This window comes from Protopterus annectens, chromosome 1.part1, assembly GCF_019279795.1.
Source record: "Protopterus annectens isolate FY-2018-M chromosome 1.part1, PAN1.0, whole genome shotgun sequence".
Taxonomy (NCBI): domain Eukaryota; kingdom Metazoa; phylum Chordata; order Ceratodontiformes; family Protopteridae; genus Protopterus; species Protopterus annectens.
In genome coordinates, this window is record NC_056726.1 from 1191455523 (window position 1) to 1191527611 (window position 72089).

The following is a 72089-nucleotide window of genomic DNA, read 5'->3' on the forward strand; positions in this document are numbered from 1 at the left end:
GTGCATTAGAATTTACTATTTTTTAATGTTCACTGGCATGGTAATTGAATGAATATCTGCTTACTCATTTTGACTTAATAATTTGTTATAGCGTATATAAGATATATAACACAGAACGTGGTGAGCGGATTCACTTTATAAGCTTGAACTTCTGAAATCTCGAAATGCAGAATCTCAAGCCTATAAATAGAAAATCCAAATACCCAAAACTACACAATCATGAAGCCCTAAATCCCGAAACCGCAAAACCGCGAAATTCAAACTCCTAACACTTTCAAACACCACTACAACACACGCATGCAACTAAATAAGCACACACACCTACCCTTATGATATGCAGGGGGACAAGCCCCCCCACACCCCCCTACTTAAATATTCTAACTCCAAGGTCGCACTACATACACACAGACACAAAACACCACCATACAAACTACATTCCTCTCGCGCACACACATCACAGTAACAACACACTAACACACACTACAGCCCCTACCCATCAACCTTAAACATAAACATTTACCTGAATCCATGAACACAGTGCAACACCAGAACTGCTAATTCAAAATTTCCCGCATTCGAGATTTTGAATTTCACACTTCTGGGGTTGCGATCTTCTGATCCTTCCACTTTATGAACTCGAGATACTGAATTTTGAGATTTCAGTATTTCGAGCTTATAAAGTGTTCCCGTGGTGTGCATATGGCTAGTCACTTATCAAGTACATATACAAGTATTAAAACCTAAAGCTATCTGTGGGTGTCTAAAGCAGGACATACACCTCAGATATAGCTAGATATAGAGACATGAGTGCCTGACCCAGTGTAAATGTCTATTCCCCAACCATTGGTCTAGGTTGTGTTTAAACTGGGTAATAGATAAAAGCAGCTTCTCAAAGATGGGATGCCCGTTGCATAGGAGGGACAGTCTCTGGGACACATACATGTCTTTCCAACATGTTCTCTTTAAGTCATAGAAAAAAATCATTTCAGTAGACCTTGTATTTCTTGTATTGTTTGACTTACAAATATGCAGGATATTCATAAGTCTGGGGTTTGTGGACACCTTGAAAGCCAGGCATAGATCTCCCCTCAGCAATCTGTAAAAGACAGAGTAGAGGGAAAAGGCTTTAAGGTGCTCTGCATAAGGCAAGTTTGTTATGCTTTGTATTCTTTTTGTAAGGAAACTCTGAGGCCGTTCTAGTTGCTGCATATGTCTAGCCAGAAACATACCACAGGGAGCATTGTACTCTATGATTAGTCTGTTAAGGGTGGATAAAGTAGGATCATAAGCAACATACCATCTTAACTCTCCCCCAACTTAATTATTCTCTCTTTGCAATGGTGTACCACCTTTGAGAAAGGTCAGTATTGAGAAAAACATTAAAACATGTCTTAATCATTCTCTGAGGTTGCACTGCAATGGAATAAAATGAACTAACTTTTATGACTAAACCCCCTTATAAGAACAGCATCCATTACAGCTATGTGAAGTTCATGATAATAATAGGGAAGGCAGCATTTTAGTTAAGGAAAACAGTATTGCAGTGTGTCGTAACTGGTGAATGCACTGGTATACAGAGCACTGATAATAAAGTGCTTATGCAAAGCAGCATAGGTTCTCCCCGGAGTGTGTACTAACATAAAATAAATGAATTATCCAATAGATTGCTCATTAATGACCCCTAGCTGTGCATTTAGAAATTGCAGCAAGTATTCAAATAAGTCCAACTGCCTATTGAGGATCCTAAGCCAAATTTCCAGTTGCCTCAAAACACGGTCTGGGTAAGTAACTTGCCAAAGGTCACACAGTAGGCAAATAAAAGCTGATAGGCTCAAACCATGTACCACAACAACTACAGCTCTCAGCCTTAATCCACTGTATTAACTGCACATTTAGAACAGCTACTTAAATTATACTACATCATTGCATGATGGCGGATACTCACACAGTGTTATCTTCTGATTATAAACTGCGATCAGTTCAACCATTTTCACACAAATCCAAGCTCATCAATACCATAGCTATTTAGAAACAAATGTTCACTAATGTATGGTTGCAAAATGTTGGGTAACCAATACTTCCATGATACATTATATAAAAAACAAAAGATAAATCTAGCAAGACTAGACTTTCCACTGTGTGATTCCTTAAACCTCTTGTATTAGAGGCACATTGGGATATATGCAAATGACCCTTTAAGGACATCAGGTGTTTCAGCTATATGGCAATTCTGAATGTCCATGACTTTTTTTCTTTTTAAGTCTATTTATGGACAAATTCATGGCCAGTAAAGCCAAACCCCACTTGCTGTGGACATGGTTTTTACTGATTGATTTCTGTACGACCATGATACATTATGTAGTAAATCTTACAGAAAGTATTACAAACTCTATATTTCAGACTGATGGCTGCATCAACTGATAATCTAGCTATTCCATCATGGCTAAATGATATTGTGATCCTTGACTCACAAGTCATACCCTCCATGCATACTTTTCAGCTGTCCAGAATTTCGCAGAATGTCCAGATTTTTGCCTCATATTTTTCATCTGCTCCTCATAAAATGTGTGGTTTTCTGGATATTTGTGAGAAATCGGTGAGGATTGAATTCACTAAATAATGGCAGGCATTTATGTTTCAGAGCATATCCTTCAGAAAATGCATGGTAACACACAATCTTTTATTTTAGCCATTTTCTAAGTTTATAAGAGCAATATTTAAAATGTGTCCCTATTTATGGTGATTTCCACCCCATTATTTTTGGCTTTGTCCATTTTTTGTGTGCTAAGAGTTTAAGAGTTATGCTTCCATGTTTTATGTAATGTATTCAGACAGAAAACCTAAGTTAGCATGAGGTGTGGTGATAATGTTGCAGTATTATAAGATAGTACAGAATTTTGTTTTTTCTGTTTATTGTTTCATTGAATATTGTGTTAAAAATAGTACTGCATTTATCTGTTTATTTATTTGTTTACTGAAAATTCTGAGCTCTCCCATCTGCAGTTAGTTTATTGTTCTCCCTTCATTTTTATTTGGTATAGAAGTCTTAGCCTAGAGGGACTATCTGTGCCTTAAATTCTTAGTCCCTTATCTCTGTAATTATTTATGCTATATAGTTGCATACTGGAGCTGTATGATTAACTTTTGCATACCATGCAAGCTGAGATAAGTACAAACTTGCAGTGTTATAAGATAGTACTGAATTTCATTTTTTCTGTTTATTGTTTTATTTAATATTGTGTTAAAAATAGTACTGCATTTATCTGCTTATTTATTTGTTTACTGAAAATTCTGAGCTCTCCTGTCTGCAGTTAGTTTAATCTTTTGCTTTTACTGTAATTGTGTTTCCTCTTTATTACCTTATTTTGCTTGTGCTTCTTCTTAAATTGTATTATTCTGCTGCAGTTATTACTGCTTGGTAGTAGCCTGATTAAATTGTAACTGTTATTCTAAGCCTTGTGGTTTAAGCACTTGGGCTTCAAACCAGTAGTTTTGCATTAAGAAGGTTTGTGGACTGCATTGTTGTGGCAGGACAGGTAGCTTACATCCTTCTAAGTTGGGAATTGCTAATTGAAGGCTCAGTGTCTGTTATTCTAAAAGTGCATTAGTTCTGGTTTAAGCACTTGGGCTTCAGGCCAGTTATTTTACATTAAGAAGGTTTGCAGTCTGCACTGTTGTGGGAGAAGAGGCTGGATTCTGCCCTTCTGAGCTGGGAATTTCTGGTTAAAGGTTTATTGTGCCTGCTTATTTGATCTGTTTCTTTCTGAAATTTTGGTGCCTTGTTTGCTGTAGTCCAGAAGTTATTTTTAGTAGTTTATTGGCCATTTTGGGCTTATTTCTATCTCTTTCATTTCCCTACTATAAAAACTGCATTTGTGCGGTTTTGCTCACCAGGCAGTGCCAGTTAGCTAGGTTTAAAGTATTTCCAGCTCCACAAAGTCTGCTCTTCAAATGTTCCCTTGGAACTAGACAAACTTTCAACTTAAGCACTCAAACCATTCATTTTACGGCCCAGCACTTGCTCAAAACTCATAGCAAGCACTAATTAACGGTAGCACTAGACCCCCTATACTGTCCAGAAGGACAAGGCTCTCTATTCGTCCCTACCAGATAATCACTAAAACAGCTCAGTTTACCTATTCAGGCATGTCCAAAGGGCAGTTTCAGGTGTACTCTCCAGTCCAACTGGTGAATCTGGGCATTTTGAGGCAATGTTACAACTGCCTCATATACAAAGACAACCCTCTCCTCCTACCACCAAACACTAATATATGCAAGAGATGCAATTATATAGCCAAATTGGAGGCAAAGCTCTCTCAGCCCAAGACTGGAACTGACAGTCAAGAGGAGAAGGAAAATACTTGCAACACACCACCAGTCTCACATAGACCTACTAAACCAACACCGGCAAATTACACATATAAATACATGAAAACATACTCAGAGGCTCTAAATAACAATCTGCAAAAGCAACAGAGACCTCCAAGGCAGACACCCAAGAAACCTCCACACCTCATCACAAACCATGAAACACATACTTCACATAATCAATGTGCCATGCAATCACAACCCTTAAGGCAAAATAACATACCCAACACACTAGTAATAGGCGACTCTATAGTCAGGCACACTGATGTCCCACTAACTAGGCTGGACAAGGAGAAGATTACAGTTAGCTACCTGTCAGGTGCCAGGATCCACCACATAACACAAGCACTCAGGTCACTCCAGAACAAGTACAAATATGACTCTGTCATTGTCCATGTTAGTGTGAATGACCTGAGATGTACCTCTCTGGACTACATGAAAAGAGACATGGAAGAGCTCTCTGATCATGTAGCCCAGGCTGGTATGACCCTGACACTGAGTAGCATTCTTCCGTCACCAAGAATGATGCCACAGTATAAAGAAAAGATGATCAATTTCAACAATTGGCTAAGTTTCTGATGTCATTCAAAGGGGATCCAGTATCTGTCCACCTGGGATGACATGCTCGATAAGCTACGTTGCTTCACAAGAGATGGCTTGCACCTTTCACCCTTAGGCTTTCGAATACTGGCCAAGGCCTTTGTCGTCCCCATAGTGCCTTTTTTAGTCAAGGCTCAAAAGACAAACCCACCACCATAAATAGCACAAGTAACTAAAAACTGAGAGTGATGCTACTCAATGCCAGAAATCTAAATCTCATAATGCATGCATTCGAGGCACTCCTCAGTATGGACAACATTGATATCTGTGCAGTAACAGAAACCTGGTTTAAGGCTCCAGACAGCACCCCAGCACTACCAGGCTATAACTCATACCATACTTTTCAGCCACAGAACCCATACCAAAACACATAAGGTGGGGGTGTATCCATATTCATCAAGGATACCTACACCTCCAGGTTAGTGTCACAGCACAATGCCTCAGAGATCATTCATGTGCAACTAACAACGGACAAAACTGCAATTCAAATTGTAGCTTGCTACAGATCACCCACCATGACCCAGGACCCCCATTCCATGTTTCTGGAGACACTGGAAAATATGAAGGTCCTACCAAATGCTCCAATATTGGGTGATTTCAATTACCCAAACATTAACTGTGAGAACTACTCAAGTACTAACTCCCTTGCCCAACACTTCCTAGAATTTATAAACTCGAATGCCCTGGATCAGCTGGTCGACACCCTCACCAGAGGTGACAACATATTGAACCTGGTCATCACCAACATGGGTGACCGGTGTTCTACACTGGAGGTCAAACCCTCACTGTTAGATCAGACCATAGGCTAATCACTCTGGATACCCACATTCCAGCCCCACACCCAATGAAGTAACCACCATAAAAAACTTTTCAAAAGCAAACTTCACATTACTTAAAACTGAGGTGGAAAGTTTCACAGCCCCCATTCTAAAGGACAACGCTGTCCAAGCTGCTGAATCCCTTACAAAGGTACTCTATGAGCACCTGCAAGAATGCATGGATTGTGCTATCCCAAGCAAAACCAAGACTTACTCCTCCAAGAAAAGGAAACCAGTCTGGTGGACCCCTGCCATAAACAAGCTATACATTAGAAGGAGGAAACTAGTGCAGAAAAGAGTAAAATCCCAAGAAGGAAAGACATCCCTGATCAGTATCATCAAGAAACTACGATCCCTCATAAAATCTTCCAAGGCTCGCTTCGAAAGAAAAATTGCCAAGGACTCCAAAGATAACCACAAAGCATTCTTTAGCTATGTCAAGAACCTAAGTGGAAACTCTCAGATCTGCTCTGAGTTAGTGCAGAATGGCACAAAATACACTGAACCGACTGATATTGCCAACATTGTGGCAGACAGGTTTAGCGCAAACTTCACCCCCCCTCAAACCCCCTAAAGGCCCATAACCATACCAGAAGAATGTAGTGCCCCAGCAATCACTGACACACAGATTAAAACAGCCCTATCCAAAGCAAAACATACAGCTTCAATGGGACCAGGCGATGTCCCAAGCTGTATCTTACATGAGCTCCAAAATGATCTAACCCCTCACCTAAACACACTGTTCAAATTCAGCCTGTCTACAGGCTATGTACCCATAGAGCCACACACAGCAACAGTTATCCCACTCCACAAAGGTGGAGCCACAATGGACCCTGGGAACTATCATCTTATAAGCCTGACTAGCCTGGTCAGCAAGGCTAGGAAGCACATCATCATGGAATTCATTAACAGAGACATTGGGAACCTTCAAACATTGGACCCTACCCAGTCTGGCTTTGTTAAGGGCAGATCATGCCTTCTAAACCTGTTGGACTTCTTTGAGACAGTTACCAAGGCTTTAGATGAGGGAAATGAGGTCCACACAGCCTACCTAGACCTTGCAAAGGCTTTCAACACCATTCCCCATTCTGGTATTATAGTCAAGCTCACCAGCCTGAACATAAAGCCCCATGTCATGAGATGGCTTGCCAGTTGGCTCATGGATAGAACCCACACGGTGAGAGTTGCAGACTCCAGGTCCAACTCTAAACCAGTTACAAGTGGCGTCCCATAGGGCTCAGTCCTAGGACACCTCCTGTTTGGTATATACTTCTCAGAGGTAAAGGCAAGCACAGGAGGACAATGGCTGACCACGTTCACAGACGACTGTAAACTGGGGGCCATAATTGACTCTCCAGCTGATACAGACATCCTCCAGAAGGGTCTCACTTAGATGTGTACCTGGTGTCAAACTCATGGCCTCAAGCTAAATGTCAAAAGTGCATAGTCATCCCCTTTGGAAAAAACAAAGTACCCTTTGAACTACCACATACATGGTAGTCTCCTAAATACAGAAAATGTAATAAGGGATCTGGGGACCCAAGTAGATAGTAATCTCTCCTTTAATAATCATATTGCCAAGGTGGTTAGAAAATTCTTCTGTGTGGCCCATCTAATCACAAAAGGGTTCACATCTAGAACAAAAGAGGTTATTGTGCCCCTCTACTCATCACTCATCAGACCCATCATAGAGTACAACGCCCCATTTGGGATGTACCTTACAAGACACCTGCAACAGCTGGAAAGACCACAGAAGTACCTCACCAAGAGGATTACTCACCTTAAACATATGCCCTATGCAGCCCGACTGAAGAAACTCCAGCTGTACTTGGTTGCATACTTCTTACTCAGAGGTGATCTCTGCCTGACATACAAAGCCATGTCCAACCCAGAATTGATGGACATGCTCCACCTAAAAAAAAACAAATCCCCAAGAGCCACATGCTCTAGGGATCTAAACCTCACCACAACGATAAATAGGACATGCTGGAGGGATAAATTCCTGTTCCAGAGACTCCCCATGCTTTGGAACTGGATTCCAGTCTACATTAGGCAGAGCCCCTCACTAACACTCTTCAAGAGAAACCTTGACGAGTGGATGGGAAACAGAAAATTTACCCGGGGATCACTGCAGTGGCTCTGCTGGACAGAGGCACAGGGAACTAATGGCTCTGCTGGACCGAGGCACACAGAACTAATCCAAGGGGGTGGCAAAAGCCAACACATTCTGGCTAGGCTTGCAAATGCCCTCGGGCAGATAGCCTAGTACTTACCTATGAACATATGTACTATAACAACTTCACCCATTAACTGCCAGAAAAAAAGATTTCGATAATATGTTAATTTTAAGCTTGGTAGCCAAATCAAAAATTTTACATTTTGGAAAATTTAGACTTAAAATCTTTACATTCTTTTTACACAACTGATAATAGTTTTTTTTTTCTGACTATAAAAAAGTAGGTTAAAGCAGAGACAGTCCACATGTTCATTGACTATAATTTATTATCTTACTATGGGAACAATTTTCAGTTATTCACACAATGTTTATGGTCAAGTAAAGTGAACATATCAAGTTGCCTAATGTTATGTAATGTTCCAGGAAGAGTGTACTACAAGTGTTCACGTTAGTAGTTCATGACACTTACACATTGCCACTCTAAATGACAATTTCCCTAGGTCCCACTAGCCTATCCCAATTCTGTTTAATTATCTAACGTTTTCAGCACCCTAGCCTACTGGAGTGCATAGTCTTACAAGATCCCTAACTCTAATAAAAAAAACTCCCACATAGTGCCAACCCTAACTGCAGCACACCCATCCTGCTCCTTGACACTAAGGTCCCCAATCACTCTAAATCTAAAACTCCACTTCCTCCTTCCTAAACCTAAAATCCCTGATGAATTTCTAAACCTAAAACTTTGCGACCACTCCCTAACCTCCTTCATGCTGCCTATCCCAAAACACCCATGATATTACTAAAGCTTAAACTCTTCTCCCACTCCAAAAATGTAAGGTCACCAATCATTCCTTAACCCTAAACTCCTCTTCTGCTCCTTGACCATAAAACCTCCCCTACTCCCTAAACCTAAATTCCCCTCCTGTTCACAGACTTAATTCCGAAGTTACACTCGCAACCCCATCCACTTCTTCGACATTGCTGCCTCGCTTACATTGTGACCTCAGTGACTACATTTGGACAAGGTGCAGCAACTCTCTCTGCATGGCTCCACACCTCAAATGTGTGGCTGAGTTCAAGCTTGAGAAGCAGCCCATGTAAGCTACAAGTTTCCCAGGCCACTGAGGTCAAGACTGGTTTTCAAGCACTTGGGAATCATATGCTTTTAGTAGACCCATCCAATTACTTTGTTTGTAACTAAAAATTAGTACCCTCTTCCTTGATTTTTATTAGCAATATCAAGAAAGTTAATTACTATACGTTCATAGGTAGGTACTAGGCTATCTGCCCAAGGGCATTTATAAGCCTAGCTAGAATGTGTTGGCTTTTGCCTTCCCTTTAAATTAGTTTCCTAGTCCTCTGTCTAGCAGGGCCACTGAAGTGATCCCAGGGGTAAACCTACGATTTCCCATCCACTCGTCAAGATTTCTCTTGAAGAGAGACAGCAAGGGGCTCTGCCTAACATTAATTGGGATTCTATTCCAGAGCGAGCAAAGTCTCTGAGACAGGAATCTATCCCTCCAGCATGTCCTGTTTATTGTTGTGCTGAGGTTTAGTTCACTGGAGCGTGTGGCTCTAAGAGATTTGGTTTTCTTGAAGTGGAGCATGTCCATTAATTCCAGGTTGGACATGGCCTTATACATCAGGCAGAGATCACCTCTGAGCAGGCGGTAAGCAACCGAGTAAAGCTGGAGTTTTTTTAGATGAGCTGCATAGGGCATCTCTTCGAGGCCCATGATCCTCTTGGTGAGGTACTTCTGTTGTCTTTCCAGCTGTTGCAGGTGTCAAGTAAGATACATTCCAAATGGGGCATTGTACTCTATTATGGGCCTAATGAGTGATGAGTAGAGGGGCACAATGACCTCTCTTGATCTAGAGGTGAACCCTTCCATGATTAGGTGGGCTACATAGAAGGAATTTCTAACTACTTTGGCAATGTGATTATCAAATGAGAGGTTGCTGTCTACCTGGGTCCCCAGGTCCCTAATTACATCTTCAGCACTTAGTGGATTACCACCTATGTGATAATTTGTGGGCACTTTGCTTTTCCCAAAGGGGATGACTATACATTTTTTGGCATTCAGCTTGAGGCCATGGTTTTGACACCAGGTATCTGTCTCTGTGTGAGACCCTTCTGGAGGATGTCTGTGTCAGCCGGTGAGTCAATTATGGCCCCCAGTTTGCAGTCATCCGTGAACTTGGTCAGCCATAGTCCTCCTGTGCTTGCCTGTACCTCAGAAAAGTATATACCGAACAGGAGGGGTCCCAGGACCAAGCCCTGTGGGACGCCACTTGTAACTGGTTTAGAGTCGGACATGGCACCCGTGACTCTGACCATGTGTGTTCTATCCGTGAGCTAGTTGGCCACACATTTCATGACATAGGAGTTAATGTTCAAGCTGGTGAGCTTATCTATGATGCCAGAGTGTGGAATGGCATCGAAGGCCTTAGTGAGGTCCAGGTAGGCTGTGTAGACTACTTTTCCTTCATCTATGGCCTTGGTAACTGTTTCAAAGAAGTCAACTAGGTTTAAGAGGCAGGATCTGCCTTTAACAAAGCCGAAATGGGTAGGGTCTAGTGTCTGGAGGTTCCCAATGTCTCTGTTTATGAGTTCCATGATGATTCGCTCCATAGTTTTGCAGACCAGGCTAGTTAGGCTTATAGGATGATAGTTCCCTGGTACTGTTGTGGAACCACCTTTGTGGAGCGGGATGACTGTTGCTGTACACCATTCTTTGGGTACATAGCCTGTGGTAAGACTGAATCTGAACAGTGAATTTAGGTGAGGGTTTAATTCCTTTTGGAGTCGTGTAAGACACAGCCTGGGACACCATCCGGTCCCATTGATGCTGTGTTCTTAGCTTTGGAGAGGGCTGTTTTTACCTGTGTGTCCATGATGTCTGGGGCTCTGCATTCTTCTGGGATGGACACCAGCCCTTTTGGGGGTGGGGGGTAAAGTTTGCAATGAACTTGTCAGCCAGGATGTTGGCAATGTCAGTTGGTTCAGTGTATTTTTTGCCATTTTGCACTAGCTCAGGGCATATCTGAGAGTTACCACCTAAATTTTTGACATAGCTAAAGAGGGCCTTGTGGTTATCTTTAGAGTCCTTGGCAATTTTTCTTTCGAAACTGGCCTTGGATGATTTTATGAGGGGGTCGTAGTTTCTTGCTAATATTGATCAGTGATGCCTTTGCTTTTTGGGATTTAGCTCTATCATGTAGTAGTCTCTTCCATCTGTTGTAAAGCTTATTTTTGGCTGGGAACCACCAAACTGGTTTTCTTTTTTTGGAGGAGTGAGTTTTGGTTTTACTTGGGATGGCTCGATCCATGCATCCCTGTAGATGCTCATAGAATGCACTTGTAAAGGATTCTGTGGTTTGGGCAGCATTATCCTTTAGCAAGTGGGCTATGAAACTTTCCACCTCAGTCTTGAGAAGTGTGAAGTTGGCTTTTGAAAAGTTTTTCACAGTGGTTTCCTTGACTTGGGGTAGGGTCGGGATGTGGATGTCCAGTGTGATTAGTTTATGATCTGATCTTACTAGCGAGGTGTTTACCTCTGGTGTGGAGCACTGATCCCCCATTTTGGTGATGATCAGGTCCAGTATGTTGTCATCTCTTGTGGGCATGGTGACCAGCTGTTCCAGGGCGTTTGAGTTTATAAACTCTAGGAAGCATTGGGCTAAGGAGTTTGTACTCGAGTAGTTAACCCAGTCAATGTTTGGGTAGTTGAAATCTCCCAATATCATGGTGTTAGGTAGGACCTTTGTATTTTCCAATGTTCTCAGGAATGCTGAGTGGATGGTCCTGAGATAAGGCAGGTTATCTGTAGTAGGCTATGATCTGAAAAGCAGCTTTGCCCACTGATAGTTGCACATAGATGGTCTTCGAGGCCTCATGCTGTACTACTAACCTGGAGGCGTGGGCATCCTTTATGAAAATGGACACACACCCTCGTTTTCTATTTTGGTCTAGGTTCTTGGGCCGAACGGTATGGTATGAGTTGTAGCCTGGTAGGGCAGGGATGCTCTCTGGACCTTTGAACCAAGTTTCTGTTACTGCACAGTTATCAATTTGCTCCATGCTAAGGAGTGCCTCAAGTGCATGCATTCTGAGGTTTAAACTTCTGGCATTGAGTAGCATTACCCTCAGTTTCTGGTTTCTTGTGTTGTTTATGGAGGTGGGTTTGTCTTTTGAGCCTTGCCTAAAAAAGGCACTATGGGGGTGGCAAGAGCCTTGGCCAGTATTTGAAAGCCTAGGGGCAACAGATACAAGCCATCTCTGGCGAAGCAGCGTGGCTTGTCGAGCATGTCGTCCCAGGCTGACAGACACTGGATCCCCTTTGAACAACACCAATAGCTTAGCCAATTGTTAAAACTGATAATTTTTTCTTCGTACTGTAGCATCATTCTTGGTGAGGGCAAGATGCTACTCAGGGTCAGGGTCATACCAGCCTGGGCTACATGATCAGAGAGCTCCTCTATGTCTCTTTTCATGCGGTCCAGGGAGGTACATCTCAGGTCATTCACACCAACATGTACAATGACAGAGTCATATTTGTACTTGTTTTGGAGTGACCTGAGTGCTTGTGTTATGTGGCAGATCCTGGCACCCGACAGGCAGATTACAGTAACCTTCGCCTTGTACAGTCTAGTGAGTGGGACGTCAGTGTGCCTGACAACAGAGTCACCTATTACTAATGTATTGGGTGTGTTGCTGTGCCTTAAGGGCTGTGGTTGCGTACCACACTGTCTTTGTGACGTATGTGATACGTGGTTGTTGTTTGAGGGTGGAGGTTGCTTGGATGTTTGCTTTGGAGGTCTCTGCTGCTTAGGCAGATTTTTATTTAGAGCCTCCAAGTATGCTTTTGTGTATTTATGTGTATTGTTTGCTGGTGCATGTGTGACTGTTTTATGTGAGACTGGAAGTGTGGTGCAAGTGTTTCCCTTCTCCTCCTGGCTGGCTGTTCCAGTCATGGGTTGAGAGAGCTTGGCCTCCAGTTTGGCTATATAGCTGCATCTCTCACATATATTTGTATTTGTTGGAAGGAGGAGAGGGTTGTCCATGTACATGAGGCAATTGTAACATTGCCTCAAGATTCCCAGATTCACCAGCTGGCCTGGAGAGTATACCTGAAACTGCCTTTTGGACATGATTGTATGGGTAGCTGAACTGCTTTACTGATTGTCCGGTAGGGATGAGCTAGGGAGCCTTGTACTATTGCATAGTAAAGGGGGAGGTGTTGTGTTAACGTTTATTAGTGCTTACTGAGAGCTTGGAGCAAGTGCTGGGCTGTAAAAGGAAGTTAGAGTGCTTAATTTGAGAGTTTTTACTAGTTCTAAGGGAAAATTTGAGAGCAGACTTCATGGAGCCTGGAATAGTTTAACCCTAAATCACAGAAACTCTAGAAAATCAGTGTTTTAGGCAGAATTAGCTAAAGGCAGCAACAAAATACAGAAAAATGATACTTAATCACTCCAAAGTCTCTCTTTTGTCTCTCTGCTGCTGTAGAACTCTGCAGGGCACCAGGCAGGAGCTTGCTGAGCTGAATACTAGCACAAAAACCTTGCAAATGCGGGTTTTATAGCAGGGGAAATGAAACAGATAGAAATTAGCCCAAAATGGCCAATAAACTATTAATTTCTGTGCTGAAACCACTCCTCCAGGGACAGATAGGCTGCTCAAAGCTCCCTCTCTGACAGTGAACAGAGAAACTTCCTTCTATCCAAGTAAGGTATGGGCAAACACAGAAACTTGTAACAGCCCTGAATTCAGCACTAACCTGAAAACTGGACTAAACTAGCTTAGAAAGGCGGGAAAACAAGTATTTTTTTTTCCAGAAAATAAAGCAGATACAATCAAAAAACAATTTAAATGCACAGAAATGGCTATCACTAGAAAGTGAAAAAAATCATTATTCTTTGAGTTTGTTGACTTTGTAAACACAGTTTTTGATAAACATAAGTGTATTTTAACTATAACAAAATCTGTCATGACAGATTAAAAATAATGGCTAAAGTTAATCTATCTTTTGAGCAACTATAGAGATAATTCAGTCCCCTGACAAGATGCCAACTGTTTTATGATCACTTTCACAAGTACGGTCAAAAAAGATGCAGACAGCATCCCAAAAAAGTAAAAACAATCACCAAAAAAAAAAAAAAAAAAACATTTTACAGAGTGACAAGTAGAAGTCACACTGAATTCCCCATGAAAAAGGTCTCGTACTATATTTTTGCAACCTATAAGACCCTTCTATGTTCGCTGCAAGCCCATACTACCTATCTCAATGTATTAGAGTCCTTCATTGTTCAACCCAATATGATATTCATGGGGTTCTCACCTACCCCTCTATAGACTGGGAATCCTACACCACTTCTAATGCACAAGCCTAGTGATTCCTAAACTTTATTAATAACAGCATCCTGAAACAGTTGTTACATTCTCCTACCAGGGGTACAATGTTCCTCACCCAATGTAATTTTATTTTGCTGATCAGATCTGACCATAAGGCAGTATTGCTTGACATAAAAATTAAATCTTGGGACTCAGCAAAACCAAAAACCTTTAAGAACTATTCCAAGGTTAATCTCTCTCTACTAAGCGAAACCTTGGTTAAACTACAAGCATCCCCACACACAGTAAAGACCATAGCACATGCTGAGCTTTTTACAAAATCAGCAAGCTGTGCCCATATGTTTTAAGAATACAACAAACTAAAAAAGACAAGCCATTCTGGTAGAATCGTAATATCAATCAGTTAAACAACAAAAGAAAAAAATCTTGGCCAAGTGTAGGAGGAATAAAGCTATACATACTAAAAGCCCTCTGACCAATCTAAACAGGCAGCTAAGAGCGTTAATTAATACTTCAAAGGTTAAGAGAGGTTAGCATTGGCATAGCACCTATGTATCACATCACAGATACAATGGTGTAGTAATAGTTACACATAACCAGGGACAAGATTTATATGAAGTACTTGTTTCTAGTTAGGCACTAGCCACATAAGCTATAACTACTAGCTACCAGTAGAAGCAGATATACAGAACAGGTACGAAAGATGAGACTTTTCCTATTGTAGCTTGGGATAACATTCTATGATAAACATTTAAGACCCCCACTTGAGTTAGTTAACAATGATCTCTACAGGCAACCATCACAAGAAGTACAGATGTATTTATGATTTGGAAAATAAGGCAGAAATAATAAAACATCTGTTTTATATTGTCAAGTAAGAAGTTTCAGCTTTAGTGTTATGCTGAACAGAGCCCCTGCCTGATGTTCTTTAAATGCAGCCTGGATCAATGGATGGGTTATCGCAAATTCACTCCTGGGGTGGTTCCCATGTCCCTCCTGGACAGAGGAAGACAGTATTAACTGCCATAGACCCTTGCCTCTGTGAATTTCAGTCACCTAACTACTGAAAACTGAGGCAACTGTGTGTGTGTGTGTGTGTGTGTGTGTGTGTGTGTGTGTGTGTGTGCATATCTATCTATCTATATATATATATATATATATATATATATATATATACACACACACACACACATATGGACCTGTTGTTACATCGAAAGTACATTAAATCGAAACATACTACAGTGAACTCACTTTTGCGAAAGTGCATTTTAGCGAAAATGCACTTTCGAGAAAAAAAAAAGTAAAAAAAAACTACAAAAATAAAACACTACTCACAGTTATACAGGGGGCAAGCCCCCCTGTACCCCCCATGTGGGGGCTGTTTCCCCAAACCGTCTACTTTAATATTCTCACTCCAATATCACACTACAGTGGGGAAAAGGGAATATTCCCTTATCCCCGCTGTACCGCGATCTAAGCAACAGTTTACTTAGTTTTCCAATCAACAGTACATGTTAATGTACAACTAAATCTACATGCAAATTGCATGTTGTTTTTTTTTCTTTTTCTTTTTCTTTGCGAAAGTGCATTTTCTCAGAAATGCACTTTTGCGAAAGTGAGTTCACTGTAGTATGTTTCGATTTAACGTACTTTCGATGTTCAGACTAGGACCCATATATATATATATATATATATATATATATATATATATATATATATATATATATATATATATATATATACATACATACACACACACACACACACACACACACACACACACACACACACACACACACACACACACACGCACACACACACACACATTTGTATGTGTCACTGATTATGAAAATAAGGAGCAGTGAAGTGTGATTTAGACCACTGTATTCAGTACAATATTTCCTACTACTTTTACTGATAAACCATTAAATATAGATTTTTTTTTTCACTTTCTCTGTAGTTCATAGGCTCATAGGAGGTTACTAAGCTAATGACCCTGGGGCCCTTTGCAAGACTAGCCAAGAGTTTATCCCCAAAAAGAAACCTCAGTTAGCACCTGTCACCCCTGTCAATGAGGGACACAGGTGGAACCCCTGGGACAGATTTGTGGTTTCCCATCTACTCATCAAGGTTGCGCTTGAAGAGGGTCAGCGAGTGCTCTGTTTGACATATATGGGAAGTCTATTCCAGAGACGGGTTAACCTCTGGGAGACAAACCTCTCTCTCCAGCAGGTTTTGTTGATGTCACGTATTTGATTCAGGCCTTTTGAGTGGATAATGCATGAGGAGTTAGACTTATGGATATAGAGCATCTCTAGTAGGGCAGGGTCCTAGACTGTCTTGTAGGCAAGACGCAGATCACCCCTGAGTTGCTCCAATTTTCAGTGGTTAGGTGAGTGAAATTCACAGAGGTAAGGGTCTATGGTAGTTAATACTGACTTCCTCTGTCCAGGAGGGACATGGGCACCACCCCTGGTATGAATTTGTGATAACCCATCCATTGATCCAGGTTGCATTTGAAGAAGGTTAGGCAGGGGCTCTGTTCAGCATAACACTAAAGCTGAAACTACTTGCCTGAGAATGTAAAACAGATGTTTTGCTATTTCTATCTTATTTTCCAAATCATAAATACATTTATGTACTTCTTGTGATGGTTGCCTGTAATATTTCAATGTTTAATTAATCAGTAGTGGATATGATGATAAAACTTGAGGACTATATAATGGAAATGGAAGTACCATGAACTGATTAAACCAGAAACACAAAGGTTGCCACAAAGTGCATAATATGTGTACACTTGTGTAAACTTTCTGAATTCATGAACAGCCCTACCACAATACTTGTGCTGTCACGGGGTATACACTTTGTGATAGCCTTTATGCATCTGACCTAACTTGCCAAAAATACTTTATAGGTAATTAAAAAAAACATTTTGCAAGCTGTAACTAAATTATTGAGAATAAGTGATGTCAGTTAATGTTTCAAAATATGAATAAACTCTTCTAAATGGAATGGAGCATTAAATTAGACTCTAGGTAACATGGAAATGTTTGGCTGTGGTGAATCAGATTGCAGAATCAATACATTTTTGGATGCACTGCAGTCATTGTATTAATGTGAAAGTGAAACTTAACCTTTGTATATAAAATAACACAAAATACTATAAAAGCATTAACCATGGCAAGTGGCGAGCCAGTTTTGTGATAATTTTATGGTAGGGATATCAGAGGCCTGGGACATGCAGTTTTTGCTTTATATATTTTCTGCACCTTGTTTTTACCTCTAGCCGTTTTTAATCTTCACATTGACATGCAGTTTTTGCTGTGTTAAGTCATAGAATCAAGTTTCACTGAATGGTGGAATAGCATGTATAAAACAGATTCCAATCAGAGACAGTTCTAGCGAACGAGAAAACTATATCATCATCAGCTTACCAGACGGGGGAGGCAAGCAGGCATTATCAAGTCATTTTATCATTATTTTAATTTTGCTGTCTTTTAATCTGTTGAGTTTTTCAGTAGTGTTACCATCAGTCACCTGTGGGAGATATATATACAAATGAAAATTACAGTGTGTGTGTGTGTGTGTGTGTGTGTGTGTGTGTGTGTGTGTGTGTGTGTGTGTGTGTGTGTGTCTGTGTGTGTGTCTGTGTGTGTGTGTGTGTCTGTGTGTGTGTGTGTGTGTGTCTGTGTGTGTCTGTGTGTGTGTGTGTGTGTGTGTGTGTCTGTGTGTGTGTGTGTGTGTGTGTGTGTGTGTGTGTGTGTGTGTGTGTGTGTGTGTGTGTGTGTGTGTCTGTGTGTGTCTGTGTGTGTCTGTGTATGTGTGTGCGCACGTGTGCACATGGGTGCGTGTGTGTGTGTATCTATAGCTATATACATATATCTATATCTGTCTATTAATTAGTTAATTAATCTAGGTGTTACTGCCTCAGTAGTGAGACTAGTTCTTGAGTGTACTGACTGCTGATACTGAATACTGTGAGGAGCAAGAAGATAATGTTTGTGGAATTAATAAAATTGGCAGCTGACATTCAAGAGTCCCTGGTGGTCTAGTGGTTACGATTTGATGTTTTCATTGCCGTGAACTGGAAGTTTCAGGAAAGAGATATGTGCACCTTCTAACAAATGCTTGGTCCTTATATAAATAAGAACTGTCCATCACATGGTCAGTCTTCAAGAAAGAACTAGCACTTAATCCAGTTTCATAAAAAAATCATCAAAATATACTCTGTCTTCAGCACAGGTGTGTTGCCTTAGGTCAATATCTGCTAACCCTCTAGCAACAGATTTCCTCCATCTTTAACTATTAGCCTTTAGCCAGGGAGTCTTGAGTTCCAGTACAACACTGAAAAACCTTGGACCTGAAGATAACAAGGGAACTTACTTACTTGCTTCTAAAAGGTATGCAGCTAAAGAAAGTTGCATATTATTTTATTTAACATTGGTTAACTGGGAAAGTCCGACTTGGAACAAAGCCAATTTTCAGCAGAGGCTTAGGTAGAAATGCTCCAGATGCATGTCTTTGAATGTGGAAAGAAACTGGAGCACCCAGAGGAAATCCACACAAATGCAGGGAGGACATGCAGACTCTGCATAGAAGGCACTCCAGCCGAGAATTGAACCAGAGAACCTTTTGCTGTGAGGTGACAATGCTACCGCTACACCATTGCACTGTCCATTAGATGATGCATCATAATCGAGGATACTCCTAAAAGCATATAATCACGTAATACTTGAATCGAGAAAATCTGGACTCTCAGACAGTATAATAGAGCATGTTTGACTTCCAATATTAATATTTGGTATTGGAGAGTTGAAGAGAATCACATTTTTTGAGATTTAAAATTTGTCAGTCCGTATTGCTTCCAAAAATTAACTTTTTGCTATTAAGATAACATACATGAACAATCATACATAATATGTATTGACTCTGCTTGACATTTTCTTTTTTTGTTACACCTCCAACAAAAATTCTTCGATTTACATATTTTTGCTAAAATACTTGGTGTATAAAAGGATCTATTCAAACATCTCCTTGTGAATATCCTTCATTAGTAAAAATTGGAAATCAGATGTCTCTCTGCAATTTGTTAAAAACAGTGTCTACTGAGGAGACCAAAATAAAAAAAACAAAGACTGATGCCATTAACTGTGTCCACCCCGCAACAAAAATTCAATGACTATCGAACATGTGAATTTATATATTGTATTAATATTGACTCAATTTACTATTAACTTGTGTGAAATGGATTGTATTTATCTCTTTTGTATGCATATTGTGTATATAATGCAAATAGTTGATAGGTTATTATTCTAGATTCATGAAATATGTATTAGTATGTTTTAATCTTAATGTAATTAATTAATTATCAATAGAAATACTGAATAAAAAATAAAGCATGGTCTATAGAGTCTACAGAGGAATACCTATTATAATGGCCACCCTCCTTAATCTTATATTTCATCAAGCCTTTAACAAGTAGTCAACCGACCATTAATCTCCATAAAGAAATCCTTTAATATGTATGTACTAGAAAAGCATTGTTTAGCAGATACTGCTGCTAATGAAGGAGATAGATTACTCAAAGGTCTAATTTATTAGTATCCATTCATATTTTATGTAAACTGAGTTAAAAACAACCTCCTTAAAATATGTTTCTGTATATATACATTTGCAAAGTAAGAAGAAACAAGTTTCTGCTTTCGTCAAACCTTATAATCTCAAACTGCTTTAAATTTATACCATAAAAATTTGCGTAATAAATCTTGAGTTTCTGTTCTGGAATTTCTGAAAAAATACATTATAGATGTAGAGATGTGAAAAGTACAACTAGGTTATGCAGACTCAGTCCAGCATACCCCTTTGTACAATATAGGATCCTGTTTTTATATGGTTAAGCCTAATACCTCCACGTAAAAGAAATTTTATTTCAATATTTTTTTTATCTATCTTTTAGAAAAGGATACACACTTACGATAACCTAGCTTGGCAGGAATAATAGAGTTCAGCCTATAAACATTCTTTTGGAAAGATAATGAAAAATATTTCCACATATTCAACAAGGTCTTAATCAAATTTAAAAGTTCAACCCACTGTTCATAATAAACAGTAGAACTGCCAAAGGCAATGCATACTATTTTTATAATTTTATTTAAAAAATAATGCTTTGAAAAGTAGAAGCATTCCCAAATCCCTTACATTTTGAACATTAAATTGTAAGCCTTCAGTATATAGCTTCTGCTATAACCCCCCCCCCAAAAAAAATGTTCTATATCTGCAGTGCCTCTGTATTTAAGTCATCTGCATCAGACACATATGTAGAAATCAAAACACAGTTAGCAAGAATAAGTGACTTAAATATGTGAAGTAATGTATATTTTTACAATACATTTACAACTAAACTAAATAGTAAACCACTCAGTGGGTATTCCTGTTTTACAACTCTTTGAATGAATTATTTTCCCTAAATTCCCATTAATCAAAGGCCTATTTCATTAATTGTTGTAAATATCCTACAAAACTAATATGATTTTATTACTAGTGTTATAACTTTTTAGGATATCGCATAAGCCACTATGAACAACAGTATCATAAACTTTGGAAATGTCATAGGCCAGAAGTAACCAATTTCAACTCTGAATTTCATCAATATTTTGTTTGTTTATTTATTTATTTATTTATTTATTTATTACATTTGTTTACCAGGTAGTGTCTGACTGGGCAGGGGCCCATTTTCGGAGGAGACCTGGGGGGAAAACCTCCACAGTATTACAAAAACAATGACTGCAAACAATACAGGCATTTATACAAACAATAGTACAAAACAAGCAAATGTACCATACAGTACTGTGCAATTTTTACAAGTCAAATACAACAGAGGATAGTATTTATGATGAGAAACAAAAATAGTAGTGATTTGGTAGTTATATGGGGGAGTGGCAAGAGCACAGCCAGTGATTAGTCGGATAATCCTTTAGGAGTGCTTTTAACTGATTATGAGTCGGGTTTTATGCTATTGTCTCTGGAAGAGTGTTCCAGAGTTTGGCTATTTTGTGGGAGTAGAGGGAGTCGCCATGATAGTTGTGGGAGTTGGAGACCTTGAGTAAGAGTTAGTTAGAAGATCTGAGAGATCTGAGATTATTACTAGGTTGGAAGGTGGGAGATTGCAGGGCAGTTACAAGGGAAATGGATTATGTTGTGGGCTAAGGTTAACTGATTAAGCGATAAAAGATTGGGGAGCTCTAGCCAATTTAACTGTGAGAGAGCTAAACAGTGGTGAGATCTGTATGGTTGATTCGTAGCATATTTAGCTATCTTGTTGTAGCATGATTCTAGTCTGTTGAGGTCTGAATTTTGTAAGGTTAATGAATATGAGAGAAGCATACAAGAGGGTGGATAGCAGGTGTGTGTGAGCAGTTGCTAGCCTACATTGGGAGTAAGGTATGATTTGGCCCTGTATAGGGTGCCTAGTCAATGCGGACTTTTTTGATAGTTTGAGCAATGTGCGTATCAAATTTGAGGTTCTCATCTATGCTTACACCTAAAGGTTTAGTGTGTTTTGTGGGGACTATCTTGGTTCCATTTCCAGAAGTGATTGAGATAAGGGGCTGGGGAGGTTTGTTTTTTTTTGTTACTGAAGACTATGATTTTGGTTTTGTTGGGATTTAAAATTAGTTGATGTTGAGAAGAGGTATGTTTCAATGTCCTGAAAAGATTGTTGCATTTTTAGTTGGAGTTCCTGGGGTGTGGAATGGGGTGTGGGGGCAGAGCAGATAAGTGTTGCATCATCAGCATACTGTACAGCTGAGGCATGTTGAGTAGCTGAACTAAGGTTGTTTGTGAATATGATAAAGAGAAGAGGACCAAGTATAGATCCTTGGGGTACACCTATGGAGATGGGGAGTGGGGGGGGGTTCCCATTTTGTAGCTTGTTGACGACTGAAAAGATAGCTATGAAACCAGGTTAGTGATGAAGGGCTGAAGCCATACAAAGATAGTTTATTGAGTATAAGTTGGTGGGACACTGTGTTGAAGGCTTTTGACATATCGAGAAAGATGGAAGAAACAAGCTGGCCTTCATTCATGAGATGATGGATGGTATTAGTGAAGTTCAAGAGGGCGGTGCTAGTGCTATTCTTAGGTCTAAAGCCATGCTGTGTACTGCAGAGGAGGTTACTGTTAAAGAAGTAGTTAATGAGTTGGTTGTGGATACATTTTATGCTGCGTACTGCAGAGGAGGTTACTGTTAAAGAAGTAGTTAATGAGTTGGTTGTGGATACATTTTATGCTGTGTACTGCATAGGAGGTTACTGTTAAAGAAGTAGTTAATGAGTTGGTTGTGGATACATTTTATGCTGCGTACTGCAGAGGAGGTTACTGTTAAAGAAGTAGTTAATGAGTTGGTTGTGGATACATTTTATGCTGCGTACTGCAGAGGAGGTTACTGTTAAAGAAGTAGTTAATGAGTTGGTTGTGGATACATTTTATGCTGCGTACTGCAGAGGAGGTTACTGTTAAAGAAGTAGTTAATGAGTTGGTTGTGGATACATTTTATGCTGCGTACTGCAGAGGAGGTTACTGTTAAAGAAGTAGTTAATGAGTTGGTTGTGGATACATTTTATGCTGCGTACTGCAGAGGAGGTTACTGTTAAAGAAGTAGTTAATGAGTTGGTTGTGGATACATTTTATGCTGTGTACTGCATAGGAGGTTACTGTTAAAGAAGTAGTTAATGAGTTGGTTGTGGATACATTTTCTAGTATTTTTGCAATAATTTCCTGTAATAGGATCACTAAGTCTTTACTATGTTTTCCTAGTATCCCTCTAATTAATATTGGCTGCATAAGCCTACAAAATATTTTGTAATCTGTGTTATTGAGTGGCAGGGGTCTGCAGTTAAATATATACACTTATATTTTCAAAACCCCATCACCAACAGACAATTTAATGCCATTAGCAAGTCAATTATTTAAAATAGACAAAAATATTTTTTTTTCTGAAATAATGGCTTATCAATATAATATGAAAAGGGTATACCTTCTATACCTGGAGAAGTATTCTTAGAATCAGTTTTTAAGACCTGTTTAATTCAACCAAGGATATAGGCCATTACAGAAACTCAATATAGCCTGTAAGGGCAGCTAGCCTAATACTTACCAATGAATCTGTTATCAGCTGTATCTAGTTGTGGTGCTTCCCATACTCATCTGCAGGTTATTTTTAGCAAGCAGATATGATACACAATTTTCAACCTATTCCATAACAGTGCCTTGAGTAACAAAAATTTTGTCACCAGAGCTCTGTAAGGTTCCCATATAAGTGATCTTATATTTTGTCATTTTCCCTAGAAAAGGGAAACTTCTGCTTACATCTCTTGATATGCATATTTTTGTTTATATAATAAAGAATGATTTTTGTTCTTTGGGTGTCTTGCATTTATTTTTCTAAAAACGGCAAAGCATGCACATTTTTAAATTATACAGCAGTGAATTCATAATCTAGTAAGGCAATACCATAATGTTTTTTGATAATTAGTCAACATACCTTTCTCTGATACACTATATAAAGTTTCATACATTTGCTGATAAAGAAACCAATAGTCAGTTAGAGAAGGGCTTACATACGCAAAAGATAAATGCTGTTGCCATAGTTTTGTACTCTCTCATTTCAAATGAGTTGTATCTAGAATTTTCCCAGTGAATTTTTAATCCCCTTACCTAACAGAGCCTGTTTATTTAACTCTCCAAGGACAAAGATTAATGCTCTATGGTTCAAAATGCCAAAAATAAGCAGTTTATGTTCACATTAGGACTATGCCTCAGTACAAACAAAGTAATCAATCTCACTAGCTAAAGATTCCTTATCTTAACTGTGTCCTAAACTTGGCCCATAGTTTGTGTTCCTGTTTGCAAAACCTCACTAAAACATTTAACATTATTATTAACCTTAAATTTTTCCTAAATGACAGTTTAGACAGCCAACAATGTTAATAGCTAAAATGACTAATACATGTCTGCAGAGACCTAAATAAATTTACATGCTGCTGCACAACAGAAAGGGCATACACACACACACAAGCAGTTAATCCAATACAGTACAATGCCAAAGTCCAACCAAGCAAGTAAAACAAATAATCCTGGAGAAAAGCGAGGTCGAACACTGCTGTAATTGTTAAAACTTTATTGCTAAAATACAGGATGAGCGCTTTCAGGATAACCCTTCATCAGATGTTTAAACAGACATTAATACAAACATTTTATATAAAAATACAACCAATAACATTCAATGAAAAACGCGCCTATTTTGTAAAATAGGCTTAATAGGTATCACTTCATTTAATCCTGGCTCCCTATTGGCCATTAAATCAACAATCCATTTAGTTTCCACTAATTCAGTCTGAAGCTTAATGTCATGATAATGTAATGTAATGATAGGGGGCGGACCAGTGCGGAGGGAATATGGCATCCGAAGAGAGCTTTTAACAACGACAATCCTTTGTTAAACCTGGGCTTCTCAGTGAATAAAGCAGGTTCGGTAGTGAATATGAAGCCGGCAGCCGTTGATAAAAATTTTGAGGAAATGATACGGGACTTGAACTATAAAGTGAGTAAATTACAAAGGCTTCAATGGCAAACTTACCATTTAGAAGCCTGTATTGAATATGGAATAGTTCCGAGGGGCATGAGAATCCTGTGCATGCCTGCACAGGGTGACCGCTACCCGGAACTTTTAGCTAAATGGCAATCTATAAATATCAATACAAGCTTCAAGTACATGGAACTTCTTAATGAATTCTTTTCTCCGGAGCTAGCAGCTTTAAAAAGAGAAGTGACTGACTTACAGAGCAAATTAGAACATGAATATAGTGACACTAAGAGCATGGAGCGATTAGAAGCATTGTATGTTTCTTTTACTGAAAATGACAATAGAATAAAGAAACAAAAAATGGGCAAGCAGCAAAGAGATTTTGATGATTTTTCAAATGGTAACATCTTTGTATGGCCGAGAGCAAATGACATCAAGCTCTCTGGCCATAACGGAAAGAGATTGGCTGAAACGGAAAGGAGGGGCCGCAAAGGTAGTATGAACATTACGACACCTTATACTCACAGTATTTCGTTTCCCACACCTACCCAATACCAAGAAAGACAGAACACCAAGGAGAGTGGAATAGGAACGAATACAAATGTGTCGACACCCACACATGGTTACCCCATACAAGCGAAAAGTGACGTAGTCACCATCAATGCTTCAGCTGTTAACCAGATTACTGCAGAAAACCGCTCTATACGAAAAGATACTGCTACCATTACTGACAATGCTTCAACTTTTGATATTGTGCAACCAGGATGTTCCTCCATAGGTGATGATACTGGGTCCGTTACATCAAACGACAACAACATGGGAGCGCGGCCCAAAACGCAGATGGGAAAACAAAATTTTTTGGATATGTTACCCACGCCTGTAAAAAAGAAAGGGTCCTGGAAAAGGTCTCTGAGCGAGGACAGAGGGACAGACAAGAGGAGAAAAACCCTAAATTGACTACAATTGATGATACTGGTATTGTTATTAACTTATCATCTTATATTTTAAGTGCAGATGAATTGGCAGTGTTAAACAAGGGATTGACCTTTGTTCCCAGTAAAAGTGGTACATATGATGAAATGTTAATAGATGTTATGCTATACTGTAGAAATGTAGCCTTGAAAGTTATGTTTGGTAATAGCAACCTGAATGATGCTTCGCTTAAAAAACCTAGTGGATTTGTTCCACAACTGACACCAGCTTTGAATCTATTTATTAATGCATGTGAAAATGACTTGATAAAATATTATCAAGAAGATGAATTTAATAAGTTTTACAATTTAACTATTAATCAAAGGTTAGCCTTAAAAAATCTCAGTACAAATAAGGACATACTGATAAAAAATGCTGATAAAGGAGGAGCAGTGGTGTTGTTGGATACCATCTGGTATGATAAAAAACTAACTGAATTACTGCAGGATCAGAGTACCTATGTTCAGATAAACCCATTAGGTGTGAAACAAACAATAGATAGAGTGATTTTTTGTTTAAACAAATTATTGAATGGTATGCTTATAAATGAAGAGACACATCAATTTCTTCTGATAAATAAACCAGTTACACCGATTTTCAAAGCACTACCCAAAATTCACAAATCTCTCAGTGACCCACCCCTTCGACCCATAGTATCTGGGAGGGGTTGGGTCACTGAGAATATTTCAATTTGGGTAGAATATACTCTTAAACCTTATCTTGACCTAATGGATAATGTCCTCAAAGATACAGGACATTTTCTAAGGCTACTAGGTGAAATGAATAATAATCAATACTCAGAAAAACTGTTAATGGTTACCATGGATGTTCAAAACTTATTCACGGTCATTAACAATGACTATGGTATTACTAGTATAGGTGAGCTATTAGACAATTTAGGAGCAAGTAGAGAGAAAGTTTCATTGATTAAGATTATGTTATCTTTAGTTCTAGAAAATAATGTTTTTATGGGGGCCAATTCTATATATAGACAGGCGCAGCGGGTAGCTATGGGCACCCCCTGCGCCAATACCTATGCTAATTTGGTACTCTCCCATTGGGAGAAGACCTATATCCTAAATAATGAATCATGGAAAGAACACATAAAATTATATCTACATTTTGTAGATGATGTTTTTCTTTTGTGGCATGGGACGGAGCCAATGTTAAGAGAATTTGTGGAATATCTACACTCGACCACGATATTTTTTAGATTTACGATTAAATACTCATATGACTCCATTGATTTTTTAGATGTATGCATAGAACAAAATGCAATCGGTTTTAATTCTAAGTTATTCAGGAAAGAGTGCTGGAAGAATTCATTTTTAACATATGATAGCATGCACCCCAGGCACACATACCCGAATATAGTACAAGGGCAAGTTAGTAGGGCATCTAGGCTGTGCCTATTAGATTCTGCTTTTGAAGCAGAGGTAGATAAAATTAGAGACTGCTTCTATGATAGAGGCTACAAACCTGCCATGGTAAATAAAGCCATTGATAAAGGCAAAACATTGAGATCTAATGAATATAAACCCTGGATGCAACGAACTAAGAATGGAGAAAATCCAGATAATAAAGACAATTCACATATGGGGCTGCAATAATGTTCAACTATAGTAGTAATATCAAGGATATTGGTAATATTGTGCGAAAGAATTGGAACATCTTAACTAGTGACAATAGCCTAAGGGATATTGTGGGATCTAATCCCAGCTTCAGGTACAGAAGGAATAAAAATCTAAAGGATTTACTCTGTAAGGAACCCTCAAATAATAATACCCAACATCATGTTTTAAATTCTACAGGGACAACCACCTGTGGACTTTGTAAAGCCTGCGCTTATATTAATAAAGATATACACTTTAGACATCCTGTCACAAATAAAATGTTCTTCTTCAAAGGGAAAGCTACCTGTCGTACTACAAGTATTGTATACTTAGCTGAATGTTGCCAATGCCCATGTTTTTATGTCGGAAAGACAAACAACATGTTTAAGATCAGGATTCTCCAGCACCTTTCAAGCATCAGAAATGGTGATGAAAGGAATGCTTTATGTAGACATGTAAATGAATTTCCAACACACACTTTTAAATTTCGGGCTATTGTTAATGTTAGACTCAACAGCAGGGGGGGGGGACATTAAGCTTCAGACTGAATTAGTGGAAACTAAATGGATTGTTGATTTAATGGCCAATAGGGAGCCAGGATTAAATGAAGTGATACCTATTAAGCCTATTTTACAAAATAGGCACGTTTTTCATTGAATGTTATTGGTTGTATTTTTATATAAAATGTTTGTATTAATGTCTGTTTAAACATCTGATGAAGGGTTATCCTGAAAGCGCTCATCCTGTATTTTAGCAATAAAGTTTTAACAATTACAGCAGAGTTCAACCTCGCTTTTCTCCAGGACACACACACAAGCACACACACGCACACACACGCACACACACATATATATGATATATACGATCATAGGACATTACGAGGCTATTGGCCCTCAGGCCCTTATAAGCCTAGCCAGGAGTTTAGCCCATGTTTAGCCAAGTCAGCACCTAATGCCCAAGTCCAGCAGGGACACACTTTGAATCCCAGGGGTGTATTTTCTGTTTCCCATCCAGTTATCCAGGTTGTGCTTAAAAAGGGATAATGAGGTGCTCTGCTTGATGTGGAGAGGAAGTCTGTTCCACAGAAGGGGGAGTCTCTGGGACACAAATCGTCCCACGAACAAGCCCTATTGATGTCACAGACCAGGTTGAGGTCTATTGTGTGGGTTACTCGAATGGAGCTTGACTTGTGGATATGCAGCAGTCCCATCAAGGAGAGGTCTGAGATTGCTTTGTATGCCAGACAGAGGTCACCTCTGTGGAATCTGCATGAAACTGAGTAGAGGAATAGGGCTTTTAGCCCGTCAATGTAGCATAGATGTTTGAGACCCTGGATTCTCCTGATGAGGACCCTCTGTGGTCTCTCCAGCTGCTGCATGTGCTTTGTGAGGTACATGCCAAAAGGGGGCATTGTACTCAATAATGGGCCTTATAAGTGAAGAATACAGGGATATTATGACCTCCTTGTCCCTGGATGAGATACCCTTGCTTATAAGGTGGGCCATGAAGAAAGCTTTCCGTACAACAGAAGCAACATGGTGGTCAAAAGTCAGGTTGCTATCAACCTGGATGCCCAAATTCCTCACAACTGATTGTATGCTTAAGATGTTGTTATTAATGTGATAATTTGTGGGGACATCACTCTCTTCAAAGGGGATGATGATGCATTTTTGGTATTCAGGTTAAGACCATGTTTCTGGCACCAGTCATTTGGTTGGGTGAGACCTTCTTGGAAAATGTCCACATCACTAGGGGAATTGATGATAGGGCCCAGCTTGCAATCATCTGCAAACTCAGTCAGCCATAGCCCATTGGTTTCAGCCTGCACCTCAGAAAAGTATACCCCAAATAACAGAGGTTCAAAGACCAATCCCTGGGGCACATTGCTCATTAGGGGTCTACTACTTGAGGTGGCTTCCCCTATTTTGACTAGGTGGGTTCTATCATATCTATATATATGTGTGTGTGTGTGTGTGTGTGTGTGTGTGTGTGTGTGTGTGTGTGTGTGTGTGTGTGTGTGTGTGTGTGTGTCTCTATCTAAATTAAGATAAAATATTCCAAAAGTGCAGCAAACGTCACAGACAATTGAATGTCCTAGATGGAGAGGGGCTGTGGGATCCAATAATTTCAAATTTTTTTTATATAGTACTGCAATGTCAGAACATCCTTTTTGGGATGTACTTCTCTGAAGTCAAGGTCATTGTCACATGATTTGAAATTAGGAGCTTCCATAGAATCCCCCACTGATACAAATCTTCTCCAGGAAGGGCTAACACAGACAAATAACTTGTAACAGAGCCAGGAACTAAAATTAAATGCCAAGAAATATATAATAATTTCCTTCAGGAAGCTATCCAACCCGGTAACTATCATATTGGCAACATACCACTAAGAGTTGACCCAGTAATCATGGATAGGTAAACATGTAGACAGTAATCTAACTTTTGACCATCATGTGATTACAGTAGTGAGAAAATCATTGTATGTTGTGCAACTTATAAACAAAGGTATGGCATCTAGGGCTAAGAAGGTCATTGTTCCACTGCATTCAGCATTCATTAGACCTATCATTGGGTGCATTACCACCTTTCGAATGCACCTAACCAAGCACATACAACAACTGGAATATCCACAGAGGTTCCTCACTAAAAGAATACATGGTGAAAGTAAGATGTTCTGTGCAGTGCAACTCAAGACCATATCCTTGCATTCTGTCTCCTACAGGCTGTTGAGGGGAGATATATGCCTGGCATATTGTAACTTGGACATTTGGATGGGGAACAAAAAATTCATTCCTAGTGTGGCACTTATGTCTCAAATGAACATAGGCAGCATGTTCTGTTTATTGTGGTGACAAGGTTTAGGTCCCTAGAGCATGTAGCTTGGAGGGATTGGGATTTCTTTAAGTGGAGCATGTTCAACAGCTCTGGGTTTGACATAGCTTTGTATGTTAGGCAGAAATTGCCTCTGAGTAGGCGATATGTGACGGAGTAAAGCTGGAGTTTTTTGAGTCAGTCTGCATAGGGCATCTGTTTGAGGCCAGTAATCCTCTTTGTGAGGTATTTTTGTGGTCTTTACCATTGTTGTAGATATCTTGTGAGGTACATACCAAAATGGGTATTGTACTCTAGAATGGGTCTAATGAGTAATGAGTAGAGGGGAACGATGACCTCTTTTTTTCTGGATGAGAAACCTTTTGTGATGAGGTGTGCCATGTAGAAGGATTTCTTGACCACTGTGGTGATGTGATTATCAAAGGAGAGACTACTGTCCACCTGTGTCCCAAGATTTCATCACACTTTCGGTGTTAAGTAGACTACTGCCTATATGGTAGTTCATGGGTACAGAGTTTTTACCAAAGGGGATGGCAATGCACTTTTTGGCATTGAGCTTGAGACCATGGCTTTGACACCAGGCATCTGTCTCAGTGAGGCCCTTTTGTAGGATGTCCACATCATTAGGAGTTTCGATTATGGCTCCTAGTTTGCAGTCATCTGTGAATTTCATTAGCCAAAGACCTTCTGTGTTAGCCTGTACTTCAGAGAAGTAGATACCAAACAGGAGAGGACCCAGGACTGAACCCTGCATTACTCCACTTGTCACTGGTCTGAAGTCTGATTTGGAGTCTGCTACTTTCACAGTGTGGGTTCTGTCAGTAATCTAGTTGGCAACCCATCTTGTGACATAGGGATTTACACCTAGTTTAGTGAGTTTATCTATAATTCCACAGTGGGGGATGGTGTTGAATACCTTGGTGAGATCTAGATAGGCTGTGTGAACCACCTTACCCTCATCTATGGCTTTGGTGACTGTTTCAAAGAAGTCTATCAGGTTTAGGAGACATGATCTGCCTTTTACAAACCTGAACTGTGTGGGGTCCAGAGTTTGGAGATCTCCATTGTCTTTGTTTATGGGTTCTACAATGATACGTTCCATGGCCTTACAGACCAGCCTTGTTAGGTTAATTGGGAGGTTGTTCCCGGGGTCTGTTGTGACCCCCCCCCCCATGTGGAGTGGGATAACCATTGCGGTGCGCCATTCAATGGGCACAAAGTCTGAGGTGAGGCTATGACTGAACATGGTACTTAGGTGGGGTGCCAGATCATTCTGTAGTTCATGTAGAAGGCAGCCTGGAATGTTGTCATGTCCCATGGATGCTGTGTTCTTGACTTTGGAGAGTGTGTTTTTTACCTGTGCAACCATGATTGCAGGAACTTTGCATTCTTCCGGTATAAAGATGGGCCCTTTAGAGGGTGAGAGAGGGGCAAAGTTTGCACTGAACCTATCTGCCAGTATGTTAGCAATATCAGTTGGTTCTGTATATTTAGTGTCATTGTGCTGTAACTCAGAGCAGATCTGAGTGTTGCCATTGAGATTCTTGACATAGCTATAGAATGTTTTGTGGTTGTCTTTAGAATCAGTGGCAATTTTGTTTTCATAACTAGCTTTGGAGGATTTTATGAGGGATCTCAGCTTCTTACTGAGGCTGACCAGGGAGTTGCTCCAATCATGGGATTGTACTCTTTTTTGCAACAGTTTCTTTCTTCTGTTGTAGAGTTTGTTTATGGCAGAAGACCACCAGATTGGCTTCCTTTTTTTGGAGGATAGCATCTTGGTTCTGTTAGGGATAGCACGATCCATGAACACGTGTAAGTGCTTATAAAGTGCACTTGTGTAGGATTCAGCAGTCATACCTCTATTGTCCATCTGCATGGGTGTCATGAAGTTTGCCACTTCTGTCTTAAGAAGCGTGAAGTTGGCTTTGGAGACATTTTTTACGGTTGTTTTCCTAATGGGGGGGGGGGTGGGAGTGGGATGTGGATGTCTAAGGTGATTAGCTTGTGGTTGGATCAGACCAACGAGGAGCTGACCTCTGGTGTGGAACACTGGTCGCCCATGTCAGTGATGACCAGGTCTAGGATATTGCTTCCCCTGGTAGAGGTGTGGATAAGTTGATCCAAGGCGATGGAATTGATGAATTCCAGAAAACTTTGAGCAAAAGAGTTGGTACACGAGTAGTTTTCCCAGTTAATTGTGGAGTAGTTGAAATCACCCATTATTAGGGTGTTGGGTTGTACCTTAATATTTTCCAGTGTATCAAGATAAGAGGAGTGGGAATCCTGGGGCATGGTGGGGGGTCTTTAGCAAGCTATAATCTGGATTCCGGTTTTGCCCAGAGTTAACTGAACTTGGATAATCTTGGATGCATTATGCTGAGCAACTAGCTTGGAGGTGTGGATATCCTTAATGAATATGGACATGCCTCCACCTTTAGTGTTTTGGTCCGGGTTTGGTGGCCGAAAGGTGTGGTATGAATTATAGCCTGGTAATGCAGGGGTGCTCTCTGGAGCTTTGAACCAGGTCTCTGTCACTGCACAGATGTCAATGTTTTCCATTTTAAGGACTGCCTTGAGTGAGTGCATTTTGAGGTTTAGACTTCTAGCATTGAGTAGCATTACCCTCAGATTTTACTTGCTTGTACCTGGTACGGTGGTGAATTTGTCATTTGAACCTTGCCTAAAATAGGCATTATAGGGGTGACAAGAACCTTTGCCAGTATCCAGAATCCCAAGGGCGACAGGTGCAGGCCATCTCTGGCAAACAATCGTGGTCTGTCGATCATGTCATCCCAGGCAGACAGATACTGGATTCCCTTAGAATGACACTAGAAGCTTAGCCAATTGTTGAAGTCAATCATTTTGTCCTTGTACTGTGGTATCATTCTGGGTGATGGCAGGATGCTACTCAGGGTTAGGGTCATACCTGCCTGGGCTGTTCGCACCTAAAAGTCTGAAAACCCTAAACAGTGAATTCATGAAACAAAGATTTTTTTTCCCAGGGAAAAAAAATCGCTGCTCTGTGAAAAAAAACATCAGAACTTTAAAACAAACTGAAGTGAGGGGCTTCACCCCCCCACAACACCCAATGTGGGGGACTATGCCCCCCACACCCCTCTACTTAAATATACCAACTCCAAAATCGCACTACAGTAGAGGAAATAGCAAATTCCCAAAGACGGCCCACCGATTTTTTTCCCTAGGAAAAAAATCGATGTTCCGTAACTTTGCGGTTTTGGGCTTTCAGACTTTTCTGTTTGAACAAAGGGCATTCGAACTTATCATCATTCGATGTGGTGATATATACCCAAATAGCTCTACCCTTCAGGTCCCTAAGTCATAATTACACTCCACTTATTATGTCTTCTCTATTCTTGTACCCAAAATCTGATCTATCATTCCCATGCTTATAAAACATATTACACCCTATCCTAAATTTCAATCAGAACTAAATTCTTTATTCAGCTACAAAATGTGAGTGCATTCCTAACCATTGCGTCACTTAAATTTGCCCAAACGTTCTTCTTGGCATAAGTTCTATATATATTATACTATAATTATGGCAGTTTAAAAAGGATATATTCCATCTGACATTCATAGAAATATACGATACTGAATATTTGTGCAATTGTAATTGTTTAAAAATACACATTCTGTGTGACAATGATAACATTATACTTTAACTGGTATGTATTAATCTTGATCTAATGTGAAATTTCATGCATCCCTGGACTGCAATGGTCCATTGAGATCAGTACTCATCCCTAGACAACAAACTAAAAAAGTAGGGAAACAAACAATTAAGCAGACAGATTTGTTTTCATTCTCTGTACAAGCACCAAACGTACAGAATGTACTATTGCAATAGAATGGAAAGCATTACTAGGACTATTGTACTTAAGAAGAATGAAAACACCAATTGAAGTCCACTATATTTGCAAACATGAAACAACTATTAAGTAGTGAATTGAAGTAATGGGTTTACATGGAAACAACATACCTTATGACACAAATAGAAAGGCAGGCTTCCCTGGATACATTGTTACATCCTATTGCTTATGTGCCTAATCTGTCTCATGATGTAATTATTCACCAAAGTCTTCCTCGGTTTAAGGAACTTTGAAAGTTATGGAGGAAAGAAGTTTAGTCAGATACACTATCAGAAGAACATGAAACCAGCAAAGACAAAAAATGTAGGGCTAAAGACAGAAAGGCAGTCAGTATTTGATTTGGGGTTGTTGGTCCACTACTGTATCGTAACAAAAGATCCCTATTAAAATACTGAATGAAATATCCATAAGTGATGACAGAGGTATGAATTTTACTAATAGACTCCACAGTTTAGGTAATAAAGGAAGTCAGTCTATAGTTTTAGTCACCTAGGAACCGATACATGACAGTAAGAAACAAAAGGATAAAACCACCCCTGAGAAAGAAAATGGGAAAGGGTCAGTAACTCTAATGGAAGAATGACATAACTGTGAGATTCACTTTAATACACCACATTCTACTCATCCCACTCTGACACCAAATGTAAGATTATGTAGTGGTGCTGTAAAAACCCATACTGAACCATTCTAGACCCATAAGGATTAGGTCTCAGCAAAAATTAAACATTGCATCACATACAATCATACCTGAAAGAAAGACTGACTATGAGAAAAATGACTCAAATCATGTTTAACAGCTCACTAAACAAACAAAATGTTTTAGTAATTGGTGATTACATAGTGTGATGCACTGATTCCTCACTCACAAAAAGAGAATGGCAATAAGTTGTCTTCTGCATGCCAAGATCTTATATGTCCCAATGGCCCTTAGGAACCTTCTAACAGACAGGTATGACTATGATATGGTAGTTATACAGATGGGTGTGAATGGCTGGGGGCAAACAACCCTGAGAAAGATGCATAGAGACATGTCATAGCTCTCCATAGATGTCACAAATGCATGTAAGATAGTGAGTGGAACCCTTCCTTCTTCGATAATGATGCCTACGTTCAAAAAGAAGATGATTGGCATCAAGAATTTCCTTAATAATTGGGTTACTTCTCAGGGAATCCAGTATGAATTAACATGGAATGAGAAGCTTGACAGACCTACTTACTTTGCAAGGAAGGGTCTACACCTCCATTTCAAAGGCTTATACATACTGGCTAAAGACCTCGCTGCTCTCCAAGTGTCTGTATCATAGTCAGCATATCAATACCTAAATAATAATATCCAAATCAGTATTCTGACTAATTAGTGCTGACAACACTAATACCAGACGACTGGCGCTAAACCAGATACTTACTGTTTAATGTCGATTCTGTAAATTTACACAGGAATTGCTTGTAACAGAATGCACTATCTGAGCTAATGGAATGATCTAAAGCTAGCACGTAACCATGTTTGTATGCATGATAAACCACACTGTATACTTGCCCCTACAGTCCTAGCAAGATACAAAAAGTGCGCTTAAAGCGTATAATGTAATCCTCTGATTGAACAAATCTAACCCAGTATACACTTGGGCTTAATCATAATGTATTTTACGATCATCGTCTATTCAGTACTGCTTAAAGAGTTATATTTTAAAGTAATCTTTATTTAGTTATGTTTAAGGGTTGTAGGAAATAGCTACTAACCTGCATGCTAATGGTGAAAGTATGTTTGTTTGCAAATAAACCCCTCTGCATTGCTAATGTTTTAAGGTATAGAGATATTTCATTCCTTGCAGTTTAAATCTGATTTAAATGAAAGAATTGCTCTTCCTGCTCACAATTAACGCACCTCCTATTTTATTCAATGTTTCAGTTTCTATTGTCTTCAGCCTGAATATTTTCCCCATCCACCTCAACTGCACAAATCTAGCGGCAGCCCACTCATTTAACCAATACAGTACCTTCCTCAAAAGAACAAGGGAAAAGAGAAAAGTATATGTAGAAAATTATACTACTGTAATTTTGTCATAAATACTGTTTGCTAAATGATACTTTTAACTGCAAACAGCTGATACCCCCTGAGAGCACGCTACCTTGGTACGCCTCCCATCCCCTCCAACATAGAGATATAAGCTCCTCTGTCTTCCTACTTACCTCTACCCCTGAAAATAAAGAAACCTACTGCAACTACTGGTACGTGGCTGCTAACTATAGTATTTCAACTGCTGAAATTATCTAGCAGACTTCGTAACCCAGAAAAAGAATTTGTGCTAAGACTTTAAAGTTTAATCAAATGAAAAAGCACATTTGAGAAAACAGTGACTGATTGTTTCTTTTCCCTTACCTTGTCGTGCAAATTCTGAGAACGATGTAGCCCCACTCCATTTGCCCTTGCTTTGCTCAGGCTCACTCCGCTCACCACCCACCCCCATATCATTACCTTTATACCTATCCACCTTAACCACACCCTTCTACTTCCGCCCTACACCACTCACCTCAACTTCCCTTACCTAACTTCCCTTCCCCAACTCCCTGCATATCATCTATATCCACACCCACCTCCCTCTCTATAATTTTGTACCACTACTCCTCCTAACTTATTCCATGTCCCCTTGTCAAAATTACACCTAAATCAGAAACCTTATTCCTACTACCTCTGCTATTAATTCCTTACTATCTCACCTGCTATCACTCACAAATAAATTCCTCCTACTTCCTCCCTACAAATTTCACAACAAACTCTGATGCAAAACCTACTAAACATATCTTTATCTGTCCATACATCTTCCCACTTAACACACCTCTTCCTAAAATAAAGTTATCTCCAACAACACCAATCCACTCAAAAGACAAAACAAAGCCACCCCTTATCAAGCAATTACTCTACTCTAGACACCTACTCCTGTCAGGTGACATCCATCCAAACCTTGGCCCCCGACCCTCTACCCAGAACCCCAATCCACCTTCATCTACTCATACAAATCCCTCCCCCACAAAAAAACAGTATTCTTCTGTTCCATTAATCTGAGAAGTATTGTCAGCGAAGTTCATGACTTCCATGCCTGGCTGACATAGTAGCACTAACAGAGGCTTGGTTAAAACCCCACAACCTTGACAGTGAATTCATTCCCCCTGGTTATAACATTCTCAGACTAGATAGACAAAGAGAAAAGGCAGAGGAGTAGCAATTCTCTACTCCAACCACCTGACTCTCATAACTCTTAACAATCCACCCCCTTCTTTCTCCCCTGCTGAACTACTACTGGCCAATTATAAACTTAACAACTTCACTACCATCACCTTAGCTGCCATTTATACCCCCCCCCCCCCGGTGATAATATCACCTTACTAGAGAGCATTCTATCCTATCTCTCCCACACAATTCTAAATGAGACCATCATACTAGGTGATGTCAATACTGATTGGCTAACACCCCAGACAAACAACCCTACCTCTTTTATTAACCTACATGAGTTTGAGCAGCTAATTACTACCCCAACTTATCAAAAGAAATCTCACCTCCCAAGCTCCCTCCTTGACTGGGTTCTGGTTTTCCACCCTCACAACTACCAGAACCACCATACCCTCCCAAATGCCCTAAGTGACCACTGCCCAGTAATAGTCACTCGGCAGACTCCTCACACTACCAAACCACACAAGTATATTGATACCCGTAAATTAGAAGGCTTCTGCCCCACTACCTTCATAAACCAGCTCTCTAGAGTAAATTGGACACATCTTACAACTTTTCCCCTAGATGACGCTGTCCACTCTTTTAATACCACCTTTCTTAATATCTTTAACTCCCTTGCCCCACTTATTAAAATCAGAATAAAATGTATAACAGCTCCTTGGCTAACTAAAACCACTCATACCCACAGGAGAAACAGAGATAGGGCATGGGAACTGGACAAAAACCAAAACACAGGGGTACTACACACAAACAAAGAACTGAGAAACCTAGCCTTAAAACTTATCCACAATGACAAAAATAACTTTTACTCCAACCCTCCAAACTCTCTCAAATCAGACCCAAAGAATTTCTGGAACTCCATTAACCACATACTAAACCCAGGAAGCCCTTTCCCTCAAAACCCTTGTCCAAACAAATCACCAGAGGAAACAGCTACCATCTTCAACCATCATTTTATTGACTCTATAGCCTCCCTAATAAACTCACTCCCCACCTGCAACATAATTAATAAACCCTCTCACTCCCCTTCTCATCACAACCCCCATGACTCTTTTTCCCTGAAGGGCATGCCAACTAACTATATTAAGTCTCTACTGTCTAAACTTAAACCTTGCTCCCCCTCTGTTGACAATATCCCCTCTTATGTCCTACAGCTTACAGCTCACCCCCTAGCCTATCCTGTATCCATCCTAGTCAATCGCTCATTCTCCGAATCTTATGTCCCCTCCATCTGGAAAAAGTACTATACCTTGCTCATATACAAAGGAGGTAACTCCTCTGAAATAACTAACTTTCAACCTATTGCCATACTATCTCCCCTCTCTAAAATACTGGAAAAATGTATCCATAAACAGGTTGTGCACTATTTGCTCCAGGAAAACCTACTCACACACACACAACATGGCTTTTGATCCAAACAAAGTACCTCTACTGCTCTAATATCTTTCGTAAACATTATATCTCTTGCTCATGATAACAATAAACTAGTCTCCTGCTTATTCCTGGACCTCTCCAAAGCTTTCAACACAGTCTCTCACCCTCTTCTCCTGACCAAACTTGCAAACCTTAACTTCTGTCCCCCCACAACTTCCTGGTTCACTAGTTACCCATCCAATCACCTACAATCAGTTAAATGGCTCACTGCTCAATTCTTCCCTCTCACAGTAGAAATGGGAGTCCTCCAAGGATCCATCCTTAGGCCTCTACTCTTTAACATTTTCACCAATCAACTCCACACTTCTTGCCCCCAGTCATTACTTGTACAATATGCTGATGACTCTACTGTCATTACCATTGCAAATAATCCATCAAACCTACACTCCCCTACACAAGCATCATTCAATTCCATTGAGACTTGGCTCACTAACAGCAAACTAATACTCAACCCAAAGAAAACTAAGCTCTTACTTTTTCTCCCCAAGAACCTCTCAGCCTTCAAATATACCTTCTCCATTCAATCTAGCAACAAAACAAACATCACTGCTGAACCTTGCACAAAATTACTAGGTGTCACTATAGATGATCAGCTAAAATTCAATCACTACATTACAAATTGCATAAAAAAGACACACCAGAAACTGGGCCACCTCTACCACAATAAGAAATTCTTAACAAACAGGGCAAAAATAACTCTCTCTCAGGCTTTTCTTCTCCTTACTCTATTATATAGCTGTCAGCTATTTACGAATCTCAACAATTCACTTCTCTACAAACTCGAAAGCACTTACAATAAGGTTGCAAGATTCACAGAAAATCAAACCTACAAGTCTCAACACTGTATATCTCTCAAACAACTTGATTGGCTTGAACTCCCCCACCTACTTAAGCTCCAGCAAGTTCAACTCGTACACTCCCTCTTATATGTGCCCTCTTTTTGCCCTAGCCTCACCGTTATCTTAACCAAATATCTACCTGCAAGACCACTCCGAAGCTCTGACCTTGACCTACTCCAAATCTATAAAACTAAAACCAAAAATGGCAGTCTACTCTATAGCTACAATCCTGCCGCATCCTGGAATAACCTCCCCCTTGAAATTAGATCACTAAATCAAACTAAACATTTCAAAACTGCCACACATGAATTCCTCAAGATAAACTGGTCTTGCCATTGCACTCATCCCCCTAACCACCTTCACCCCCTCTGACTCCTCGAGTACCCTACTCCCTTTTTACCTTACTCCACCTCTCTGTCCCTTTTCTCACCTCTCTCCATTCTCTTCTCTTCAAAGTCTAATCCCCTTTCAGTACTTCTCCCCTTTATTTCCTTTTATCAACTATTCCCCTTTTAATCACTCCTCTCCCATCCCTCCTTACTATCCCCATCTCCTTCCTTAGTCTCTCCTACTTATCTCCCCTTTTCCTTACCATCTGCACTGCCCTCTACCCTCCCCCTAACACTTCTCATCCTACTCTATAGCCTACTGCATCCTTTGCTGGCCTTACTATAGTCTTTCTGCATGTGTATTTTTTTCTCTTCCATGCTATAATCACTGACCTACAAAACTTGAATCTAGCATTCTAGAAGACCTATATTTGTTACCAACTACTGTAGGTACAATTATCCTACTGTGAATGGAACTTAATTATTAACCACTTCTTATTTGATTAATGTCTTATTACTCCTGCCAACTCCAAAGTCTATTGATTTTCTTATTTGTAAATAACTTGTATATATTTACCTAATATGTAAACTCGTTTAGTTACAATGTACAATGTTTGTATCTGTATTATGGAGCCTGTCTCCTCGGGTCTCTGCTGAAAATGAGCCACAAGCTCAGACAGAATAACCCGGTCAACAAATGTAAAATAAATAAAAATAAATAAATAAGTAAATTAAGGTGTCTCTGCTCTTTGCCAGAAGTCTGAACAACAAGCTGTGTGAACCTGAGGTACTCTTCCGTATGTAATGAGAAACCTGGTTTAAATGTCAAGAAAGCAGTTCCTCCATAACTATGTTTTGCACCTACCATGCTTTCAGACCCATTGGCAACTGCAGTAGCCTATCCATATCACTCCTAGACAGATTCACAGAGACCTACAAGTAGAACTTATTGCACTCTGAATCACACTAAACACAACTATCATTTATTACCTGTTACAGGACAAGTCCTATAATCCCAGACGTTCATGTAAGGTTCCTAAATGTAGTGGAGGAACACCCCATAAGTAAGAACTCCATCATCTTAAGAGACTTTAACTACCCTACAATGACCTGGAGTACATACACCTCCAATCATACCTCTCAATTGTCCAGATTCTTGCAGAATGTCCAGATTTTTGACTCATATTTTTGGTTTGTTCCTCATAAAAGTAAACTGGGATGATCTAAGGATTGAAGTCACTAAATAATGACATACAGCTGAGTTTCAGATTTCATATCCTTCAGAAAATGTATGTTTAAAACAAACCCTGTTACTTAAGTACTTTTTAAGTTTATAAGAACAATATTTAAAATATGTCACTATTATCTGGGCCTTTGTACCCACATTTTGTTGGGTTTTGTCCAGATTTCTTGCACTAAGAGGTTGAGATGTGTGCCTGCGATACAGGATATGTCCAGATATTTTTGGATTTAATAAATAAAAAAATCGTTGGATAACTTCACTACCAGCTTAACTAGAAGACAAAATATTCTTGGCATAGTACTTAAATATTGCTTCATTATGCACACCTTCCAGGGTTAATTCCTTTTCTGGATAGGTCAGACTGTAACCTAGTAACATTTTACCACAAATTATTTTAATCCACTGAAACCAAGGCATCAGAGTTCAAAGACTTCAGACATACAAATCTCATTAAATTCCATAGTGAAGTCTTGAAATTCCCTTATAGCAACATCATCCCAGACATTACCTCAGCAGATAGGTTCACAAATGAGATTTATACCGAATCACATAAATATTTAGAATTGGCATTCCCATCCAGATCCAAATCATCATCATCATCATCAGCAGCCCCCTTTTTTTTCTTCATGGGGTCAGGGTATCGTGTTAACTGTCTCCAGCTCTCTTGATTCAGTGCCACACTCCTGCCTTCTTCAACACTCATGCCTGACTGTCACAGATCTTCTTTCACACAATCCATCCACCTCTTTGCTGGACATCCTCACTTCCTCTCACCTTCTTCCTGTCTGTCACAAATGTTCCACACCAGATTGTCTTCTGCTTTTCTACACATGTGCCCAAACCATCATAATCTGTTCTCTTTGATCTTTTCTGCAATTAGAACTAATTTGGCTTCTTCTCTTATGTCCTCATTTCTTCACCTGTCCCACAGTGTGCATCCTCCATTTTCAGGCACTTCATTTCCATCACCTCTAGCTTCTTCAACTGTTCTGCCTTTACTGGTCTCTGTACCATACAGTAGTACTGGTTGCACCACTGTCGTGTACACCTTACTTTTCAGGTTCTTTGGCATTCTTCTGTCATAGACTACACCTGATACCCTATGCCAGTTGGCTCAGCCCCACTGATTCTAGCTTTGACCTCTTCATTCAGACTACCCTTCCCCTCAACTACCCCTCCAAGATACTTGAAGATGTTTACCTGTTCCACTATCTTCCCTTGTATCACTATTCTCAGCTTCTTCTGATTTCCTCAATTTGCTGCCATTATCACCATCTTATCTGTGCTTAGTGTCATCCCATGTGCCTTCAGATTTGCATTCCATTCTCCTATCCTTTGCTGACATTCTAGCTCAGAGTCTGCCTGCACAGCCACATCATCTGCATACAGCAACTTTGTTGATCCCTCCCCTCCAACCTGTTTGCTAATGTAGTCCATCAGCAGTATGAACAGCAGTGGGCTCAGAGCTGAACCTTGATGTACACCCACTCCCACTGGGAACCCCTCTGTGAGGCCAAACACTGTTCGTACTTGAGTCATTGGGTCCTTGTACATAGTCTGCACTAATTCTACCAATGTTTCTGGGACTTCAAACCACCACAGTACTGCCCAGATCAGCTTTCTTGGGACATTGTCATGCTTTCTCCGAGTCTAGGAATGCCCAGTTGGACTCTCTCCTCATCTCTGGCTTCTTCTCAAGTATCTGTCTCAATGCAAACATCGGGTCAATTGTGCTGCATCCTGATCTGAATCCAAACTGCTCATCTCCCATCTTACATTCTACTACTCTGCGTATCCGTTTATCAATCACCCTATCCAGAACTTTCATGCAATGTGATAGGAGTTTGATGCTGCTGCACTGCCCACAGTTGTGGATGTCCCCTTTGATCTTGTACACTGGCACAAGTATGCTTATTCTCCAGTCATCTGGGATACGCCTTTCTCTACACACTGCTGTTAGTACCCTCAGGAGACATTTCTCCCCTATCTCACCCAGCATCTTTATCATATCTGCTGTGACCTCATCTTAGCCTGCTGCTTTCCATGACTTCTTCTTCCTTAGTGCTGTTCTTACTTCTTCTAGGGTGGGCTCCTCTTCTTTGCTCATTGTAGGCTGTTTCTGGGGCAGTACAGTTTCTGTGAGGTTTTCTTCATTCAGAAGCTGCTGGAAATACTCCTTCCATCTGCCTTCGATGCCCTCTAGACTGGTGAGCAGGTTGTTGCTGGCATCCCTTATGAAAGGAGTCTGACTATCTTCTCTAACTTTCTGTATTTGCCTTGCAACTTGATATACTTGATATACTTTCTTTGTGCCCCTTACTATGTCACTTTCCAGAAGTTGGTACAGTGCCTCTGATGCCCTGCTCTTCGCTATTGCAACTTCTTTCTTAGATTGTTTGTTAGCCAACCATTAATCCTTCCTAGTCTGGTCAGTATTTTCCTTCTCCCACTTATTCCTGCATTCCTTCTTTCTTTTGATGACCTCCTGGACTTCTGCATTCCACCACCAGCTTTCCTTATGTACCTTATTTCCATACCTGGCTCAGCCACATATCTTTTCTGTAGTCCTAACACATGTTGTTATTAGGTGTTGCCATTCTTCTTCAACTCCACCTATTTCCTCCATTTCTTGGGGTGCTAGAGCCCTCAGTAATTCATTGAACTGTTGTACTTTCTCTACAGTCAACCTCCAGGTCTTCAGCCTGGTCTCTGTTGACCTTAGAGCCTTCTCTACCCGCTGCTTGCAGCTGATTGTGGCAACTAGTGGTTTATGCCATGGGCTGACTGTTTCACTGGGGATGTGTGTATTTGTGTTTTTCACTGAATATTAACTTAACTGAAGTTGTGGCTGTCTCTCTACAGTTAGTTCCCCACCCACCCTCCCTGTTCTTGTTTTGGTATTAATGTTGTTGGCTTTGAAATTGCCCTCCCCTCTTGTAGATTTGTATTTGGATACTCCTTCTGGGCCCATCTCATTTGCTCACTCAACTGAGTGCAGTGAGATCATATTCTGATTTCAGGCACTCCTACTGTGTACAAAGAGAGCATTTGGAAAGGACAACCCCTGTAGCCTCTTAATCCTGCTCTGTTCCTTCCCTCAAAAAAATAAATAAATAAATACATAAATAAATAAATAAATATATATATATATATATATATATATATATATATATATATATATATATATATATATATATCTTATTCATCTGCTCTTACTGTAACTGTCTTAGTTGCTCTTCTGCGTGCTGATATCTATTCAGTTGCTCTTACTCTGCACTTATTACTGCTTGTTAGTAGCCTTTTAATTTACTGCCCACTGCACTTGTTTTTTAGTCATTTGTTAATTTAATTGCATTTATTTGAACTGTATTTGCCATAGTGTTGCTACACGCTCGGGTGTGCTGGCCTGCACTACAATTTGAATTGTATTTACTGCTGTTTTAGATGCTTTTCTGTAACAACAAAAAAAAAATTCTAAGCTTGTTTCCTGCATTTCCTGTAACTAGTCAAGTCCAGATACAGACTTGCTGTATCCAGGACTGTTGGTAAGCTTCTGAGCCCCCCAAGCCTTTTTGTGTTGGAGGGAAGCCTTCTAGCTTATCAGTGGGAGTGGTAAGCTAGATAGCCTATCTACCATGGGAAAAGTGGGTTTTGGCCCTGAAATTGTAGTTCATTGGCCGTTTGGGCAGTTTTTCCATCTCTTTCTACTTTCTGGTTAAAAGCCCGTTTTGCATTTGGTCCCCACCTTTCCTATAACTAGTGTAATCCAGGTACAGATTTGCTCTATCCAGGACTGTTGGTAAGCTTCTGAGCCCCCAGGCCCTTCTGTGTTGGAGATAAGCCTTTAGCTTATCAGTGGGAGTGGTAAGCACTAGGTAACCTATCTACCACAGGAGGAGTGGTTTCTGGCCCAGAAATTATAGTTTATTGGCTGTATGGGAAGCTTTTCCATCTCTTTCAACCTTCTGATTTAAAAGCCTGTGTTTGCACTTGTTTCCTGCCTTTCCTGTTACTAGTCTAGTCCAGGTACAGAGTTGCTGTATCCAGGATTGTTAGTAAGCTTCTGAGCCCCCAAGCCTTTCTGTGTTGGTGGAAAACCTTCTAGCTTATCAGTGGGAGTGGTAAGCACTGGGTAGCCTATCCTCCACAGGAAGAGTGAGTTTTGGCCCAGAAATTGTAGTTTATTTGACCATTTGGGCAGTTTTCCATCTCTTTCAACTTGCTGGTTTAAAAGCCTACGTTTGTACTTCTTCCCTGCCTTTCCTGTAACTAGTCTAGTCCAGGTACATATTTACTGTATTCCAGGACTCTGTGTAAGCTTCTGAGCCCCCCCAAGCATTTCTGTGTTGGAGGGAAGCCTTCTAGCTTATCAGTGGGAGTGGTAAGCATTAGGTAGCCTATCTACCACAAGAGGAGTGGTTCCTGGCCCAGAAATTGTAGCTATTGGCCATTTCGGCAGTTTTATTTCCATCTCTTTCAACGTTCTGGTTTAAAATCCGCACTTGCACTTGTTTCTCACCTTTCCTGTAACTAGCCTAGCCCAGATACAGAGTTGCTGTGTCCAGGATTGTTGGTAAGCTTCTGATCCCCGCAAGCCTTTCTGTGTTGGAGGAAAGCCTTCTAGCTTATCAGTGGGAGTGGTAAGCAATAGGTAGCCTGTCTACCATGAGAGGAAAGGTTCTTGGTCCAGAAATTGTAGATTATTGACCATTTGGACAGTTTGTCCATCTCTTTCAACTTTCTGGTTTAAAAAACCACATCTGTGCTTGTTTCCCATCTTTCCTGTAACTAACCTACTGGATAGCACTAGAAAGCCTTAAACTAATACAAGCCTTCAAGCTTAGGAGAGAGACTTTGGCGTGATTAAGTATCAGTTTTCCGTACTTTCTTGCTGTACTTAACTGTTTCCACTAAAACACAGATTTTCCAGCATTTATTGTGATTTAAAAGCTTGTTTTTTTCACATATTGTACTTATTTGACTACCTGCACTTTTAAAAAGTTGTTTTTTGTTTAAATAATTTGTTTAACTGTTGTAGGCTACACACTAAAGTGTGATAGCCTCTTATGATCGTTTGTAGTTGTTTAAAGCTGTTTTAAGTGTATTTTTTACTTTCTTTGCCTTATCTTTTCAAAAAAACAAACAAAAAAAAAATATTCCTTGTTTCCCGCCTTTCTAAGCTAGTATAGTCCAGTTTTCAGGCTATTGCTGAATTCAGGGCTGTGATACTAGTTTCTGAGTTGCCCATACCTTACTTAGATAGAAGGAAGTTTCTCTGTTCACTTGTGAGAGAGGGGAGCTTTGAGCAACCTATCTGTCCCTGGAGAAGTGGTTCCAGCTCAGAAGTTAGTAGTTTATTGGCCATTGTGGGCTAATTTCTATCTCTTTCATTTCCCTACTATAAAAATCGAGTTTTCACGGTTTTGCGCACCGGGCAGTGCCAGTTAGCTACGGATAAATTATTCCCGGCTCCACTAAGTCTCCTCTTCAGTTTTTCCCTTGAAACTAGTCTAACTCTCAACCTAAGCACTCAAAAAGCATCTTACAGCCCAGCACTTGCTCAGATGTAATAGCAAGCACTAATATACCCTGACACTGATTGCCCAGCAGGCAAGGCTCTATATTCACCCCTCACCAACAAAGTGACTAAGCAGCTCACCCTACTATTTAGGCATGACCAAAGAGCAACTTCAGGTGCACTCTCCAGTCCAGCTGGAGAATCTGGGTATCCTGAGGCAATGTTAGAACTGCCTCATGTACACAGCCAACCCTCTCCTCCTACCACAAAACACTAACATATGCGAGAGATGCAATTATACAGCCAAACTGGAAGCTACGCTGTCTCCACCCAAGACTGGAACAGACAGTCAAAAGGAGAAGGTTAACACTTGCACCACAACTCCAGCCACACACACAGACCTACTAAAACAGCACTGGCAAAAAATACATGTAAATACACAAAATCATACTCGGAGGCTCTAAATAAAAACCTGCAAAAGCATGAGCGACCTCCAAAGCAGACACCCAAACAACCTGCACTTCCCGTCACAAACCAGACAACACATAAAACACAAAATCAGTGTGCCACACATTCACAGCCCTTAAGGTGAAATAACATACCTAACACACTAGTAATAGGTGACTCTATAGTCAGGCACACTGACGTCCCACTCACTAGGCTGGACAAGCAGAAGGTTACTGTTAGCTGCCTGTCATGAGCTAGAATCTGCCACATAACACAAGCACTCGGGTCACACCAGAAAAAGTACAAATATTACTCTGTCGTTGTTCATGTTGTTGTGAATAACCTGAGACATACCTCCCTGGACTACATGAAAAGGGACATGGAAGAGCTCTCTGATCATGTAGCCCAGGCTGGTATGACCCTGACTCTGAGTATCATCCTGCCCTCACCAAGAATAATACCTCAGTATAAAGAAAAAATGATCAATTTCAACAATTGGCTAAGCTCATTCAAAGGGGATTGAGTGTCTGTCAGCCTGGGACGACATGCTCAACAAGCCACGTTGCTTCACAAGAGATGGCTTGCACCAGTCACCCCTAGGCTTTCAAATACTGCCAAGGCTCTTGCTGCCCCCATAGTGCCTTTTTTAGGCAAGGCTCAAAAGTCAAACCCACCTCCGTAAACAGCACAATTAATGAAAAACTGAGGGTTATGCTACTCAACGCCAGCAGTTTAAATCTCAAAATGCACGCGCTCAAAGCACTCCTCAGTATGGAGAACATCGACATCTGTGCAGTAACTGAAACCTGGTTCAGGGCTCCAGAGAGCACCCCAGCACTACCGGGCTACAACTCATATCTTATGTTTCGGCCACAGAACATGGACCGATACACAAAAGGAGGGGATGTATCCATATTCATCAAGGATACCTACCCCTCCAGGTTAGTGGCGCAGCATGATACCTCTGAGATCATCCATGTGCAATTAACATCAGGCAAATCTGCAGTGCAAATTGTGGCCTGCTACAGATCACCCACCTTGACCCAGGACCACCACTCCACCTTTCTGGAGACACTGGAAAACATGAAGGCCCTAGCAAACACCCTGATATTGGGCAATTTCAATTACCCTACCATTCACTGGGAAAACTACTCGAGTCCAAATTCCCAGGCCCAACGCTTCCTGGATTCATCAACTCAAACGCCCTGGATCTGCTGGTAAACTCCCCTACAAGAGGTGAAAACATATTGGACCTGGTCATCACCAACATGGGCGAAAGGTTTCCACACTAGAGGTCAACCCGTCACTGGTTAGATCAGACCATAAACTAATCACTCTGAATGTCCACACCCCACCACCACCCCCAACTAAGGAAACCACAGTAAAAAAATTTTCTAAAGCAAACTTCACCTTACAGAGTGGCACATTTTACAGCCCCCACACTAAAGGATAATGCTGCCCAAGATGCAGAAACCTTTACAAATGCACTCTATGAGCATCTACAAGGATGCATGGATCATGCCATCCCTAGCAAAACCAAGACTCACTCTTGTAAGAGAAGGAAACCAGTTTGGTGGACCCCTGCAATAAACAGGCTATACAATAGAAGGAGGAAACTAGTTCAGAAAAAAAAACAAATCCCAAGAAGGAAAGACATCCCTGATCAGTATCAGTAAGAAACTGAGGTCCCTCATGAAATCATCCAAGGCTAACTTCAAAAGAAAAATAGCCAAGGATTCAAAAGATAACTACAAAGCCTTCTTTAGCTATGTTAAGAATCTTAGTGGCAGCTCGCAGATATGCACTGAACTAGTGCAAAATAGCACAAAATATACTGAAACTACTGATATTGCCAACATCCTGGCAGATAGATTCAGTGCAAAATTCACCCCCTCTCACCTCCAAAAGGGCCCACAACAACACTGGAAAAGTGTAGTGTTGCAAAAACTACAGATGCACAGGTGAAAACAGCCCTTTCAAAAGCCAAAAACACAGCGTCAATGGGACCAGATGGTGTCCCAGGCTGCGTTTTGCACAAACTACAGAACAAACTAACCCCCCACCTAAACACGCTGTTCAACCTCAGCCTCTCCACAAGCTACATGCCCATAGAATGGTGCACAGCAACGGTTATTTCTCTCCACAAAGGAGGGGCCCCAACTGACCCTGGTAACTATCGCCCCATAAGCCTGTCTAGCCTGGTCTCCAAGGCTATGGAGTGCATCATCATGGAACTCATTAACAAAGACAATGGGAACCTCCAAACACTTGACCTGACCCAGTTCAGCTTTGTTAAGGGCAGATCATGCCTACTATACCTGGTTGACTTCTTTGAGGCAGTCACCAAGGCCATAGATGAGGTAAAGGTGGTTCACACAGCCTACCTTGATCTCCCCAAGGCGTTCGACACCATTCCCCACTTGGGTATTACAGAAAAACTCACCAGCCTGAACATAAACCCCCTACGTCATGAGATAGGTTGCCAACTGGCTTACAGACAGAACTCACACGGTAAGAATAGTGGGCTCCAGGTCCGACTCTAAACCAGTCACAAGTGGTGGCCCACAAGTCTTGGTCCTGGTACCCCTACTGTTCAGCATATACTTCTCAGAAGTACAGGCAAACACAGGAGGACTATGGCTAACCAAATTCGCCAATGACTGCAAACTGGGAGCCATAATTGACTCTCTGGCTGATACGGACATCCTCCAAAAGGGCCTTACTGAGACGGACACCTGGTGTCAAAGTCATGACCTCAAGCTAAATGCCAAAAAATGCATAGTCATCCTGTTTGGGAAAAACAAAATACCCACGAATTACCACATAGGTGGCAGCCCCCTTAATACAGAAGAGGTAATAAGAGGTCTGGGGACTCAGGTAGATAGTAATCTCCCCTTTGACAATCATATTGCCAAAGTAGTTAGGAAATCCTTCTATGTGGCCCATCTAATTACTAAAGGGTTCACATCTAGAAATAAAGAGGTTATAGTGCCCCTCTACCTTCACTCATTAGATCCATCATAGAGTACAATGTCCCATTTGGGATGTACCTCACAAGACACTTCCAACAGCTGGAAAGACCACAAAAGTACCTCACCAAGAGGATTACTGGTCTCAAACATATGTCTGATGCAGCCCGACTGAAAAAATTCCGGCTGTACTCAGTGGCATATCGATTACTCAGGGGTGATCTCTGCCTGACTTACAAAGCCATGTCCAACTCAGAATTGATGGACATGCTCCACCTAAAGAAATCCAAGTCACTGCGAGCCACATGCTCTAGTGAGCTAAACCTTGCCACAACAATAAATAGAACATGCTGGAGGGATAGATTCCTGTCACAGAGACTCCCCATGCTTTGGAACAAAATTCCAAATTACATCAGGCAGAGCCCCTCACTAACACTCTTCAAGAGAAACCTTGACGAGTGGATGGGTAACAGAAAATACATCCCTGGGATCACTTCATTGGCTCTGCTTGACAGAAGATCAGTTAGTTAATCAATGGGGCGGCGAAAGCCGACACACTCTGGCTAGGCTTATAAATGCCCTCGGGCAGATAGCCTAGTACCTACCTATGAACCTATGACTTTGCAATCATGGATTCTACCCCAGTGCCTTTTCCTTACTAGGAGGAAGTCTACCTGAGTTGCATGTTGATTGCTCTTGTATGTGATCTTGTGACTTTCTTTATGAACCATGTGTTGGCTACTATCAATCCATTTGCCAGACAGAAGTCTGGAATGGCTTCTCCTTCTTTATTCCTGCCAATATGTGCATTCAAGTCTCCCGTTATCAACAAGAATACATGTTCTCCTGCTTTATCTAGTAGGTCCTGAAACTGCTGCTTGAATGCACTCTTTTCCTCACTATCAGAACCCTGCTGAGGGGCATAGGCTTAGATTATGGATACTGCCCTATCATTACACTGGAGTCTGACTACCATGAGTCTGTCATTAATTCTGATGATATCCCTTACTGCCTTCTGAAGCCTCTGTCTCACCACAATTCTTACTGCACTGCCCTTCCATCTCGTCTTTTGGATACATAGTATGTCCAGCCTCCTAGGTATTATAATGTCATCCAAGCTGCGTCCTGTCAGTGAACCTACATTAAGCATAGCAATTCTCAGTTCCGGATCCAAATATAATTGAAAATTAAAAAAAAATCACCTATTCAAATGGTCCACTGACATGGGTTCATGAATGACTTCTAAGCTAATAGCCCTATGGGGGTCTTTCTAAGTGTAGCCATGCTTCCCAAAGATGAGACTTAACCATGTACCTTGTATCTGTAAGGTAAGCACCTTAACCAATATGCCTGCCCCTAACCTGATATATGTTACCAATCTACTAAGATATATGGTAAAAAAGAAGAGAAAATTATCAACCCAGGTTCCACTAACTACATTTTAATTTTGAAATGGGGTATTGTCTATGCTGTATGCTGACATCAGGGATTGTCTAACAAATGTAACAATCTTGGATTTTTTATCATTTAATTAAAATCCCACTATAATTATAGGCTCATTTACAGTTTTAGTTTATTTATTTTCACTTTGTCTTTGTGTATCGGGATTGTCTGACTGGGTTTAGCATCAACCCATTTTCAGCAGAAGCATAGCGAGAAAAGCTTCATATACTGTACTATCATTAAAACAATCATGAATTTTTAAACAAAAAGTTGAGAAGTATATGGAGTATATGATTATGCATAAAGGAGATCAAACAAAAACAATCAGATATTATATAGAGTACAAGAATCCACATCTACTATATGCAGTGCATACCTACAAGAAAGACCCCCGGATTCACAAATCCTCCGTGTAAGACTAAATAAGTCTTACTCGGAGGCTGCAGTTGAAAGGTATGACATCAGTGTGCCATGAATATTCATGACGGCACACTGACTCTACTCCAAGTCTAACACGGACCATGCAGGAAAGCAGGGGGCGTGTCCGACTGCTGAGCAGGCTAAAGGTCCACGCCCCTGCAAGTGTCTGAAATGCAAAATATCAACACACAAGAGCGATTCCGCTCAAATGTCCATGTACCCAACACCACACTCCCTGACATTGTAAACCCCTAGCACAGTTATAAAAAGTAAAACATTAATTTTTTTTTTCTAATTCCTGATATAGCTGCCCGTATTTGTGCGTGTGTGCACGGGTGTGCCCATTGCTTAGCTGCAGTTAGCAATCTCGACATGGAAGAGCATAGGTGTAACTCTTGTAGCATATGTGATAGAATTATCAACATTAGATGCATTAACAATGTTAACCATAATCCTATGCATTATTTCAACTGTAGATCTAGTGGTGTTGTGTATATATTAGGGTGTAGTTGTCATAATATGTGGTACATTGGGCAAACTAAAAGAGTGGTAAGATTGAGAATTTTAGAACATTTAAGGGACATTAGGAACTCTAGTGCTCTCAGTCCGGTTGCGAAATATTTTTGTGAGACGCATGAGGGAAAATTTGATTGTTTAAAATTTAGTATATTAGGTAAGCCTCATTGTATTATAGGTGATAATATTTGTGATAAATTGTTAGAACTTGAAACTAAGATGATTCTAAAATTTAATACATTAAGGCCTTTTGGCTTGAATTTAGAATTAGGGATTTGAAATTCAACTAATTTATGGTTTAAAGTGTCATGAAGCAATATTAATGTTCGTTTAGTATATAAATATTTCACTGCATTTTGTGATTTAATACACATTGTAGAAGTCTCATTATAATATGAGTAACATATTTAATAATATAGTCTTTAGTAAATTTGGGAATTATATTATATTGGGGTATGTTTGATGAGGAAAGTATATAATCTATTAAATATAACTTAAAAGTTTTTTTCCCTCCATTTTTGAGGTTAATTGTTTAATTAATTGAATGATTGTTATAATCAATGTGTATATAAAGACTGTTATTTTTTGTAATATACTGTGACCCATTGAAGGCGAGATGCCGAGGTACCAGGTCTTGGAAATATAAGGAGAATTGCTGCTACTACTGGCTGTTTGGTGTGTGAGCATAATAAGGAATGTTTATACAAATTGTGCCAAACAGCAATAGCGTAGTGGTACAGCCTTCGCACAAAGAGGAGGCATTCACGGTTCAAGTCCCACCACTCCCCTTCCTATTTTATGTTCAAAATTAGTATATGAAATAATTCCTGACATATATGATTAAACTTTTACTAAAAAGCATTGAAATGGCCTATGTATCAGTGAACAAGATGTATATTTATAAAGGAACCTGAAATATAATTGCCCGCAGTTAAGCAACGCTTTACCCAGCGCAATATAGTTGCCTGTAGTTAAGCAGCTCTTTATCCAGCACAATGTAGTTACCCATAGCTAAATAGCGCTTTACCCAGCACAATCGATTTGCGTGGAGGTGCGCGCCACGCCAACCAGCGCACCATCGGGCAATGTGGAGCAACGTAGAGCAAAGTTGCTTAAACACAGCCACACCCCCTAACCTGTCTGGACAGTAGCAAAATAAAAAGCAATGACAGGGTTCAAACCAAGGACACTGTGCACCATAATCAAAGCACTGAACCACTAAGCCATGACAGCTTAGGATAAACAGCCACTGTTAACATATATATACTTATAAATGGTAGATTAACCATTGCTAAGCAGGTCTGCAGTCAGCCGAGAATTTTCAAAAATGGCCAATCACAAAAAAGTGCGGGAAATGTGGCATATTTAAGCCCCATAGGTGGAAATACTCACCATAACTGATTGTAGCTCCCATCTGCAGTTAGAATGGCTGGTGCTGGAGAGGGTACATGCTTTAGAGTGCAACGCTGGGGCATCGAGGAGTCGAAATACATGGCTTGGCTCTTTGTCCACCATCATGAGTCAAGACTCCTGCAGGGCCAGTTCCAAGGGACGGAGTACAAAGCAGAGGCTTGGAACCGGTTAGCTCATGACCTCACCAGTGTCACAGGTGTTCCTCGGACTGGTGAGCAGGTCCATCACCACCATGCAGACCTGAAGAGATGGAAGCAAGACCTACTGAACCAATGGATACAGGAGGCCCGTGGGATGCAAGACGCCCCACAACTGAGTAGGTAGCCATGGAATGCAGTATGTACGACATGCTAATTTATTCTATATAATGGACAGGTATGTCTCAATATCCCTTCATTTACTTCACAGCTGCAGGTGTCCGTGCTGCGAATCAGCAAGCCTATGTAGATAGGCTGCTAAGGCTGCGCCACCAGGCAGGTTAGTAATTATTCTGCATGTATTGCTATATAAAATAGGTGAGAGAGCCTGAAAGAAAGTGTTGTAGCCCAATAATACAGCCATAAAATGCCCTGAATAATTCCTCTGCATGTACTGTTATATAAAAAAAGTCAGAGAGCCAGAAAAAGAGTGTAGTAACCCATTAAGGAAGGTAAAATATGTCCTGAATAATATCTCTGCATGTACTGTCATATAAAATAAGTGAGCGAGCCTGAAAAAGAGTGTTCCAACTTGTTAATAAAGGTATAATATGTCCTGAGTATGTCTGCCATATGCACTGTAATAGCAAATAAAGGACAGAGCCTGTGGAAAAGTGTGTAATGTAATTAATAAAGGAATAAAACTTGGAGTTTGTCTGTGTCACTTGCTTTGAAGTTTTGTTGTATCCTTGCATTATACAAATAGTACTGTTTTAATAAGTGCTGGCGACCCACAGTTGGGCAGTCCCATCTAAAGAGGTTGATAGAAGTGCCAGTAGCTGTGAAGAATATATACAGTCCTCAACAGTCAGTTACTGGCTGGCATGCATAAGTAAATCTGGCACATGAGTAGCTCGTTAATTTGTTCCCTAGAAATGTGAGTGTGCTACACGAAATGCAGGGTTCTGTACAAATTGAACTGAAAATGTCATGTAAACACATCCAGATATGTAGATAAAGAAATATAAATAAAATCAATAAATATGTAGCAGCAACATCTGTATCTTGGACAGTTAGTATGTTAGATATAGGTCAGGTATATAATGAACTAGCCAAACCCATTACACAACCTAATGCATGTTGGCAAGTGTAATAATACATGTAGGGGATATACACCTGCAGTCAATAGGAATGTAGTATAGACTAAAAGTACTTATAAGATGTTAATTGAGGCTTCTTTCTACACCCTACTGTATGTGCATAAACCATGCAATTCCACACCTCAATGGGTATGTGTAATCTCAAAACATTTGTTGGGACATATGTCCTATTGTTCTATAAATATCTGCATTCACTTTGATGCATGTGCCCTGTTCAAACACCACAGTCATGGTGGCCTGTTGCTACCAATCATCCCTGCATGCTGTTGGAATGTCCACTGTCGTTCAATATATGCATGTATTATGCTTGCTGTTCAACTGTTGGAACCTTGGTGTGTTGGGTTAATGGGAATATTACTGCATGCTGTTACAACTAATTTGGAATGCTGTTGTTTATGTTGTAATTAAACACACCTAATCACAGAATGTATGGGAAGGCTGGTCCCAGCGGACCCACCTGTCCCTCCTCAGCTGGCAAGTGCACCTGGAACCAGCAGGTCCGGTGCCCATCCTGGGCTCCCCTCCTCCATTGGTCCTGTGCCACCTTCGGGTGGAAGTGCTGCAGGGGATGGGGCTCATCCCCCCCGAGCAAGCGTGGGCAGAGAAGGGCCACCTGTCACCCTTCGAAGGGTCCGGGTTGTGGTGCATAGGGAGATCCAGCGTTCAGTCGCTGATCCCCTATGCCAGCTCGAGGCAAGAGTGGTGCATCTCATGGGTGAGCCTGCCCAGCCTACGCAGCCCCCAGCACAGCCACCCTCAGGGTTGTAAAAGTGCAGTGGTGACTGCCCATGGGTGGGGATCTCAGTTCCACTGTTACCATCTGTGGGTTCATGGGCTTGCAATTTCCAAACATCCATCCCCATCAATTGTGTTCACCTACCCCATGTGTCATACACTGCCCCTGTATGCATCTTGTTTGTCTTGTCTGTTTACCTCCCCAACCTACCTCCCCAAATATACCTACTTCCTCTACCTCACTTTCCACTCTCACCTGAAAAAAAAAAAAAAAGGGCAATCTGTACCCACAAAAAAATGATTCCCCATACATATCTGCCCATTTCGCACACAGGTCCACTGGACATGTAAACTGATAATTATAATTGGCAGTACATTTGTTGTCCTCACCCCTCTCCCAGGGGTGAAAGGTTTCAAATTTCACTCCAAATTTATTGCATATGCACAGCTGTTGCTGGTAAAGAAATGGGCAGCTATGGACCTTCCCTACACCCGTCCTGCACATCCCAAGCTTGTTTTCCTACTGTCTTTCCCTCTATGTGTCCCCTTTTTCACCACTTTACTATCTCCCCATTTTCTTTTCTTTCAAAGAAATTAGCGCGGGGGTTAGCGGGAGTAAGCACTTTTAAGCAGTAGTAAGCGGGTTTAAGCAAGTGTGCGCATGTGTGCACTTAGCTAAGCATCGCTAAGCATTGCGCAAACCCATGCAAACCCACTTACAACTGCTTAAAAGTGCCTTAGTCACTCTGTATGTCAGGGCCTTTGTTCTGCTCAGCAGCAAAATAAAACACCTCTGGCAATCTCGAACCCCAGACCTGGGACACACTAGACTGCATGAAGTATCACTAAGCCACAGCAGATATACAATAACTTGGTGCTGAAATAAATATATCATGCATTACAATGAGGGAATGTAAAGGGAAAATAGGAATGCCATAACACAAATCTTGTTCTGTGGGTCTTTACCAGCAGTTGTTGTGGAATTGCATGACATGACTGTGAAAAGGGAACCAGTCATTCTAGCAGGGAATAATGTTACAGTAGCACCTTACAAACCCCACACAGTATCAGACTAGGATAAACACTGGCATAGTTGAATAGGGCAGAGGCCAGACTTCTTAACTGTGACTGCTTTACAGGGATGTCCCTGATTCATAAACAAATGTTAGCTGTGCCCCTCTGAATCTCTCTGAAAAGTACTAACATTAGACAGAAAAGTGGGGAATCACACTTAATGAATAATGTCAATAAGTGAGATTAGACACTGCTTGCACGTCAGAAAAAGTGTAGTAATACATATGCTCCGATTCCCTCAAAGTCTCAACTGAAATCTGTCTGTAATATATTACAGGTGTATCTCACTTATATGTACCTTTCCCTGAGGCTGTTCAAATATATACCTGAGAGTATCTGAGGCCTGGTAGAGGCAGAAACACACAGGCATATCAGCATTTCTGCTGTTACACACTCTGCAAATAGCTTTGAAAGGAGTTCCACAAGCATGCCCTTATGTAGGAGTACAACACAGAAATATCAAAGAATGTAGCCATGTACTGCTAGCAACCAACTGTGACAATGCCATTATTCCAGTGCTGAAAAGACTGGTGTAGTGCACAGACAAAGAATAGGCTAACCTCTGGCTACCATCTGGATATGCCCACAGGTGGGAGCTACACAGACAGACTACTTGCCTTGATAGACTAACAGGTACACAGCAACCCTATATGTTCAGCAAGATAAACATCACACGATAATAAATAATGCTCTCTGCAGTTCTGCACCCCTACCCAAAAGTACTATATACCTGTGTATTCAGGCAAAACCAAGGGTGTAGGTAGGCATACTCAGTACTGAAATATGTCCAGTTGTCTTGAGCAGCCTGTGTTAATGTCAACACAAACAAACCACAAACTGTTCAGAAGTGAGTAACTTAATAATTACAGTATAGCAGTTCACAAACAGTGCATGTGCCAAAGAAATACATTGCAATAACTACTTTTGTATGGCAGTTAATTGTCTAATTCAAAAAGAAAGTACATACTTCCATGTATCCTGTGTTAGCATTTGGAGGGGTGAGTAAAAGTCTACACTGAGAAGTGTGTACTGGAAGCAGAAACATTCAGGTTTGAGTACAACATGCATATTACTGGTTACAACCCTAGCTTCAGATATGAGACATATACTAACCTTCTGAATGATGCAACAGTGTCCAGAGCAAACAAACATGGGCCCCACCTTGGAAAGCTGAAAGGGCTATGCCTACCTAACCTAGCATTTTATAGCAGTGGGCTGCAATCACAGTGAGTACTGCAATTACCACACAGCAGGCTGCATGCAATTACCAAATGGTGGGCACCAATTGGTGCAGAGGCTGTCACATGCACATGTGCAGATAACTAGAAAAGCAGGCTGTACCTGCTGTCCACACATGCAATAATATCATTTCAGGAACAGATAAAGAGAGAGAGAGAGTGAGAGCGGGAGAGAGACAGAGACACAGACAAAAGAGACAGAAACAAAAACAGACAGAGAAAACCCAAAAAAAAAAAAAAAAAAAAAAAAAAACAGTAACAACAGACGGAGCAGAGAAATACAAAGGTAAGGCATGTAACACATATGTATTTGCCGGCATAGTAGATGTTCTTGAAGTGTACTCTACATACTGTGAATCATCCATATGTGGCAGCATATAGGGCAAGAGACATACTGCAACTGTTAGTGAAGGGTGGACATATATATGTTGTTGAAGGTTGTTATGTGCATATATATATATATATATATATATGTAGGTTGTAGTGTGTGGCATAGAAAACAGCATGCAGTGCTGGTATATGTCATGTGGTGGTTAAACACTGTGGGACTGATTTGTCAGATCTGCTGTGTTACAGCCAGTGAGGCCTGCTAAAGCTACATGGGCTGAGGACACCAAAATGCATTCTGCACAACACTGTGCGATATTATTACATAACTGTATATCTCACAACTGTCGCATAATTGATATCCCCACCATGAAAGGTGGACTGTATATGTGCCTATATGTACATCTATATGTACAGCAATGGATGTTTAGATGTATGTGTGTATATATATATATATATATATATATATATATATATATATATATATATATATGTGTGTATAAATATATATATATATATATATATATATATATAGATATAGATATAGAGAGAGACATGGGTCATATGTACTGCAACAGGTGCTTGGTGACCAAGGCATGGACTGAAGACCAGTGTCGATACTGCAGTGCCATCCCTCCTTTCCAAAACACTGTACCCATTAACTACCACATAGGTGGAAATCTACCTAACACTGAAGGTGTGATAAGGGAACATGGGACACAGGTGGACAGCAGCCTCCCCTTTGATAATCACAGTGCCACACGAGTCTTGTAATCTGTCTATGTGGTATGTGTCATCACAAAAGGTGTGTCATCTAGGAAAATATAGATCAGTGTTCCCCTCTACTCATCACAATGCCCCGTGTGGTATGTACCTCACATGACAACTACAGCAAGTGGAAAGGCCACAGACATACCTCACAAAGAGTAATACTGGCCTCAAACAGATGCCATATGCAGACTGACTCACAAAACCACAGCTAGACTGTGTCGCATACCGCCCACACAGAGGTGACCTCTGCCGGACATACAGAGGTATGTCACACCCATAGCTGTTGGACAACCACCATGTCAACATATCACAATCCCTCTGGGCTACACGCTCAAGGGCCCTAAACCTCATCAGCTCACTAAACTGCACATGATGGAGGGATAGGTTCCTATCTCAGAGATATGCCATACTCTGGAATAAACCACCTATCAATAGCAAACAAGGCTCCTCATTAGCAGTTGTCATAAATACCCCTAAAGATTGTTTGGGAGATAGTTAATACACCCCGGGAATCACCTCTGTGGTTCTGGTTGACAGGGGCAAGTGAAATCAAATGACGTGTGTCAAAGGCCAGGGTAACATATGGCTAGGCTGCTCTAGACCCTAGGTCCAATAGCGTATTACCTACCTATGACACGACGCATACACACACGTACTCAGTGCAATACCTGCTATGTGAGGTTGAATGAGTGTGATGGTGAATGTGTGCAAGGTCTGTAAAGGTGTGATAGCTTAGTGTGAATTTGTTTCTGTCATGGCAGTTTGTGTCCTAGCTGTGAGGCCAGCAAAAGATGTGTATGTTATTGCTAGGCAGACATAATAGTATGGCATATGTTGTATTTAATCTTGAAAAAGCCTGGAATTGTCCAGGCGAAAGCGCTTGGTTTATTTTGGAGTGTTCTTCTGGTTTTCGCATTGGTGAATTAAAGATTTACGGTGGATTAACTTGGTCTGGTATTCCTTCACAAATTAAGGAAGATTTCCTGTCTGCTTTGACATTGAACAAGTATTAGAAGATTTTTGCAGTAGCTACTGTTTTTACCAACGAAAAACTGTTATTCAACACGTTGTTTCTGGTCCAGGTTTGGCGTGTTTTTCCAGTTTCTCTACTTATTTGACTGTATCCGCTTAGTTTGTTTATGGCATATGTTGTGACATAGTTCTTTGTTGATGACTGTGATGTCCCATTGTAAGCTAAATCAACACATGTATGCTTAGTCAGTGGTACTGCTGGTGAATCCAACTCCCATATGAAGTGTAGTACTACCTGAAGCTGTAGGCCTAAACAGCACAGTATGGTGTATGTTCACATTGCTTGGAAACACTCAGTGTTGTGTTTTTCCTGTAGTCTGCACAGATTACATACCTCAGGCATAAGGTTTTGTAAGTAGTGGCACACAGTACTGTATGGTACACAGGTAAAGCTCATCTGGGTTGGCATACATTTGTGTGTTGTATGTATGTCTGATGTGTGTGCAATTATGCCTGTACCATGCCCGCAATCATATGTGTGTTACAGGGTATACGTGTGTATCTAGCAACATGCATACTCTGTTACAGCAGTATGCCACCTATATTAACAACTGTGCACATATGTTAGGCAGGGGTATGGTATCAACGACTAGGGTGGTTTACTGGTAATACTATAACTGTACTTTACATTCATTGCAATGGATGACATCTTTCTTCATGCATTAGCTTGATATATACCCCTGTGGCGAGGTTGTGCATTGTGTCACAAACAGTGTGCCGGGTACTGGTGTATAGTGGTTTGATATATAGAGTGTGCCAGGCACTGTCAGTCAGTTGTGGCCTGAGCACCAATATGTGGTATTGAATGTGTGTATCCTCTGACAAACGGATGCTATATATGACAGTTAAGTGATATCTGTAGTTAAGGGTGTAAAGTGTGCCACATGACTCACTCACACATATTGTTCATTTCTCTTTCAGGGCGATGGCCCACCAACGTAATCCCTGTTACACAGCAGCAGAGGAACAGGAAATCCACCACAGCCTGGCGCAGCAATACTCCCTGATGTTTTCCAGAAGCAGCCAGCACCAGCATGAGCGGACTGCACTGTGGCAAGATCTTGTTAGTCGGGTAAATGACATAGGCATGCATAACCAGACATATGAGCAGGTACGCCATCACTGCAGTGATTTAATTAGACATGTCCAGCGGCGTGCGTCTGATATCCATAGACAACAGCTTGCCACAGGTGGTGGGGTGGCCATTCATCTCCCCCTCACCAGAGTGGAGGTGCTGCTCCTAAGTCTGGTGGCTCCAGGCCAACAACAGCAACTGCAACACACATGTGTCATCATGGAGGCCGGAGCCACCCAGCATGTTGACCTGGAGCGTGCAGGTAACATGCCCTATCTGTAGACGACTGTTACCTGTATTGTTAGATTATGCATATGTGAGATGTGTACTGTGCGTTTAGCAGTTGTGCTGCCTAGTGTTGTGCAATACTGATACTTGGAATATTATCTGTAAACCTGTGACTGTTGTTCTACTGTAGTTTAGCAAATCCACAGTAGCAGTGCCACAGTTGTGGCCACTGACAAACTGTCTCATATTTTTGTAGGTCCCTCTGGTGTGACAGCAGGGCAGACGATCCATGCTGTTGAGTGTGTTATAACTTTAATATTGGTAATGAAATGTGCATGTCACAGGTGAGGTGTAGGCCATGTACACGTAACACACCTACGCATGATGCATGCTGTGCTTGTTTACTGTGAGACGTTGCACATCTCAGTAATGTCAGTAGCTGCCTCAATCACATGCAATACACAGAGCATCAGACACACTTGTGGCAACACCGTACTGCACATTGGATAGGCATAGTTGATACACATGTACACAACATAACATGTTTGTCATACACAGTACACCTCAACATGCTACACATGGCGTAACCACACACCCGCTGTAAGGTCACACGTCAGTATCCCACATGTCATCCACACAGCACACATGATCTGTGCAACACTCTTCAACACATAACACAGTCATGTTAGGCAATGCTCCCTATTGGGAACTTCACACACCCATGTACAAAGTGGCTGTGTTATTGTGAACGTTGCCATGGCACTGCAGTTCAGGTACAGCATGCTAGGCGGTGGTCTGTCACACATTAGTAGCCTTGAGTGACCACATGATGCATGATGATGATGGCTCATGGTACTACACCCCATCCAGTTACAGTGACCACAGTACTACACATAGCAGTCATTTGCACCTCAATGTTGTGTATGTGCAAACATATGCACCTATACACAATATGCATATCATGTTGTGTGTGTGCAAACATTTGCAACTATACACAATATGCATAGCAGTCGCCATCTGTACAAAGTGACACATATATGTCCTGGAATGCTATTGGGTGTATAGATCACATGACACACATTGGGTATGTGTGATGTTTAATGTTGCAGACGTGTAGCATGCCATGTCATGGCTGGCACTGACATATCTGCAATATGTCCCACACTCACCATAACCACTGTGCAATGGCCATGGCGAGCATTGGTATTCCATCATGTATACATGCACCACTCATCCTGTGTGTGTACATAGCATGCATGTGCTACACCTGTGCCCATAATTATCTGCTACAGACACCGACACTGTAATCAGACATGGAAATCTATGTGACACACAGATAACACATGCAGCCATGGTATGTATACATGTGAGTGATGGTGCACAGGACATTGCAGAGCTTATAATACTTGCACAGCAATGTTGTGTCCTGGTACACATTGTGTTCCAGGGTGTAGCCAATCACTGAACAACTACACACATGCATCAAAGCTATGTATACTGTTATTAACTAGGGCTGTCTACACTCACACTGCATGGTCTTGAGCAACACATATTCTGTATGCTGACACATGTGAGGTGACTGTTTGCCTTGTGATACTGTCACCCACCTTCAACCACTATTGAGTATGTTTTGGATTGCTGGTGTGTGTGTGTGTATCTGCTGTAGTGAGGAGTGTATTTGTGTGCATGTGTGCATGTGTTCATGTGTTCATGTGTGCATGTGTTCATGTGTGCAAGTGTTCATGTGTTCATGTGTGCATGTGTGCATGTGTGCATGTGTGATAACATCATGTACAGATTGTAAAGTGTGTTTCCTGTCTTCCTCTCACAGGTGCTGAGGTTGGGTTGGTTGAATGCAGCAGGGAACCTGAAGTCACTGCCACAAATAGTGGAGATGATGATACATGTATTGTGGCACAGGCAGGTTTGACAGTGTCTGTCATTGGTCCACCAATCGACAGTTAACAGCTTTCCATCCCATCTATGCGCACACTCATACTGCCAATACATCCCTCATCACCAATGGCCTTAGCCGAGAGACAGCATACAGTTGGCATTGACCAGGATAGTGTGGTATCCATGGCACATGCATCCCCTCACAGCAGCCATACCCAGATTCCTGGAATGGTACCACATAGGCGGATGTCCAGGGGTTCTCGTGGGAGCACCGCTGGTAGTAATTCCCCTGGCAGACGTGCCCCCACAGGTCTTACAACCTCAGGTATGTTCCGGGCTGTAATGCAGGCACAGGCACGTATGGAACGGTACACCAGACAGGGACTAAGGGTGCAGAGGGCCCATAACACCGCTATCAATGACAGTATCCGTGACCTTGCTGGTGCCATCCTTAATTACACTGAGGTCATTGATAGATGTTGGGGGAGACATTAGATGCCCTCCACAATGTGTTTTCCATGAGCCAGAACCATGCAGGACGGTTGAGACATCAACGCGGACGTATGCCAGCAACATCAACGGCTGTCAGTCTTTGCGGATGACACAAAGATCACAGCCGCTCCCGTAGTGGCAGTACCAGCCTCAGCAATGCTGGGGCTGGCCTGTTGATTGGCCGTCCTAGTAGACCACGTGCATGTGGCTCTGGCCAGTCTCAGCAGGGATATGGGTCCAGTCGACATACCTCTACCTCTGATGATAGTACCCAGTCAGGCTTGGTACCCGATACTGTCCGTAGCACCCCTGCCAGGCACAGGTACCGTGTCTGTGCCCAGAGACAATGATCTGTACAGCCTGGCAGGGATGTCGCAAAACCTCCCGTATATGGCAGCCACATGGTGGAGCTGTGTGCATGCAGACACACACACATAAACCAAACACCTAGCGCTCACAGATACACACACACGTTACATCAACATTGGCCCATGCTGTACTGTTGTCCCACACACACACACACACACACACACACACACACACACACACACACACACACACACACACACACACACACACACACACACACACACACACATACATGTCGATTGGATGGGTCAGTGTTGGGCTGTGGCAAACCAACAATACACCCTGTACATATGATGAAACCTGTGCCACTTCCTGTCATCTGTAACATTGATGCAGGAACATGCTAACATGGTGCTGATGCACAGGGTGACATTATAGCAGTGTAGCAATGTTAGCATATTGTCAACAGGAAAGTGTAATGATATCCTTGTAGGTATATCTGAGCAGGCATGATGCATCAAAGCTATGATTGTCAATGTAGTATTGTTTACACCAGTGTTAAGTCTGAATCTGGAATCATAGATAAACTTACTAAGTTGGGCATTAAACCCTATGTCACCCAATGGGTTGCTAAATGGCTTACTGATAGAACCCACTCTGTAAAAGTAGCCGACTCCAAATCCAGCTGCAGACAAGTGACAAGTGGAGTACCTCAGGGTTCAGTCCTGGGGCTGCTCTTGTTTGGCATCTACTTCTCTGAAGTACAGGTCAACACTAAGGGACTCTGGCTAACAAAGTTTGCAGATGACTGCAAACTGGGAGCCATTATTGAATCCCCAAATGATGTGGATACTCTACAAAAGGGCCTTACAGAAACAGATGCTTGGTGCCAGAGCCATGGGCTCAAGCTCAATGCCAAGAAATGTATTGTTATCCCCTTTGGGAAAAAACATGTATCCATGAATTACCATATAGGTGGCAGTACACTAAACACAGAAAGTGTGATAAGAGACTTAGGGACACAGGTGGACAGTGGTCTCACCTTCGATAACCACATCGCCACAACAGTCAGGAAATCCTTCTATGTGGCACACCTCATCACAAAGGGCTTTTCATCCAGAAAAAAGGAGGTCATTGTCCCACTGTACTCATCCCTCATTAGACCCATTATAGAATACAACGCCCCATTTGGTATGTACCTCTCAAGACATCTGCAACAACTGGAAAGGCCTCAGAAATACCTCACTAAAAGAATCAAAGGCCTAAAGCAGATGCCCTACACTGACCGCCTTAAAAAAACTCCAGCTATACTCTGTTGCATATCGTCTACTCAGAGGTGATCTCTGCTTAACATACAAGGCCATGTCAAACCCAGAGCTGTTGGACATGCTACACTTAAAGAAATCCCAATCCCTCAGAGCTACACACTCCAGGGATCTAAACCTTGTCATCACAATAAACAAAACATGTTGGAGGGATAGGTTCCTGACCCAGAGACTCCCCAGACTCTGGAATAGATTGCCCATACATGTCAAGCAGAGTGCCTCTTTGGACCTCTTCAATAGGAACCTTGACGATTGGATGGGAGAAAGGAAATTCACCCCAGGGATCATGTCAGTCGCCCTGCTAGACAGGGGTCCAGGAAAGTAAATAATGTGGGAAGAAATAGCCAGGGAATTGTTCTGGCTAGGCTTGTATAGGCCCTAGGGCTGATAGCCTAGTACCAACCTATGAACCTATGAACCTATGAATATGTATTGTCTGCCCATGTGCCACTTGGCTGAAGTGTATAGTGTTACCAGCATGTGTTAGTGAGTGGACAGTATGTGTGTGATGTGTGCAGTACAGATTAGCAGGTGTACATCTGTGAACATGGTGGGGGTGCACTGTCTGCATGTACGTGCATAGTGGACACATGGGACGTGTGACATACTCTGTATTACACAGTGTTAACATCTCATAGTATCTCTCTGTGGCCAGTATGCATTCTACTACAGATATGTTCTAACATGGGTACACATGTGTGCATGTCATGGTTTGACACTATGCTGTGGGTGATACTGTTACTATCTGTCAATGTTTTGCATTCTGGTAGTATACACAACCTCAACAGCCTGACTATAACCAATCATTAGATGATGTCCTGACAACTGACACACAGATATAGGAAACTCAGTAACAGTTGGATCCTTCTGGTACTATACTATAACAATAACCAGTGGTATTGACCACCTCCCATTCCTGGGACCACACCTGTTTGGCATATAGCCCTCTTAGGTACATGCAACCACACTAGGGATATGTCCATCCACATCTGGAAATGCATGCATTGGCCTACAATGCATTCTCTGGATGGGACACATATCCTACACAAGGGTATCATACAGACAGATACCTGTTGTCCAACACATTCTGTATAGCTCTAAGCCAACTATAGCATAGTCATCCACATTTACTATCCATAGTATCCCGACAGTACCACATAGGTGGTAGCCCCCAACATGTATGTCGGGTACCAATGTGTACATACAGCCAAGTGTTTTGTCATCTGTCCTTTGGTATCCACATATCCAAAGGTATTGTGAAGTCCCTTGATGTATCATATAAGAAATTAGGGGCCTGTATGCATATCCACAAGGCTGTTGTACACTTATAATGACTGTCCATTATTGCCTGACTTTGTTGTGTATGAACATGTCTGACATATACCCCAGGCATGTACCCTCACGCACACTAGTCTATAGAAACTGTCATGGGTGTGTGTGACACAGATGACTTTGGCCACAGATCACTACAGTGGCCGGCCTTGTCACATACATACATATGTGACCTATGATCTGAGAAGGAGCAGCGCAATCTGTCAAAGGTAACAAATGTATTCATGTAGTATGCAGGTTTCACACCTATGTACTAATTGAGGTCACATGTACATATATTTATTTGCCAAACAGATACCTGATGTGTGCAATGCACATACTGTTTTAATCCTGATATGTCATATCATAGTAAAAGCAAAACCTACACCGCATTGATCAACAGTGTCACATGCACACACACACTCAGCAATTGCAGGATTCAAACCCCTACCTAACTATGTTATGATACTAGAGACATACGCATTACCACGACACGCTATATGCTTTACTGGGTGGTTTCTTTTCTCCTGCTATATTTGTAGGATGCTGACATCATCAGACTGGACATGGTAATGTGTGTGCACTTTGTTTTATGCAATCCCAGGAATGAACAATGTGGGTTGGCAGGTGTTAACAGCTTGAACAGGACTCCACAATTCTTAGCTTGTGTGATCTATCTGTGGACAAATTGCCATTCCTTCATATGACAATACATATTTATGCACAAATTGTTGATTTTGTGGATACGACGTGTCTGGGATGTTGATAAAGGGCTATTCAAAGTCTATGTGGGACGTGTGTAGCTCCTTTCAGTGATGTATGTCCTGGGTTGCTGCCTTGCAAACAGTCTAGCAGGTTTGGGAACCATGATCTGCCCATGAATATACCACAGTTGGTAGGGTTGTGTGTTTGTCGGCTTCCAATAGCTCTGTTTATGACTTCAATCATGATGGACTCCATGGCCTTGCAGATAGACTTCATAGGCTTATAGGACTATAGTTCCTATGGTCTGTTGTGCACCAACACTTGTGGGGTGTGCCATATGTTGCTGTAGCACATTCAACAGTTTCAGATCCTGTAGAGAGGGTTAGGCTCAACAGACTGTTCAGGTGCAGGGTCTGTTTGTTCTGTAGTTCACTCATGACACATATAGGGAAACAATGTAATCCAATTGATGCCATGTTTTCGGCTTTGGGGGGAGCTGTTTACCCATTCTACATGTGATATCTCCTGGTATGATGATAGGGCCTTTTGTCAGTGAGAGGTGGGTATGTATATATGGGCCTGTCTGACAGGATGTCGGCATTGTCAGTCAGGTACAGTTGGCCCTGACTCAGGACATATATGAGTGTACATTGCTATTTATGACATAGCTGAAGGAGGTGTCATGGTTCTGTCTGGACTCCTTCACAGATAATCTTTCCAAAACACCGACAAACCAGAGCACTAAACCCCTGTTATACTCTTTTACACACTTAACACCCTACTGATCCTTTGTGATCAGTCAACAGAGTATGTCATCATAATATCCTGGCATGTCCAAAGGTCAGTTTCGTGTGTACTCTCCAGTCCAGCTGATGAATATTGGAATTTTGATGCAATGTTACAACTGCCTTATGTACACAGACAACCCTCTCCTCCTCCCAACAAACTCAGATATATGTGAGAGATGCAACTATATAGACAAACAGGAGGCTGAGCTCTCTCGACCCATGACTGGCACAGTCTATCAGGCGGTGAAGGTAACCACACACACCACAAATCCAGTCTCACAAAAACCTATAACGACAGCAAACAGAATACATTACCACACAAAAACATACTCAGAGGCTCTAAATAAACTCTGCCTTAGCAGCAGCACATATCACATAGTTCACAAAGTCAGTGTGCCACACAGTCACTGCCCTTAGGGCTAAACAACACACCTAATACACTTGTAATAGGTGACTCTTATTGTCAAACACACTGACGTCCCACTCATCAGGCTGAACAAGGAGAAGGTCACTTTGAGCTGTCTGTCGGGTGCCAGGATCCGCCACATAACACATGCACTCAGGTCACTCCAAAGCAAGTACAAATATGGCTCCATCATTATCCATGCTGGTATGAATAACCTCAGATGTTCCTCCCTGGACTACATGACAAGAGACATAGAGGAGCTCCTTGATCATGTAGCCCAGGCCAGTATGACCCTGACCTTGTGTAGCATCTTACCCTCACCAAGAATGATGTCACAGTATACAGACAAACTGATCACTTTTAACAGTTGGCTAACATATTGGTGTCATTCAAAGGGGATCTAGTGTCTGTCAGCCTGGGATGACATGCTCGACATGCCACGTAGCTTCACTATGGATGGCTTGCACCTGTCACCCCTGGACTTTCGAATACTGGTTAAGGCTCTTGCCACCCCCATAGTGCCTTTTTTAAGCAAGGCTCAGAAGACAAACCCACCTCCATAGACGTTACAAGGTAAAAGAAACTAAGGGTAATGTTGCTCAACACCAGATGTCTAACCCTCAAAATGCATGCACTCAGGACTCATCTCAGTATGGAGAATGTCAATATCTGTGCAGTAACAGACACCTGGTTCAGGCTACTGAAAGCACACCAGCACTACCAGGTTATACTTCATACCATGCTTTTCGGCCACTAGATTCGGACCGGCCAACAAAAATAGGGGGAGTATCCATATACATCACAGATACACACACCTCCAGGTTAGTAGCACTGCATGAAGCATCGGAGACCATACACATGCAACTAACAGTGGGCAAAACTGTCTTTCAGTTTGTAGCCTGCTACAGACCACCCTCCCAAACTCAGGAACCCCACTCGGCTTTCCTGGGAACACTGGAGAATATGAAGGTCTCTCCAAACACCATTATATTGGGTGACTTCAACTACTGAAACATTGACTGGGAATACTACTCAAGCCCCAACACCCTTGCCCAACAGTTGCTGGAATTTATACACTCAAATGCTATGGCACAACTGGTCACCACACCCACAAGAGGGGAAAACATATTGGACCTGATCATCACCAACATGGGGACTCTATGTTCCACACCAGAGGTATACCCCTAATTGGTAAGGTCAGACCATACATTTATCTCACTGGACATCCATATCCCGTCCCCACCCCCATCCTAGGTAATCTCGGTGAAGAACTTCTCAAAAGAAAACGTCACACTTCTCCAAACCAAGGTGGAATCCTTTAAAGACCCTGGGATAGTGGTAAATATGGCTCAGACCGCTGAATCCTTAACAAACACATTCTATGGACACCTACTGGAATGCATGGATCGTGCTATCCCAAATAACAACAAGACTCACTCCTCCAAAGGCAGGGGACCTGTCTGGTGGACTCTGGCCATTAATAAGCTATACAATGAAAGGAGGAGGCTACTACATGATAGAGCACAATCCCAAAAAGGGAAGGCATCTCTGATCAGTACTAGCAAAAAGCTATGATCACTCATGAATTCATCTAAGGCCCGCTTCTAATGGAAAATAGCACCAGACACTAAGGACAATCACAAGGCCTTCTTTAGTTATGTCAGGAACCTGGGTAGAAACTCCCAGATACGCTGTGAGTTACTGCATACTGACAAAACATACACTGAACCCACAGACATTGCCAACATCCTGGCAAACAGGTTCCGTGCAAATGTCTCCCCTCATCCCCCCTATAGAGCAAATATCCATCCCAACAGAGTGTAGCCTCCCTGACATCACAGATGAACAGGTGAGTGCTGCCGTCTCCAAAGCAGACAACACAGCATCAATGGGACCGGACGGAGTCCCGGCCTGCATCTTACACGAGCTTAATGACGAACGTAACCCTCACATTAAGTCACTGTTCAATATCAGAGTTACTACAGGATATGTACCCAAGGAATTGTGTACAGCAACAGTGGTCCCGCTCCACAGAGGTGGTGCCACAATGGACCCCGGCCAATATCGCCCTATAAGCCTAACTAGCCTGGTCTGCAAAGCTATGGAGCGTATCGTCATGGAACTCATACACATAGACATCGGGAACTTACAGACACTGGATTCCACACAATTCGGCTTTGTTGTGGGCAGATCTTGCCTCTTGAACCTGTTCGACTTCTTTAAACAGTTACCAGGTCCATAGACGTAGGGAAGGTTGTCCACACAGCCTACCTGGACCTCGCAAAAACCTTCAACACAATACCCCACTCGGGCATTATACATAAGCTCACCAGCTTCGATATCGACAAATATCTCACAAGATGGATTGCTAACTGGATCAGGGATAGCACCCACATGGTCAGTATTGCAGGTGCCATGTCTGACTATACACCAGTTACACGTGACATCCCACAAGGCTCAATCCTGGGATCTCTCTTGTTCAGTATATATTTCCCTGACGTACAGGCTAACACAGGAGGAATATGGCTGACCATGTTCACAGATGACTGCAAACTGGGTGCCTTAATCAACTCTCCAGCTGGCACAAGCATCCTCAAAAAGGTCTCACAGAGATGGATGACTGGTGCCAGAGCCATGGCCTACAGCTAAATGCTATTAGATGCATGGTCATCCCCTTTGGGAATAACAATGTGCCCACACATTACCACATAGGTGGTAATCCATTACATATGGTAGGAGTTATTAGGGATTTGGGGACACGAGTAGTTAGTACTCTCACCTTTGACAATTACGTTGCCAAAGTGGTTAGACAGACCTTCTATATAGCCCACCTTATCCCATAAGGTTTCACATCTAGATCAAGTGAGGTCATTGTGCCCCTATACTCATCAGGCCCATGCTCGGATACAATGCCCCATTTGAGATGTACCTTACCCGACACCTGCAGCAACTGTAATGGCCACAAAAGTACCTCACCAAGTAGATCTAGGGACTCACACAGATGCCCTGCGCAGTTCGGCTAAAGTAACCCCAGCTCTACTCAGTCGCTTACCGCCTACTCAGATGCGA